Source organism: Euprymna scolopes, chromosome 15 (genome assembly GCF_053919585.1).
Source record: "Euprymna scolopes isolate OS-2025 chromosome 15, ASM5391958v1, whole genome shotgun sequence".
Classification (NCBI taxonomy): domain Eukaryota; kingdom Metazoa; phylum Mollusca; class Cephalopoda; order Sepiida; family Sepiolidae; genus Euprymna; species Euprymna scolopes.
In genome coordinates this window covers 6,074,893-6,146,981 of record NC_136496.1, presented here as the reverse complement: position 1 = coordinate 6,146,981, position 72,089 = coordinate 6,074,893, and the positions used below count along the sequence as shown (strand labels likewise).

The window sequence follows — 72,089 nt, the reverse complement described above, 5'->3', positions numbered from 1 at the left end:
TTAACAATCCTGCAAATTTTTTCCACTGAAAATATTTCTCTGAACCCGGCTCATCCCAAAAATACTTCTCCCATTACAAAGCACCACCTAAAGTAAAACCCCAAAACCAGCGTGAACACATCTCTAAAAGCTAACGACCACCTCCCAATACATCTTGTTGCTTAACTTACCACAATCCCCCATGAGAAATTATCCCAAATAGTAGCTCTTTACATTTCAAGTGGCAATGTGCCTTATTTGGGTTGAAAAGAGTAAAAAAGTAAATTGCCTGGCACATTAGGTACATGAGTTGAGCCTCCTTGCTGCTGTGGTTGCTTAGAGACTAAGTAGAAAAGTACCAGTCAAGAATCGGTTCTTGACAATCAGCTCGACAGGTGTGGGGCCAGGAACTGGCCTAGTACCTGTCGGACTAAGGTACGCCATCTAGGTATCACCCAGGAGGTCTACCCTTCCCAGCTTTGCCACCCGGCTTTCGGATGGAGTAAGATTATTGCATGTCTGAATACCCTTTATGAAACAATTCAAATGTTTAGACCCAAAATTGGCTGAATAGTTTGCTAGAGACCGCAAAGGTCAAATCTTTTGAACTTTGACCCTTTGGCAGCCAAATCGGCCAAAAAACGATTAAAAAGCTTGCCCTATGTCTAAATACACTTTATGTAAAATTTCAAATGTTTAGACCAAAAGGCTGACCGCAGAGATCAATTTTTTTTTTAAACTTTGACCCCAGTTTTGACCCCTTAATATTTATTGTTTTGGGTTCAAATCAAATTAAAAAGTTTTACCCATGTCCAAGTAACCTACATCTTTTTGTACAGACATTTAAAATTGTCATAGACTCTTGAAAATTCAGTATGTTATTGCTATACATCTAATGAGATAACTGGCCAATTTTTATGATTTGTGGTTCAAATGAACAGCTACAGCAGGAATTGGAATACACTCAACTAAAGTCTGATTGTCACAGCAGGTGAATTTCAAAAATGCAATCTTGATGTAAGGACACTTTAGAAGAATAAATGTTGTTTTAAATTTCGAAAAAAATGCCACAGAAACATATGGAATGTTTCAGACTGCTTTTGAACCATTTCATATGAATCAAGCATCAGTTTTTGAGTGGCATAAGAGATTCAAGGAAGGCAAGGAGACTGTGAGGAATGATGAGAGGTATGGGAGGAGTAAGGAAGTCAAAACACCAGAGTTGATCGATCAAATAAAGAATTTCATGGGTAAGAACCGTCATATGTCTATTGCGCGAGCCTTTTCTAGTCTCACACAAAAACACGAGTTCACATCTCAAGCTATATTACTTGTCATATACATACGCGCACACAAACATATGCGCCCACGTCCACACACGTACATATATTCACGTTCGCGTACATACACTCACATTCACGTGTATATACACACACGCTAACTTACACAAATGTACTCACATACGCGCACATGTACGCACACAAGGACGACGTCACTTCCCCTTTCAATGGAAATCCACACATGCGCAAAAGACACACTGGAAACAACTATAAAAGGAAGAGACAGGCTGTTTCCAGCCCTTTTCGGACCAGCTCTCGAACTGAGAGGTTGGGCTAATCAGCCGCCTCCCTTTCGAGAGGCGCACACTCGCGCGCGTCACGTCCCCTGCGACTATGTATAGGGCACGAGCTAACAGACTGTATGTACACCTTCTCACTCTTTCTCTCTCTATCTACTACTTGTTCCTGAGAACACCACTGCGTAGCTGATTTCTAACATGGCGCGCAGTTTAACTGATGTCAACTCTCTATCCTCTTCTTTGTCTACACGCTGGACTATCATTCCAATTTCCACTACATTACTCACTTCTCTTCCCATGCGCGAACAAACGATAGTGAGATGAACACACATTTCCTTTTCTTTCTACATCCCCAGTCCAGCAACAAACGATGGTTACACCAGCGCGGACATGAACACATGTTATATCTAAAACATTCATTCTTTCAACAGTAAATAAACGACACGTTTATCTCATCCATCAATTGAGTCTTTGTTTCCTTCAGTTCCATTCGTTTCATTATTTTCTTGTAGCGAGTTAGGGTATTTTATATCCTGGTCCGCAACACTATAGAGACAATAGGTGCACATTTTGATGTCAGTGTGGGAACTGTACACACAATTATTCGTGAGGAACTGAAGAAGCGGAGGATTTGCGCGAAGTTTGTTCCAAGGAGGCTCAGAAAAAATTACAGACTATTTGACCAAGATGAGCATCAAGACAGTTCCTCACCCTCCCTCTAGTCCAGACTTTGCTACCGGTGAGTTTGGATTATTTTCTTATGCTCACAGAAAATCTTAGAGGCTGTTGTTATGAGACAATTGAGGGGATGAAAGAGGCTGTGATGAGGGTCACTGACATACTTGCACTAGAGGACTTCCATGGGATATTCCAGAAGTTGTTAGAACCGTACAACAAGTGCATTGCACTCAGAGGAGATTACTTTGAAGGAGGCTAGAGTTTCATGTGTCTACTATCAATAAAAGTGCCTACACAAAAAGTCTGGAAACTTATTGAAGGCATCTCATATATATAATGTGTCCCGTCAAAAAGGCTGACTTAATGCATACATCGATAATATAAATCTCAATCGTCGGTTTGCGTGAATGTATGTATATTTGCATGTTTGTATGTCTGCCAAAAACTTTCGACAGATGCAACAGATTCTGACAACAAATATCGAAAAATTGGCCAAAAACATTAATTCCTTCACTCTCAGGCCAGTTTTCTACAAGGAGGGGTCGGTTTTTGTGTCACCATTTTTGCAAGTCATCATATCGGTTGGATTGGCTACGCTTAATTTCAATGTTCAGAACATCCGGTTAGGCCATGGAGACATCGGCTAAGATGTCACGTTTTTTTTAACCTTATTTTTCTCCTTTGCGTTACGGGTTCGAACCTGCCTGCCTACTACCAATTTTTTTAACACCTCTGTTTTGATTCCCCCGCTTTCAATACTATCACTTTTTTTTTTAAATTTCCCCCGGGGTTCCTTACTACACTACCTAAATACCCGGGCAACGCCGGGCAACGCCGGGCACCCTCGTTAGTTTGTGTTTAAGTGAAGAAAACTGTCTATTACCTAGGTAGGTGAATTTGAATATAACAGTAAAATTTTCATGCTGCCATTAAATAATAACAAAATTAACACAGTTTTAATGGCATAAATATTTAAGGATATGTGAAACAATAGCAGCAGCAGCAAGACAACAAGAGAAATGATTTCTCCAATATTCAATATTCAATCATAGTCATGTCCATTCTCTTCTTGAGATTCTCATGGATGGTTCTGCTCTTGAGGGGAAATCATCCATAAAACTTTTTGGTTTTTCTTTTTTATTAAATCTTTCTTGGATTTCACTATTAGATCCATAATTCATTCTACTCTTCGGCAAGTTAATTTTCTCTATCATTGCTAGTCTCAGTCTTTCTATAATTATTGTTATGATATGTGTTCTTCAGAATTGTCTGGTCTTTTCCCTGCTTCCTTTGTTCCTGCTCGTTTGACTCGTTGGTCTAGTGGTCTCCATCAATCCACTGTTTTAATACCTCATTATAATACAGCTTCCTATTCCAATAGCTTCCCTTCAAGAATTGCAGGCTTGTAGAACACTCTTTCTGCTTACTGTTTTCCTCCTATCTATAGGCTTGATTTTTTCCAAACTAAGGTCAATGGGCCTCTGTCTTTCTGATAATCATTTTTCATTTATGCTAGCTTCTTGCATTAAATGGCTTCATGCCTTGTCTTGAGCAATTTCCATTAAAAAGAAAATGTAACAAGTACTATTGTAGTAGTACCAGCGACAGTATTTCTGTAAATTTGATTTGTGAACATAGAGCAAGTTTCAGAGATTCTATTCAAATTTGTTTCTGTAGAATTATTGTATACAATTTCTTTAAATTTGAACTGTTCCAGTGGAATGTGAGATAGTTAAGTTGATGATTCTTGTTGCTAAACGTCCGTGACGAATTCATTTGTTGACAGTGTTACTTCAGAATTATTGATAGCTCTTTACATCAAGTGGCTTCAAACTTTGTCTAGAGTGATTTCCATAAAAAAATTATTTAGTTAAAATACTTGATACTGATTCGTTAATTCCATCTGAATACTCAAACCCAATTAGTTGAGAACTGGGTACCTGTGAACGTTAATTATATAACTCGATGAAGACTCCTGTCTCTCCCAGTCAAATGTTACTTCCTGGCAAAACGGACCAATATAACATAGTTACGCCATGCTATGAAAACAAAAGATGGAATTTCCAAGAGTCACGTCCTGGTCAGGAAAGCACTAATATAACTCTGTGAAGACAATTATGCTGCCCACTGGTACATAAGTGTAGTCCTAGGTGGTCCCAGTTTTGGACACTTAAGAAAGTTCTATAGCATGGTCCCAGTCGCTTATACAATGACAGGGTTGATGCGTGATTCCTGTATTTCCTTCCTCAACAATGGCTCGCAGGAAAAAGGACAGAAAAAAAAGTAAAGAATTAAAAACAAAACAAAGTGAACAACTCAAAGTCTCCAGGAATACGTGTGTCGCAGGCTGTGATTCATGGGCATTGGGTTGGCCTTCCTTCTCTTTCTGCTTGCTGTCTCCTGAAAGAAATTAGGTAGGTTCTCTCTCTCTACCGTGCTAGAAAACTACTAACACCTGAAAGTATCCTGTACCTCTATAAGGCAACCATTCGCCCATGTATGGAGTATTGTTGTCACATTTGGGCTGGTGCACCTGCTGCTAGTCTCTCGCTCCTAGACAAGGTTCAAAACAGAGTCGCCAATCTGATAGGCCCTGAACTGGCATCTAAGCTTCAGCCTCTGTCCCATCGACGAAATGTTGCATCCCTCTGCCTGTTCTACAAGTATTTTAATGGTGAATGCTCTGAAGAACTGCAGACACTTTGCCCCCACGACGTAGACACCCTCGACAAACCCGACAGGCAGCTAAATCCCATCCCCACACAGTAGAGATCCCTAGATGTAAAAGATCTTTCTACTCCAGTAGTTTCTTCCCCAGAACCGCTAGACTCTGGAATTCCATTCCAGGTTCCTGCTTCCCTAACTGTACTGACATGCAGAAGTTCAAGTGTAACGTGAACCGACATCTTACTGCCCAAATCCCAACATAGTGCCCCAGTAGTTGCTGCCCCTGATAGTAGCCCCCTACACCAAAGTGACAATGTGCCTTGTTTAGGGTGAAAATGTAATAAAAAAAAAAATTACTTCAATTGGTATCATTCGTTTGTTAGTTCATCATGAGTTGCATATGCAGTAAATAATTGACTCCAGACGTAAATCTTTGGATTACCATTTATAAAGATTAATTATAAAATAAATTCTGGATACAAAAATGTTATTTTACAGCTATGAAAAGGGAAAAAAAATATATGCAACGTTTTTTTTCAACAAGCAGTCTGCTTAGGCAGTGACTCAAACCGAACCATTTTTGACAACCTATTGTCTCTTTTCCTCTCTTTCTCTCTATATGATGGTCGGTGGACGGGGTGGGGCATGGGTGGAGAGGTGGACAGGTTTGACTTCCAACCTCAACTGGATTCAACTGACTAGATCTATGAAAAAAACGCTTCATGCTCTCTATTATAGGGAGATGATTATAGGGACGTTTGAGAAGTCTGGGTTTTTCACTCAGCCAATCCATCTTCATTATATGGAAATTGGATTTGTCCTGATTGGCTAAATTGGCTAAATCACTAGTGCATATAAATTGAGTAATTTTCCGCACAAGTTTCTCACACAGCGAAGTCCTAAAATCTTGAACTCAAGGTCATATCCAAGACAAAACAATACTATTTCACACCATATAATGGTTCCCATCACAAAACAATATTATTATTAATGCTTATTATCAGTGTCCTCATTCCCGAAGTTATTTTTCTTTTTTTGTATTTTGCGTTTGCAACCAAACAATTTCGGTCAGCAAAACCACTGGTTGTTGTCCGGGATTGTTCACATAATAAAAAGTTCTAATTCAGTTCTAATTCAACCGTTACCGATGTAATTTTCGACCATCACAGGTGGTTGGGTCACAACTATATAAACAAATGTCTAGTGAGAGACTCAACTTGCCACATGAATCTATGTCAGTCACAGCAAAGTGTTACTAACTGCTATGCACACTCTTGGCAAGCAAACAAACTCTGGGCATAGCACTTTGGCTACTGGCATCTTGGTAAACAACACAAGACACGATCATAGAATATTAAAACATAGCGACAGTTTAGACTCACAAACTTATTCACAACAAAGCCACACACATGTTTCATAATCATATTGACATACCGGTTCTCATCAGATAACGGAAGTTAAACAATGTTGAGCCTGGTCAGTACCAGATGGGTGACCATTTCGAAATTCCAGACGCTGTATGTAGGAGAATGTTGATATAGCACAGTCCGGGGACCAACACGTTGTAGCCTCAGTTGCAAACTTGTTGTTGTTTCATCCAATGGCAGTAGGCACAGGTGAAACATGAAAAAATTCTGCGGCATCTTTCACACTTTTTCTAATGGCTGGAAATACTCGATGCTTCGCCAAAGCTATCAAGGGTATATTTTATCGTGACGCCATCACTAGATGGGTTGCCTACCACTAGATGGCAGGCCCATCAACTCTTGAGAGAAGGATAGACTACACCAGTTTCCCAACCTGGTATTTTTACCTCGCGGTTGCAAAGTAGACAAAAAATAGGAAAGAACTTCAACTCGCTTTTTCCTGTTGAAACAGCATCGTTTATTTCCTCATTTTCCCGCCATGTGTGACTTCTCATCACAGTCGTGACGTCACTCACGTGATCGTCTTCTTGAACATGTTCTCTCCTTTTTATAGTTTTCTTTTTCCTTACTGTGATGTCTTTTTACTCATGACTTCATATTTGTATATAGCCATCCACGCTATGTTACTGTCGACACCTCCCTGCAAGATTTGCATAAAAACCTAACGCCATTATCTTACCTGACAACGTTCATGAGTTTCATATTCCCATGAAACGTCCTGTTTTCGATGAAGCCAGTTCAACCCTCCTAGGGTAAGTGGCGCTTCGGTATGATATGGTTGGTACATACAGACACAAACAAAATTTTTTTCGTATTATTTGGATTCTTGAGTGTCATTTTCACAACGTTTCGGTCAGTGTATCTTGTCAAACTCGGGAATGTTTCTGTCAAACTTGCGGAGTTAGACAGGATTTCAATTGGAACCCTTTATTTGATTCACAGGGGTAGCATGCTCTTGTTCAGTCAGCCATGACTGGGTAGAAGTCCTAAGTAATTCGCAATTGTATTTTTTGGTCATCTACACTGAGAATTAAACCTTTAACCTTTATGGTTGATGGAACAAGAGCATACTACCCCCGTGAAGTAAATAAAGGGTTTCCTTTAAAATTCTGTCTAAATCCCCAAGTTCGACATAAACATTTCCGAGTTTGAAAAGATTCACTTGAAGATGGTTTGAGGTTACATCGACTGATAGATTGTGAAAATAACATTCAAGATGAGAACAGTAGTCCTAAGAATCTAAATAATATGAATAATAAATCCTCATGTCAAAAATTCGTAAACGTATAATTTTCTTCTTTTATATTTTATGTTAAGCAATTTACATGTAAAACGCCTTTAAGGATATAAAATTTTCAGGATATAAAACTTTCAGGATATAAAACTTTCAGGATATAAAACTTTCAGGATAGGAAAGCTGGAACCAATTAATTTCGTATCTAGAGGTTATATATATAAAAAAATAAATGAATTTTTTCATGATAAGAGTTTTCTCACCTTATTTATACGTTATTTTATGTTGTTTTTTTATTTTCATGTTGTTTATTTGTTTTATGTTGTTTACTTATTTTTATGTTGTTTATTTATTTTTATGTTGTTTATTTATTTTTATGTTGTTTATTTATTTTATGTTACTTATTTATTTTTATGTTGTTTATTTACTTTATGTTATTTATTTATTGTTATGTTGTTTATTTTATGTTTTTATTTATTTTTATGTTGTTTATTTATTTTATGTTGTTTATTTATTTAATGTTGTTTATTTATTTTTATATTGTTTATTTATTTTTATGTTGTTTATTTATTTTGTGTTGTTTATTTATTTTATGTTGTTTATTTATTTTTATGTTGCTATTTATTTTTATATTGTTTATTTATTTTATGTTGTTTATTTATTTTTATATTGTTTATTTATTTTGTGTTGTTTATTTATTTTATGTTGTTTTTTTATTTTTATATTGTTTATTTATTTTGTGTTGTTTATTTATTTTATGTTGTTTATTTATTTTATGTTGTTTATTTATTTTTATGTTGTTTATTTATTTTATGTTGTTTATTTATTTTATGTTGTTTATTTATTTTTATGTAATTTATTTATTTTATGTTGTTTATTTATTTTTATGTTGTTTATTTTATTTATGTTTTTTATTTATTTTTATGTTGTTTATTTGTTTTTATGTTGTTTATTTATTTTATGTTGTTTATTTGATGTTGTTTATATATTTTCATATTGTTTATTTATTTTATGTTGTTTATTTATTTTATGTTGTTTATTTATTTTTATGTTGCTTATTCAGTTTTATGTTGTTTATTTATTTTATGTTGTTTATTTATTTTTATGTTGTTTATTTATTTTTATGTTGTTTATTTATTTTTATGTTGTTTATTTATTTTTTGTTGTTTATTTTGTTGTTTATATATTTTTATATTGGTTATTTATTTTGTGTTGTTTATTTATTTTATGTTGTTTATTTATTTTTATGTTGTTTATTTATTTTTATGTTGTTTATTTATTTTATGTTGTTTATTTATTTTATGTTGTTTATTCATTTTATGTTGTTTATTTATTTTTATGTTGTTTATTTATTTTTATATTGTTTATTTATTTTATGTATTTTGTTTATTTTTATGTTGTTTATTTGTTTTTATGTTGTTAATTTATTTTTAAGTTGTTTTTTTATTTTTATGTTGTTTATTTATTTTTATGTTGTTTATTTATTTTTTGTTGTTTATTTTGTTGTTTATATATTTTTATATTGGTTATTTATTTTATGTTGTTTATTTATTTTATGTTGTTTATTTATTTTTATATTGTTTATTTATTTTTATATTGTTTATTTATTTTATATTGTTTATTTTTTTATGTTATTTATTTATTTTATATTGTTTATTTATGTTTATGTTGTTTATTTATTTTATATTGTTTATTTATTTTTATATTGTTTATTTATTTTATGTTGTTTATTTATTTTATGTTGTTTATTTATTTTATGTTGTTTATTTATTTTATGCTTTTTATTTATTTTATGTTGTTTATTTATTTTATCTTGTTTATTTATTTTATGTTTTTTATTTATTTTATGTTTTTTATTTCTTTTATGTTGTTTATTTATTTTATGTTGTTTATTTATTTTATATCGTTTATCTATTTTATGTTGTTTATTTATTTTATGTTGTTTATTTATTTTTATGTTGTTTATTTATTTTATATCGTTTATTTATTTTATGTTTTTTATTTATTTTATGTTGTTTATTTATTTTTATGTTGTTTATTTATTTTATGTTGTTTATTTATTTTATGTGGTTTTTTTATTTTATGTTGTTTTTATTTTATGTTGTTTTTTTTATTTTATATCGTTTATTTATTTTATGTTGTTTATTTATTTTATGTTGTTTATTTATTTTATGTTGTTTATTTATTTTATATCGTTTATTTATTTTATGTTGTTTATTTATTGTATGTTGTTTATTTATTTTATGTTGTTTATTTATTTTATATTGTTTATTTTTATATTGTTTATTTATTTTATGTTGTTTATTTATTTTATGTTGTTTATTTATTTTATATTGTTGTTTTATTTTATGTTGTTTATTTATTTTTATATTGTTTATTTATTTAATGTTGTTTATTTATTTTTATGTTTTTTATTTATTTTTATGTTGTTTATTTATTTTTATGTTGTTTATTTATTTTTATGTTGTTTATTTATTTTGTGTTGTTTATTTATTTTTATGTTGTTTATTTATTTTTATATTGTTTATTTATTTTATGTTGTTTATTTATTTTATATTGTTTATTTATTTTATGTTGTTTTTTATTTTATGTTGTTTATTGATTTTATGTTGTTTTTTTTATTTTGTTTATTTATTTTATATGGTTTATTTATTTTTATGTTGTTTATTTTTATTATGTTGTTTATTTATTTTATGCTGTTTACTTATTTTTATGTTGTGTATTTTTATATTGTTTATTTATTTTATGTTGTTTATTTATTTTTTGTTGTTTATTTATTTTATGTTGTTTATTTATTTTATGTTGTTTATTTTTATATTGTTTATTTATGTTATGTTGTTTATTTATTTTATGTTCTTTATTTATTTTATGTTGCTTATTTATTTTTATGTTGTTTATTTATTTTTATATTGTTTATTTATTTTGTGTTGTTTATTTATTTTTATTTTGTTTATTTATTTTTATTTTGTTTTTTTTATTTTTATGTTGTGTTTTTATTTTATGTTGTTTATTTATTTTATGTTGTTTATTTATTTTATGCTTTTTATTTATTTTATATTGTTTATGTATTTTATGTTGTTTATTTATTTTTATGTTGTTTATTTATTTTATATCGTTTATTTATTTTATGTTTTTTATTTATTTTTTGTTGTTTATTTATTTTTATGTTGTTTATTTATTTTATAATGTTTATTTATTTTATGTGTTTTTTTATTTTATGTTGTTTTTTATTTTATGTTGTTTATTTATTTTATATCGTTTATTTATTTTATGTTGTTTATTTATTTTATGTTGTTTATTTATTTTGGTTGTTTATTTATTTTTATGATGTTTATTTATTTTATGTTGTTTATTTATTTTATGTTGTTTATTTATTTTATGTTTTTTATTTATTTTATGTTGTTTATTTATTTTTATGTTGTTTATTGAGTTTTATGTTGTTTATTTATTTTATGTTGTTTATTTATTTTATGTTGTTTATTTATTTTATGTTGTTTATTGATTTTATGTTGTTTATTTATTTTATGTTGTTTATTTATTTTATGTTGTTTATTAATTTTATGTTGTTTATTTATTTTATGCTTTTTATTTATTGTATGTTGTTTATTTATTTTATGTTGTTTATTTATTTTATGTTTTTTATTTATTTTATGTTGTTTATTTATTTTATTTTTTATTGATTTTATGTTGTTTATTTATTTTATGTTGTTTATTTATTTCATGTTGTTTATTTATTTTCTGTTTTTTATTTATTTTATGTTGTTAATTTATTTTATGTTTTATTGATTTTATGTTGTTTATTTATTTTATGTTGTTTATTTATTTTATGTTTTTTATTTATTTTATGTTGTTTATTCATTTTATGTTGTTTATTTATTTTATGTTGTTTATTTATTTTATGTTGTTTATTTATTTTATGTTGTTTATTTATTTATGTTTTTTATTTATTTTATTTTTTATTGATTTTATGTTGTTTATTTATTTTATGTTGTTTATTTATTTCATGTTGTTTATTTATTTTATGTTTTTTATTTATTTTATGTGTTTTTTTTATTTTATGTTGTTTTTTATTTTATGTTGTTTATTTATTTTATATCGTTTATTTAGTTTATGTTGTTTATTTTATGTTGTTTATTTATTTTTGTTGTTTATTTATTTTTATGTTGTTTATTTATTTGATGTTGTTTATTTATTTTATGTTGTTTATTTATTTTATGTTGTTTATTATTTTTATGTTGTTTATTTATTTTATGTTCTTTATTTATTTTATGTTGTTTATTTATTTTATGTTGTTTATTTATTTTATATCGTTTATTTATGTTATGTTGTTTATTTATTTTATGTTGGTTATTTATTTTATGTTGGTTATTTATTTTATATCGTTTATTTATTTTTATGTTGTTTATTTATTTTTATATTGTTTATTTTTTTTATATTGTTTATTTATTTTATGTTTTTTATTTATTTTATGTTGCTTATTTATGTTTATATTGTTTATTTTTTTATTTTTTATTGATTTTATGTTGTTTATTTATTTTATATTGTTTATTTATTTTATATTGTTTATTTATTTTATGTTGTTTATGTATTTTATCTTGTTTATTCATTTTATTTTGTTTATTTATTGTATATTGTTTATTTATTTTATGCTGTTTATTTATTTTATATTGTTTACTTATTTTTATATTGTTTATTTATTTTTATATTGTATATTTATTTTATATTGTTTGTTTAGTTTTTTTCCCACAGCCTTAGGATCATGACACTGGACAGGGTTCAAAGGAGAGTCGCTCACCTAATAGGTCCTTAATAATCAACTAAATTCCAACCTCTGTCGCATGGATGAAACATGGCATTCTTGTGCCTGTTTTACAAGTATTTCAATGGCAAGTGCTCTGACGAACTCCGAGCACTAGTACCCCCTCGATAACCACACCTTTGGCAAACCTGACAAGCAGCAAAATCCCACCCCTACACTGTAGAGATCCAAGTATGTAGAAAAGCCTTCTACTCGAATAGCTTTTTCCTTTGACATTTCCACTTTGGAATTCCCTCCTTGGCCCCGGTTACCCTGACTTTACCGACATGCAAAAATTCAAGTGTAATGTGAACAGACATCTTGCTGCCCAACTTAGTATCCCTGCAAATCTGGTCCCAAATAGTAGTCCCCCATGACTAAGTGGCTCTGTATCTTGTTTGGGTTGAAACATCAATAAAAAATTCTTTTTTAAAGTAGTGTTGTCAGATCTGGGGAGTAGCCGCTCAGAGTATCCTTTCCTTAACACGGTACAAAATCGTCTTCGAAATATAGTGGGAAAATTTTTTTTTTTTCGTAGCTACTACATCTTTCTCACAGAAGAGATGTTGTATATCTATCGCTGCTGCATTGTTATTTTCATAGGTGCTTGACCGACCTTCTATCTATGGTGTCTGTCCCCTCTGTAAACCATTCACAAAGAAAAACCCTAACCCTGTCCACTCTGTAAACCATTCACAAAGAAAAACTCGTCTAGCTACAACCATTGTCAAAAATTTCCCTTATTCTCTATTTGTGTTTCTTTCCTAGAACTGCTTGCCTGTGGAACACAATACCATGGAGCTGCCTCCCAGCTGACTATATCATGGTTTTCAAGTCCAACGTAAACAAATACTTGTTGAGCCAATTTTCACCATTACAGATCATCATAGTGCTGTCTCACCTTCCACACTACTCATGTAACTCTAATTCTCGAGTGGCCTTCAGGCCTTAATAAGTGGTGATCCCTTATTAAAAAAAAAATGATGGATAGATTTTGTTGTGACTGTTGATAATCTTTGATCTTTTATAAACATTAAAACATTTTTTCTTACTCTTTTGCAACCCAAACAAGGCATATTGCCACTTAAAATATTACTATTTGGACTCGAGGAGACTGAGGGGAATTGAGCAGTAAAATGTCTGTCCACATTATTTTTAAACTTCTGCGGGTTAGTGCAGTCAGGGAAGAAGGAAACAAGAAAAGAATTTGAAAGTCTAGTAGTCTGAAGGAAGAGACTATTAGAGTAGAAGACTCGAGCATCTAGGGACCTCAACAGTTAAGGGGTGGGATTTTGCTGCGTGTCGGGTTAGTCGGGAGTATGTATGTCAAGGGGATACAAGTGCTATGAGTTCATCAGAGCAGATTCCATTAAACTACTTGTAAAACACACAAAAGGATGCAATACTATAATGATGAGACAGTAGTTGGAACTTGGTCGATGACTATTAGATTTGAGCCACTTTTTTTGGATCCTGTTTAAAAGGGAGAGACAGAAGAGACGTAGCGAGCCTGTCTTTGTTCTATCATCATTTCCATGGCAAGTGCTCGTCTGAGCTCCATTCTCTGGTCCTCCCTCGCCAATCTTTTTCAAACCCGACTAGCTGAAACCACCGTCAATAATTTTCCCCACCCCTTATCTGTGCCTAAATCAAAACGTAGATTCCATGAACAAAGCTTCTTTCTTAGAACTGCACGCCTGTGGAACTCTGTTCCGCTTGCCTGTTTCCCTCCTGACTTCAACCTGGATGTCTTCAAGTCCAACACAAACAAATTCCTGATGAACCGCCCCCCCCCTAAGTAATGACACCTTATCAATTCTCCAATACTATTACTACACTATCCCATTGATTACTGTACACACAATAACCCTTATCCCCGAGTGGCCATTGGGCCTTGATAAGTGGTGAACTCCATGTAAAAAAAAAAAAAAGAAAAAAAGATGCATCGACCCAGATATGGCAACAATGCTCCATGCATGGACGAAACATAGGATACTCTCTGGTATGAGTAATTTTTTAGCATGCAAGAAAGAGCCCACTATTTTTGCAGCAGCCTTGGCAATATAGTATTTATCTCCTCTCCTTCGTGGTAGGGTCAGAGAGCCAGATAGAAAAACCAGCAGCCTTAAGAAGGGGCACTCTGACTTACAAAATATGCCTGTGCCAGTAGGGGCACCTTAGGCGATTAGCAATTAACTCTTTCTCAAAGCCTGGAAAAGTGGACCTCCTAGAACTGCACAGAATCAACAACATACAACAATCAAAAAGGCCATTTCAGAAATAGATTAGACTATGCTGATCTTCGTGTCAAGGTAAAAACCTAGTGACAAGGTGTAAGATAAGCCAACGAGTTTGAAGGATGAGCTCTCAGGTACAATATTATTTGTCATCTCAATCAATGGTTAAGGGTATGAACATTTTTGACAAGTTGGCTGGATTAAATATTGAGTAATCAACAAGTGGTTGCTGTGCTGTAAAACAAAACAGCCTTAATCCTATTCACCTTAAAAGTTAAATGCAGTTAAAATAAATAATTTCTGAGTCTGGGCAGAAACTGAAGAAATTCTGGTGTCACTTGACGTGCTGACCTCCCCGCCTTCCTCCCTCCGCTCTCCACTCCTCTAAAGTGATTTTAACTAATTAACATTTTCAAATGATACTAACAGCTGATTCTATTCATCCATCAAACGGGCCACAGAGTTCGTTTTTGTCTAGTACAGGTCACTCTTACCAACCTTCTTTGATCGTTACAAAGTTGAACATAGCAAGGAGATGAGACACAAGGTCAGGTTGTTGTATTATTTGGATTCATCGGACTACCGTTCTTATCTTGAGTGTGATTTTTCACAATGTTTCGACCAATGTAACCTCTGACCTTCTTCAGGTGATCACCTTCGAACTTTGGAATGTGTTCTGTCGGACTTGGGAATTTTTACAGGATTTCGAATGGAACCCTTTATTTATTTCACAGAGGTAGCATGCTCTTGTTTCATCAGCCATGACTAGTTAGAAGTCCTAAGTAATTCACAATTGTATATTTTGGTCGCTCACATTAAAAATTGAACCTTCAACCTTCACTTTTACTATTGAGTTTTCCAAGTACTCTAATCATTGAACCACGTGTCATTCTAGTACGGATTTTAAGAGCCTTAAATCTATTTTTATTTCTAGTTGTAAATATCACTATTTATTACTAATTATTACTAATTATTACTATATATATATATATATATATATATATATATATATATATATATATAGTTTTTTCTTATTACTTTATATATTATTACTATATATATTTTTACTTATCTAAAGTTGAACGTCTGTGTGTGTGTCTGGTCATGAATAGGCTCCTATATGGTTGACTATTATAGAAAACTGATCACATATAATAATAGAAGATGTATTGAGACACAGGAATTGGTATGCTTGATCTGGCATAAAGATGATTCATTAAAATTGTGGGGTCTGCATACGCGCCTGGTCCACAAAGTATAGAAATAAAAATTAAAAAAAACGTTTATAAGTGTTTTTGATATAGATGTACATAATAATACTTTGATAAGTATGTTTTAACTTAAATAGGTATGGTATAAAAAAAATTGTGGAGTCTGCGTTCGTGCCTGGCCTCCATAGAATAGAAATAGGCACAAACTTTAATAAAGACTTTTCATATCTATCTGCGTAAGTATACTTTGATAATTATGTTTCAGTTTGAAGAAATATGGTATAATAAAATTATGGTGTATTCGTTCGCGCCTGACCTCCATAGAATGGAAATATGTCACAAAGTTTAACAAGATTGTTTAATATAGATCCACAGAATATTGTGATAAGTGTTTCAGTGTGAACAGGTATGGTATAATAAATTATGGGGTTTATCTAGTTTATTTTTACTTTCATCATATTTTGCTTTGGTTTTGATACCCCCAAATATTCGAAGCTATCTCTTTACAACCCTTCCTTTTCATAACCTATCATACTTTCATAAATCAGAGTCCATTTTCTGTAGGCTGTTTTTGAACCCAGTCAACGACGGGTACTTTTGCTAGTTACTGTATATACTATCTATTATTTATAATTAACGGTCCCCATCAGTATTAAATTCTATACCCGGTTTACTTAGTAATTGGTTGTCGTTGTCTCTCAGCATATGTGCTGCTTCCCGAAACTTCCCAAAACATTCGACAAGATACACCTGAAGAAGGTCGAAGGTTACATTGATCGAAACATTATGAAAATCACACTCAAGATGAGAACAGTAGTCCGATAAATCCAAATAATACAAATAACCAATCCTCACCTCAAAAATTCAGAAACGTCGTCGTCAACAACAACAACAGCAACTACTACTACTACTACTACTACTACTACTACTACTACTACTATTACTATTATTATTATTACTATTATTATTAAAAAAAAAAAAAAAAAAAAAAAAGGTCAGGTTGGTTTTTAAAAGACAGCACTCTAGGTAAAGTACACTCTGGCCTACCTACAAAAGATGCCTGAGCAACCACAGTAGAAGCGCCTAAGGTGATTATCGATAAACTAACAATTTTTTATTTTTGTATATATTGTGAATATTTTGCCACTCCCTATGATGGAATTTTTTGTACACATTTTTATTTTTGGGAGGGAGGGGGGGGGGATAAAAAAAATTGGATTAACTCCATAGAATGAATGTGGTAGTTTGGTGACAGTGTCTGGCATAGGGTAAATCCAAAAGTAATTGACAAATTGCATGATCATCGCCTCCTCCTACCCTCTCCCCTAAAAAATGATTCAGACTTCATACCTATTTTTTATTCTAGATAAAATCTGTAGTTGAGCAGTTGAATGTTGTCAATCACATCGAGAAAGTAATATATATAGATGAATGACATAAAGAAACAATGCTCACTAACTTGGGTAACTTACAAACTGTGTGAATTTAACAGCAACACATACAAGACATGCTTATAAGAAAGGAAGAGCGTGCTCTTAACACGTCAGTTCAGGACGGCATTCCAGGTGTAAGAGAGCAAGAGAGAGAGAGAGAGGGAGGAAGTTGATATCACGACCTATGGGCTGAAACATGCAACTGCTGGAAATAAGGGGTGATAACAGTATATGTCTCAAACTGAAAGTGTTGTGCATTATGTCCATGTATGCGCCACATGCAAAATAAGGTTGGATAGTAGTTCGACAACACATCTCTATAAATCTCAACAAGTGAGTTTCCCTTGGCACAAAAACCAACAGCATCTCAGCTATAGTTAAGTTAGCTTGTTTCCTGTTGACTGTGGTATGTTTCTTGTCCAGTGCAGTTCTAGGAGGTCCAGTCTCCGAGGCTTTACTTTCTCCCTTTGAGAAGCGGTTAGTTTATTGCTAATCACTTGAGATGCCCCTGCTAGGAAATGTTGACAGGGCTGCCCAAGCAATTTTACAGGCTAGAGTGCTTTTTCTCTAAGGCGCTGACTCTTCAAATTCCACTTTCTGATTGACATCATTCCACGACAGGAGAAAGATAAACGTCACCTCATCTCAGCCAGGTCAGGAGACTCCAAAGTCCGATTAAAACTCGCTCTTGTCGTCAAGCCCAGAAGTGGAAGAACACAACAACAGCAGCAATTAAACTTCCAACTCAAACTACTCAATCTGATTTAACTTTCACTCTTTGTATAACCCTAACGCCCTCTGTTGTCCGGGGCTGGGCCGCATCCACCGCTAACCTGGTTCATACTTGTGATGTACTCTTGGCTGTGTTTATCGCTCACAGGACCATAAATGCAACCCAGCAGGGCTACATTCTTACTTGTCTAGTGGTGGACCCCTCAAGGGTGACCAGACTCTCACTGATAACTGGTAAATATCTCTCTGCTGCTCAGGGCACGCGAAATGTGCATGACCCTAAGTCCGTGTGGCAACATCGTCCACTTAAGCCGTCACTCTGGCTTCATGCTGGATCCAGTCAATTTCTTTCATCATCTGGCGTCAGGGTTTACCTGAAACAAACTGAATCTTCATTCAGGCAGGCAATCGAGAAACAAAGAAAAACTCTGGTTCATTTTCGTATAAAACCAAACAAAATAATTATTTATAAATCATTTTACACTTGTTTAAAGTCGAGTTCTTTGATCCAAGCTTGACAATGTTACTTCTCTCGTGGACTTCTTTCTCTATCCCCTTATTTTATATTTGGTTGGCGACTTTTTTTTTTTTTACCTTAAATTTCCTATAGATGCCAGCCAGTGAGATTGTATCCCTTACATACCTTTCAACAGAATATATTGTTTCCATAATATTTTAATTGTTCTTTCAAAACTCAACCAGAAAACGATCCTGTATTGTTTTTCTGCCAAACTCAAGAATCTCATTATCATATTTATTTTTTTTTTTTCCATTGAAATATTTTATTTCTTATGGACATTTTTTGCCTCTTCTTATCGCTACATAAGTACAAAATGGAAATTAAAACTGCTTAAAGAGCAATTATCTATTATTTATTTCTTCTTAATAAATTCCCAGGGACATTTTTCTTTTTTTCTTGATCAAATATCACACCCCCTCTCCTACCTTCTCTTCCTCTATTTGAAAAGCAAGACCATCTGGTATCGCCAGGGATCTTGCTACATTTTTTGCTGTTTTTTTCTTTGAGACACAACTCAGCATGCCACTCCAGTTCCTGATCCTGCTTCGACTCCAGCAGCACCAACTCTAGCACCTTCCTATAACTCTAGCTCCTTCCTGCAGCTCCCTACTTTAACTCCAGCATCTGTTTCTGCTGTGATTCCAGCAGCTCCTGCCTGCAGCCCCATGCTCCTACTGTAACATTGTCCAGGAACCAGCACATAGTGGCCTCAGTCGTAAAATAGACAAAGAAGAGAAAAGAACTTTAACTCGCTTTTTTTTGTTGTACAACAACATTTATTTCCTCATTGTTACAATTGTAACATCACCCCGTGATCTTCGACGTTTTTCCATTCTGTGCTCCATTTCTCTCTTATGATCATCCATTTTCATCTTTTTATAGTTTTTTTTTTTTTTTGGTGATGTCATTCCACATGCATTTGCATATAGCTGCCCGCGCTAAGTTACACTGCTTCTCCAGTTCCAGTGCTCGGTGACATATGGCTCCCTGTTCCAATGCTCACTGACATCCATCTCCATCTTCCAGTGCTTTTTAATGTCTTACTCCAGATCTAGCTTCCTGAAAATCCAATCCCAGGCCACATCTACACTATCTAGACCAACCTGGGGCACCAGTTGACAGCATTCCTGTTATTCCAGCTTCGCCTATTTTCCAGTGACTCCACCAAAAACATACTACTCCAATTTTTTCACGTTATTATCTTTTTGATAAATAAAAATACAATCTTGATCATTTTAAGCAATTCATCAATTTTTGCCATTGTTGTTACCGATTTGTCTGTGTCTCTTTTCTTAGTTGTAAGGTCGATCATCGTCAACGATCTGTCCTGCAGCAAAAGTACAGAATAGTTAACACTCAAGAACTCACAAACAAAAAAGAAGCATATAGTTTATATAAAACGCATTAGAATATAATTATAAACCGACCCCCCCCCCGTTTTGACGTATCAAGTTGATTTGCAAGATTTTTTACAATTTAAAAATATCTTACAAATCATTTTCACACATTAAACCTAGGTGATCACATCATCTTTCTTTTGTTGTTTAGTTTAATTTAACGAGTTCTCGACATACATATTTCCAACAAATCTACTTAGCAACAAAATCACACCCCTTCACTGCTGGGGTCTTTTAAATGCTAGAAGGCTTTCTACACTAATAGCTTTTCCCTCAAACAGCCAGACTTTGAAATTCCCTTCCTACTGCTTGTTTCCCTAACTGTGCAGGTCCCAAATAGTAGCCCTTATGTCCAAGTGGCGATATGCCTTGTTGGGGGGGGGGGTGAACGCAAGGTAAAAAGAAATGATTTAACTTGTATATTTTTTACCTCTGATTTTTATCAATTCTGAATCCACAAACAATTTTAAGGTAAATTTGTAGATTAGTATCCTCTGCTGAATCACCCCTCCCCCAAAATGAAATTCTACTTTTTTTAGGCGATTACATGTGAACACTCTGAGAAGCTTGGCAGAAGAAAAAATATGTTAGAATTTAGAGTGAGTGATCAGTTTCGCATAGAAATTTATGCTAAAATGACAACCCCGTTCTCGCTTTTTAGGTCAGTTAACTAAATTTTTTACCACTAACCCTAAGTCCAAGTGGCAAGGTCATAAAACCACATTTAATCATCTAAAAATTGTACTTACCTACCCCCCAAAAAGTACAACGCACAGGACTTATAGGATAATAACCAAAACTAGTTAACTGCCCTAAAAAGTTAGAATGGCCCGGAAATGGGAGGTCATTTTACATTAAATGAATATACTTATATATTCGAAATTTATATGCGAAACTGATTCCCTCCATCTAAATTCATTCTTTTTTTTTTTTTTTTCTGGCAAGTTTTTTCAGGGTGTTTTCATGTTATCGCCTAAAAAAGTAGAACTATAACACACTGAAGAAGGCCGGAGTCAACCAAAATATTTTATGCATATTTTTTTCATTTCTAGAAAATAAATTAGCATCGAATTTGGTTTTAAAAATAGATTTCTTCCATTTTTTAAAATAATTGTTTATTTGTTTTTATTATTATTTGTTTTGCTTGTTCCTCCTTCCCACGAGGGCAGGATTAGACATTAGGTTGGTTTTTAATGTGAGAAAAGTCCAGCTCCCCAAAAGGGACACTCCGGATAGAAACAAAAGTAAAAATTGTCTCAATCATAGAACATTTTTCCTCCACTGACCGAGGACAGAAAAGGTGACGTGTAGCATCAGAACAGATACTACACTGTGATCTTATTTTTTTTTTACAAGTGTTTACACGTAATCGCCTAAAAAGGTAGAATTATATTGGGAGGGTAGGGGTATTTAGCCAGTCGTACTAATCTATAATAAAACTTATTTTTTTATAAATTTTGGAAACACAATTATTTACCTGTCATCGTTTTTTTGTTTGTTTTGCTTTTGTTTTTTTATTTGTATTTTATATTTTTGTTTTTATTTAAAGCGAAAAGATGCGTTTGCCGTTTATCTGATAAAGTAAATGATATAATTGATTAAACTCATCAAAATCTTAATAAAATGATTAAAAAAAAAGATTTCTTTTATTCTAAAACGCAAAGTTAAATCGCAATAATTGCGCCATTTCAGGCGAAAATTGCGCAATCGTAAATTTCGTAACGCGATTTCACCATCAGACGCAAAACAAAAAAAATCGAATATAAATAAAACGAAGCCAGGCGGAAAGTAACAGACAACCCCGACTTCGTGAAGTCCACGGGGGTAAAGCACTTAAGGTCTACTTCAGCTGACGGTAAGTAAATAACATCATTTACAACTACCTATACACATCCGGCGTCGTCTGGGAATCTTTTTACGTAGTCGTTTCAAGAGTAAAGCCTCCTATTTTTTTTTTACTCGAAAAGTTTAAGAGTTACGAAAACAGGAGTAGTACTATTAAAACAAGCGATCGTTTGTGCTCCAAAATTTATTTTTCTACATAGTCACCACCCTTATTCTCAATGCGCTTTTACCAGGAATGCAATGTCACATCTCTGTTTCTGACGCACGTCCATGACAGTGATTGCTTTCTTAGAGCCTCACACCGTCAATATCTGCCTCACACCGTCAATATCTGCAACAGAGAAATGAAATGTTCGGTTCAGTTCATGAATGCATAAGTTCAGTCATCATAACAATGCAATTTACAATCTCCTTTGATCTATTCGGGCGGAAAAAATAGGAGGCATTACTTTTGGAACGCCCCCTCGTGTTCTCATTTCTTGTTTTGTTCTTTTCATTTTTGTGTGCTTAACAGATCGATTTTTATGTCCTTTTAAGCAAAAACAATATTACTTACTTAATTGCCATGTCGAAAATAGTGATGTATCCAAAAATTACGAAAATTCATCGAGTTATTTTATTTAACTAATTTTTACGGAAAATTGCATTTTTTTTTTTTTCGTAGATGTTTTAGAGTAGACTGTGAAGATTGCAAAAATAGGGGACATAACTCAGGAAGCATTTTAGATTACATCGTTATGGCGACCAACATGTTTTTGGGGATATTGATAGACTTTATTACTAAAACACAATAGCAGTTGTTTTAATCGATTATTTTCTGTAGTTTTTGGATATATTACTATTTTCGACATGATAAGTAAGTAATATTGTTTTTACTTCAAAGGACATATTTAAAAAAAAAAACGATCTGTCGCCTTTATTTGTATAAGGACTCTTTTTTCTTTTTTATTTACTTTGTCGTTTTATTTATTTTTTTTGTTTTGTTTTCGTTTTTAATATTACTTGATCAGGCCAACAAAACAAACAAAAAGTAAAAATAAATGGCGCTTCTAAACTATTAAGACGAAATTTTGTAGTCGATAAATGGAGTTAGATAAAAAAAAATATATAAAAAAATGGTTTCTACTGATTTTTTGTCAATTTTAATGAATTATAATAGTAGCTTCCAAATTATGCAGTCGAAATTACATGAATATTATGAATTATTAAAAGAAAAACAACTTTAATCGTGTTAGCAGGTGAAAAATTGCGGCCATCTTGTTTAAATCAAAACGGAAAATTACCTCCCTTTTGAACTCTCCTGCGTCTTACGATCGTTTTCGTCAAATTCTATTTTTTTATTTTCTTAAATTTCTAACTTATCCATTTTCGTAATTTTTGGATATTATCATCTTAAAAGTACGGGGAATACGGAGATACCATTGCTTTCATGTGAAATTCAGTTTTAAGATTTCCGAAATTTCGTCCCAATAGTGTAGAAGCGCCAAAGTAAACATAAATGGTAATCGTGAAGAAAGAGAGAGCCTGTTTCCTCCGTTTGACTATAGGTGGCGTTACTGTCTGTCCACCCAGTTACGGAAGCACAAAATGTATATAATGCCACCCTTAAAATAAAAATAAATGTTTTTGTTATATTTTAATTTTAAACATGGTTTTTTTTTGGGGGGGGGGGTGCAAACATATTTAAGTTTTGTTTTTTGTTTTTTCAAACATATTTACGTTTTTTTTTTGTTTGTTTTTGCAAGCATATTTAAGTTTTATTTTTCCAAACATTTACGTGTTGTTACTTGTTTATTTTAAAACATTTACGGTTTTTTGTTTTTTTTTTTTTTTTTGCAAGCATAAACTAAATATTTTTGAAATATTTTTCTTTTTGAAAAGTTTGCTTATGCACTTATTGGTACCGCGCTATTTTTTAATAGTAGTTTCAAGTAAGATTCAGGTTTTACAATATCCTTTTTCAAATATATATATATATATATATATATATATATATATATATATATATATATATATATATATATATATATATATATACTTGCGGAAAAGGTAAAATAAGTGCAGAAAAATTAAGAAAAAAGGGGGGGGGTCCATAAAAAAGATAAAAGAAAAAACGTTGATTTTTTTATTATTATCATAAGAGCGTAAAAAATACTCGCGGAAAAACGGTTGTACCCATAAATATGTTTAAAAGAAAAATATAGCAAAAACATTTAGTTTATGCTTGCAAAAAAAAAACGTAAATGTTTAAAAATAAACAAGCATCAAAACGTAAATGTTTGGAAAAATAAAACTTAAATATGTTTGCAAAAAAATAAAACTTAAATATGTTTGCACAAAAAAAAAGAAAGAAACATGTTTAAAATTAAAATATAACAAAAACATTTATTTTTATTTCAAGGGTGGCATTATATACATTTTGTACTTCCGTAACTGGGTGGACAGACAGTAACGCCACCTATAGTCGAACGGAGGAAACAGGCTCTCTCTTTCTTCACGATTACCACATAAATAAATACACAACAAATAAATGAGTGTTTGTAAATAACTAAAAATGAATTTTAAGTAAAAATACTATTACGTAATTTACATGTAATGTCGAAGTTAGTAAAAAAAAAAAAAAGACGGCGAACGTACGTCGTCTACGCGATTCCCCCCCCCACACACACACTCACCTCCTCCACCGTCCACATATTTTTTGGTAAAACTTGTCGAAAGCGCTCTGTTTTGAGGTTGTTTTAAAAATGGAATGGAAATTTAAATTTCGTTCTGTTCTATTCTTTTTTATTTCAAATTGCGCATGCACCAACAAAATCGAAAATAATCGATAAAATAATTTGAAAAATAAATTTAAAAAATATATAGCATATTTAACCATCAATGAATGTGCACACAAAATGCAAATATAAGTATTTTTCTTCAATAATGGTCAATGGGGCTGGGGCTGGTTGTCCCACCGAAGACTTTTCTGTAAAGTGTTGCTTTTTAGAGGTATTACCCCCAACCTCCCCATGTTAAGAGCGGCTTTCGGAATAAATACCCTTTGCAGGTAAGTATCCAGTGGGACAACCAGGCCCCATTGATTGAAGATTTAAATAGGTTTCTAATATGGTGTTTTGCCCAAAACGGTCATATGTCATAAGTGCCAAACACCGTGTTCTTTTACGGGAAAAAGTCGAATGTGCCGCTTGTGCAAACTATGTGTTTATTGTGCTACCAACGAAAAAAAAAAAAAAAAAAAAAAGGAGGGGGATGCTGTTTCGGTATGAATGAGAGGAAAGGGATATTTTTTTTAAAGAAATCTAAACTTCCTTATTGGAAAATTATATTATTTGTCAAGCATTTCTTAAGTAAAATGTAGGATCAGAGCAATTTGAAAAAAAAAAAAAAATGGTTCAAGACATTAAAAAATGAAAATATCGAAAAAAATTTAAATTGTATGTATCCGTTATGGAACGAAGTTCTCTGAAAAAAAAATTTCACTTAATTTCATCAAGTAGTTTTTTTTTTTTTTTTTTTTTTTTTTTGCAGCGAAAAAACAATTTGTTATGATACCGAGCAAAATGTTCGATTTAGCTAGTATTAAAGATGGGAAGGGGTGTCAGCGCTTTAACTGGAGTTATCTCCCTTTGTTATTTCTAAAATTCAAACAAAATTTTTTATAAATCCAAAATGGCCGCCTTCAAGACGCTCTAATAAAAACGTGTTTTTCCGCTGTAAAAAAAAAACAAACTACTTGATGAAATTAAGTGAAATTTTTTTTTTCAGAGAACTTCGTCCCATAACGGATACATACAATTTAAACTTTTTTCGATATTTTCATTTTTTAATGTCTTGACTAAACTGTACAAGTACCAAAAAATTAAATCGGAACGAAATTTAAATTTCCAACCCATTTTTAAAACAACCCCAAAGCAGAGCGCTTTCGACAAGTTTTCAACTTTTACCGAAAGTATTTTTATGACTTTTTTTTATTTTTTTTTTTTTTTACATTTTCACCCCAAACAAGGCACATTGCCACTTTGGTGTAGGGGGCTACTATCAGTGGCAACAACTACTGGGGTACTATGTAGGGATTTGGGCAGCAAGATGTTGGTTCACGTTGCACTTGAACTTCTGCACGTTAGTACGGTTGGGGAAGCAGTGCCCCTTCTAAATTTACTTATCTCACTCCTTTCCAACTCAAGACTTTTAAGTAATCCAATTTACCAAATTTCCACTACTAACGATTACTACGATGTTACCCCATTGACTACTGTACACTCATTAACCCTTATCCTCGAGTGGCCTCCGGGGCTTGATAGGTGGTGACTCCTATGCAAAAAAAAAAAAAAAAGACTCACTTATAAAATGAGAACTTCTACAGGTTTTCAGGTATGTTGAAAACGAATATCACGGTAATGTCCTACTTTAGCATTGAAAAAAGAAATTCCCAAAATATTAAATTCCAACAAAAAATTGAATGCAAAGTTTATTTGTATAAAAATAAATAAAAAAACACGTTTTAAACAGCATCTGACAATTTAACGGGTCTAACTTTTAGTATTCTCAGAATTTCAATACAACAATTTTTGAAAAAATTTTCTGTTTCAATTTCGTTATTTTACATGATTATAGTCACATATCTTCGGAACCCCTTTCTAGATGGGAATATTTACCGGCCACGTCAGAGAGTCGCTATTTTTCTCGATGATGGCCACAAAGTGGGTGTTCAATGTAGTAGAACGTTATAATTGAAAACTGATCCCCAACGATAAAACTCATAAAAAGTTTGTTTTTTTTAACCTGAAAGTCAAGTCTGTAATCGATGATATTAGGTTGGTGCATAATGTCGTTTTTGGATGTTTAACTATATATTAAAAAAAAAAAAAAACGACATTATTTTTTGCACCAATCTAATATTAACCGGGTAAAGAAAGTGAAAATTGTGGAATTTAGAGGGGAGGGGGCAATCTCATAGACGTCTGTTAAAAAAAACTTACTAAAAATTATTGCAGAAGCAGATACCCGGGAGTGAATTAATAAATTTGGCCAGAAAACATAGCCAAGTGTCACGTGCTGAATCTTCATATGGTCGAGTGATGGCAAACAAAAAAGTCGGTCGCAAATCTTGCAAAACCCGGGAGATGATGTCAAAGCGAGGTCAAATTTGGTGTTTAATTCACTCCCCGAGAATCTGCTTATGCAACAAAATCAGATAAGAGTGTAATCTGTTTGTTCAACAGTTGTTTATTGTCTACTGACAATGAACAAGACGTGACAGAGGTAAAGACAAAATAGAATTACACAATAATAATCCTCATCTCCCTCCCCCTCTCCAAGTTTTTGCATATGTGTCGATGCTATTGTTAGGTGGGACAAGCCCAAAGACTGACAAAACAACAACAATAAAAAAGGGGGATGGGAATCTGTAGGAGTACAGGGTAAACATTATATTGAGTGGACTTGGTCGAGAGGTGACTCAGGATTACGGTGGGTTTTCAACCATTTTGGTATAGTTTTAGCGCGGCCTGATCACCACAGTGTGTGTATACCAGGTGTGTGTGGAGAGGAGGGGGGGTTGTTAGCTAATTGGAAGGCTCTATATTCTGAGGTCGGGGATATCCGGACGGAATTACATGGCTATCAACAGTTGGTTGAGTGATGTCTGTCATTGCTGGCTCACTATGTGGTGGTATGTCCGGTTGGGTGGAATATACGGAAATAATAGGGGCCTTTGGCTCCGTAAATTTGGGTGATGTGGCATCATCATGTGCAACGGTTGTTGGTGTCCTGGTGGGGGCAGCATGGCGCAATCCAAAGTCGACTATGATTGTCAACCTTGGGGGAGGGAGTTGCACTGGAATATACTTTCACAGGAATTTTCTGTTCTGAAGTGTCACTCGCCTAGATCTGTCGATGCTTATTAAATATTGATCAAATTGGCAGACCGATTACTACTCCAGTTTTATCCCATTTGCGCAGATAAGGACCGACCTGGTTTGAATGCACACATGATCACCAACGACCAGTGGTGGGAGCCTTTGCATATGTTCCAATAGCCTCTAAGCACAGTGCATGTGCCAATTTCGTAGGGCTTCGTCACATGCTTGCCAAGTACTGTGCCATGTGTTATGTGGTTAATAATTTCCAGGTATAATACGTATGAAGTCACGAATGGGATGACTGAAGATACACATGGCTGGTGACAGCTTGCTGTCTTGATCTGGTATATTTCTGTATTGCAACATAGCATTTTGGAATGAATCTGTATCGATGATTCCGTTGGGGCCTGTGTTGAGGAGGCATTTTACAGTTTTGCCGCCAATTTCCGCTCTGCAATTACTGCAGGGGGGGGGATGCTACCGAAGATAACCTATGGTGAACAACCCAATCGGTGAGAAATTGCCTAGTGTTGTTAAAGGTAAACTCAGGTCACTCGTTGGAAGCTAACTCCACAGATATGCCATAGGCTATGAAGATCTGTCTTAGACAAGAGATAAGTCCATGGGCACCATCTGAGGATCTGTAAACTATGGGCCAGTTGGAATACCGTCCATCACAACTAGGTAGTGGTGTCCTTGATGAGTGAAGAAATCTGCACAGGGGCATTGAAAGGAGTATTCTAGGCTCGTTTGGGGAATTAGTGGAGCTCTCAGGTTTGATAATGCATTGCGGTTAGATTGCAAGCTCTTTGTACGGTGTGCTGTGATGGCTGACGTAATCCCTGGCCAAAATATGAATTCTTCAGCCCTTGCAATCATAGGCGTTACGTCTTGGTTAGCAGAGTGTAGAATACTGAGTATCTCATCTTGTAATGATGGTGGTATGATGATACGGTTCTTATAGACTTACAAATGTGACGTGGCATTTCATGGTGAAATTCAGGAATGTCAGATTCTATAAAGTTGGTTGGTTCAAGCATATATTCGTCAGTACCAATAGCCACGCATACTCTGTCCCATATGGCAGCTTTGAGTTTTAGTGCATTCAGTGATGCGGCTGCCATTGTAATGACACTTTCTTCTGTGTCACATTCGATTGTGTCGTAGGTTCTGAGGTCAGATAGTACTTAGGTTGAGTGTTTGAGAAATTTGTAGTCTGAGGACAGGGATGCCAAGTCGTTAGATAGTATGAACTTTATAGGTTCACCCGTCGGATGGCATGACATGCAGTCAGTGGCGCGATGCTTTACTCCGGGGATGTGGACCCTAGTAAATCTGTATCATAGTGTTTTTCCTTGAGGTTCCATAAGCAGGTGTTGGAAATATCTTCAAGTGATATATCAAGGAATATTTTCAGCAACGGTTTGTAGTCCACCAAAATGATCAAATGTGAACATCAAAGAACGAAGTAACTAGCTTTTTTCTAAGGTGTCTGCGAGTACCTCACCTTCTATCGATGCATAGCACGATTCTGCTGTATGTGTAAAATGGCTGCCAACTAGGGTCACTGGGGTGTGTTTAGTCTGAAAGCCGTTCTTAACATGGGTGATTGCAAAAACAAAGAAAAAAAACAAAGGGCAATAATTCATTTCTGTGTTTACAAAATACGGAATCGATTTACTATTAACGTTGTAACTAAAAACTGAGCACCCCTTTCAAATGTCGAAATATTGACTTTCTGGGGTTTTTTGGGGTTTTTTTTGTGTGTGTGATCATCTAGTATATTAGTGTCCAGTCAACAGTAATTGCAAAAAAACGAACAGAAAAAAAAATTTATAAAGGGATAATTTTCATTATGGTCCGCCGGATAATTTTAATTCCAAGAAAAAATGTACAACAATCTAAAACTGAGAAAGTAGGATAAAGAAAAGATGTTAATTTCTGAAGAATACATGTCATTTAGCGATGTTGAAGTCGTGTGTGTGTGTGTTATTTGTCACAGAAGAATTTATCTCTGTTCGATCATAACTTTTATGGTAGGTGTTCGACAGAGCTCCAATCTATGGTCCCTCCTCATAAAATGTTCGCAACAAATACATGCCTAGCTGCAACAACCGCCAATAACTTCTCTCACTCTCTGTGCCTCAAAATTAAATAAAAATTCCATGAACAGAGTTTCTTTCTAGAACTGTCCATCTGTCAAATGCAATTCTGTGCCCCTGCTTCCCATCTAACTATAACATGGTCATCTTCAAGTCTAATGTGAATAAATTTCTATTGAGCCGTTCTCTTAGATAATTTAGCCGTACTCAAGTTTCACCATTACTGATCATGTTATTTCACTGTCTACCTAATGCTTAATCTTTATCCTCGAGTGGCTTTCAGACTTTAATAAGTAGTGACTTTCAAGCAAAAAAAGTCGACATATGTGCAGCTACAGTAGCCATATTAAGTTCATAGGGCTTCTTGTCGAACCCCTGGGCCAGGGGGGATTTTGGCTGCACCTTAAGAGAGAAATGAGTTTGAATGCTTGCACCAATTCAGCGCCAAGCTTATAAATCAAACACAGATTCAAAATTGTAAACCATGAGCTGTTGTTGGCATGGTCGTATGTAATCACTTTGCTAGTAAATATAGTATATATTTATATATTTTCTTTTTTTATATGTGGGAGCCACCATTTATCAAGGCCCAAAGCCTACTCGAGGATAAGGGTTAATGAATGTAAGGTGCTAGTTTAGTAATCGTTAATCGTGTAAATTGGGTAGAATTTGATTATTTATGGGGACGGCTCAACAAGAATTTGTTTACATTGGATTTGACTGGTGGAAAATTCTGGGAAAGAAGCTTTGTTCATGGAAACAGATAGAGAGTGGGGAAAATTGTATATAGTGGTTGTAGCTAGTCGTGTGTTTTTTTGTGAAAGTTTTGCAAGGGGAGACCATAGATTGAAGTTGTCGAGCATTTGCCATGAAAATAACAAGAGAGCAGAGACAGACTTGCAACGTCTCTTCTGTGGAAAAGATGTTGCAGGAAAGAGAAAAAAGCATCACCTACTAGATTTCGAAACCGGTTTTAAACTCTTATCAAGGCAGGGTAGGGGGTACCGAGCAGCTTGTGTCTAGTACTCCATTCTAAGGTGTACCTGGCTCTTATACAGATAGAAGATTTCATTGACAGTGAGATAGCTACTGGAGTGGTAGAGTGATCCAATCATTTTTCCAGCGATATTGGCAACAGATTTGATGTACATGTTCCATTTCAGCTCAGGAGTGAAGGTCAGTTCCAGAAGCTTGTCAAGACATGGAACTTTCCCAAGGCGAGAACAATTCATTTAAATTTCTCATTTACTTTTATTTTCATTCGCATCTTTTACGCCACTGATACTAACGCTTGTGATTTGGTTAATTTTCAGATTGATCGTATCAAAAAGCGAATTAACGGATCGATAAATATGGTGGTACGAAATAATCGGCATGGTGTTCGCACCGGCAACACTTTAAAAGCTTCTAACAGCCGTTACCTGCGCGTTTACAGTCGCCATTCCGCTTTTGTCCGATACTATACACGTGGCGGCATGTCTGATGTTAAAAACGAAAACGAAGACATCGATTTTGTTGTGAACGGCAACACGCAAGTATGGAACAAAGTACACAACAACGTCGTCTATTCACTTAACAAAAAGGGCCGTTGGAATCTACCAGACCAACTTCAAGAATTCATCACAGACACAGACCACACGGATGACGATGTCAGGTTATCACTGCTAAAATCTAGCAAGTTGTGCCGTCAGGCAAATTCTTTCGGTTATTGGTCGACCAGTGGGGAAACAAGGAAAGTGAAGCCAAAGAAGTTCTTTCACAGAAATGCAGTTATCGATCCGTTAACAGAATGTTCGACCGATGCCAAAGAGGAGGAGGAAAAAGAAAAAGAAAACAAAGAAGAAGAGAAAGGAAAAAAAAAACATTCAAGTTCCGAATCCAAAAACATCAAAAACAAAACTTTGCCAAGTGACAAAGAAAAAGGCGAAGTCATTTATGAAGTCTACTACCCGGTTCCAATCAAATGTTCCATTGCACATAACCCAAAGTATATTCAAGGTCAGTCCTCTTTTTTTTTTTACTCCAAACAAGGCAGTTTGTTGGCAGCCATTTTACACACACATGTTGGCAGCCATTTTACACATACAAAATGTATTGCTACTTGAACACCTCGTGTGTTGAGATGGTACACACACACACACACACACACACACACACACACACACATACATGCACGTGGTCGGCAGGCGGTCGGCAGGTCAAGTAAACAAGACCACATTCTATACAAACTGGTTTATTACCATCAACTTGTTTGACAAATAATCCTAATAAAAAAAATCATCACTGTATTGTTTCACTTTTATCTTTTTTGCAGGAGAGTCTTTTTCTGTTGCCGTTTTCTAAAATCAAAATTGCACAATTAAATTATGAAATTAAAAAAATTATAAAATAAAACATTAATGAATATTGAAAATTTTTCTCAATATATATATATATATATATATATATATATAATTTAATTTAAATACCAAAAAAAAACAAGAAATGGGCAGGTGAAATTAAAATTTTCCCTAAGGCCTTATCGTCTGACCCTCTAAGAGGAAACGTCAGAATGATAGATTAAAAACTAAGAAAACGAATGAGGGAAGAGGGGAATTTTGGTTTCAGTTGGAAGAACAGTGGAGAAAAAAAAAAAAAAAAAAAAAAAAAAAAATCTCACTGTTCAGGTGGTTTTAAATCAATGAATATCTCCAACTGATGTCTCAGAATCTTTTGTCTACACAGGCTAGGTCGAGATACAAAAATACAAAAATTTGTCTACACAGGCTAGGTCAGATACAAAAATTACCTTTATCTAAAAATACCGAGTTCTTGGCTTCCTTTGACATTAATAGTCTTTTTACTAATATACCTTTGGATGAAACCATTGGTATTTGTGCTGACTATCTATACCGTGGCCCCTTAAAATCTCCACAATTTCCTGAACGAATTTTCGTTGAACTAATGGAACTTGCTACTAAATCAGTCTCCTTTAGTTTCAACAACATTATGTACCGTCAAATTGATGGGATATCAATGGGTAGCCCTCTTGGTCCTTCGTTAGCCAACATTTTCGTTGGATTTTTGGAAAACGAATTATTTTCCAAAATTACTAAGCCAGCATTCTACACACGCTACGTTGATGATACTTTTGCATGCGTTCCCTCTCGGAGCGAAGCTGAACAGTTTCTTCGTCTTCTTTGCAACCTGCATCCATCTTTACAATTTACTATGGAGGTTGAAGACTGTAGCTCTCTCCCATTCCTCGACGTTCGTGTTTTTAAAGTTGGTACTACGTTTGAGACCTCTGTTTATAGAAAACCTACATTTACAGGGCTCTATCTTAATTGGTTTTCTTTTGCCCCTCAGTCTAGAAAAATAAACCTCATTAGCGCTCTTACGCATCGTGCACTTATGATTTGTTCACCAAACCGTCTTGATACGGAACTTGGTGAAATCACAAATATTTTTCTTAATAATGGATATCCCATTAATATAATAAAATCTACTATTGAACGTAAAATTACTACATTTAATAGCGGTAAACATATTGGTCCATCACGTTGTCCCATTTATCTAAAATTACCATGGTTGGGTCCTGATGGCCTTCATATTGTTAAAAGGATTTCTTCTGCTACTCAACGGTGTTTTCCAGCTACTATGCTTAGAGTAGTTTACACAACTCGAACCTTTTTCTCTTCTTTTTGTAAAGATATTTTGCCAACCATTCAAAAGAACTCTGTTGTTTATAAATTCGTTTGTCAGTGTGGAGCTGACTACGTTGGCAAAACATCCCAAAGATTAGAAATGAGAATATCCCAACATATCCCTCGGGATATTCGACTACACCAGGTTTCGAGAGCATCCGGGCACTCCCAGGCTCATGAGTCTGCCATTGGCGATCACCTGTTGAGTATAAATAGGTGTGCCGATCAATATTCCGATGGGTGGTTTTCTGTTTTATACAGTGCTAGGTCGAACTATCATCTCAATATCATTGAGGCGTTAGTTATTAACAACTCTCGACCTAGCCTGTGTAGACAAAAGATTCTGAGACATCAGTTGGAGATATTCATTGATTTAAAACCACCTGAACAGTGAGATTTTTTTTTTTTTTTTTTTTTTTTTTCTCCACTGTTCTTCCAACTGAAACCAAAATTCCCCTCTTCCCTCATTCGTTTTCTTAGTTTTTAATCTATCATTCTGACGTTTCCTCTTAGAGGGTCAGACGATAAGGCCTTAGGGAAAATTTTAATTTCACCTGCCCATTTCTTGTTTTTTTTTTTGGTATTTAAATTAAATTATGTTTCCTCTGAAATTTCTCCTTCCATTCTGCTGTACCAAAAATTTACTTACATATATATATATATATATATATATATATATATATATATATATATATATATATATATATATACTATCAATACAGCAGAAAAGAAATGTTTACCCAATATAATCAGATAATTTGATTGAAACTCCATGGAATAAGGACTTTGAAAATTGTTTTTGGAGTATTCTGTTGAATAATAAATTTAATTGTAAATTTTAATTTACAGTTTTAAATTCTTTTATTTTCCCCTATATATATATATATATATATATATATATATATATATATATATGAGAGAGAGAGAGAGAGAGAGAGAGAGAGAGAGAGAGGGGGGGAACTTGTTTGTAATATACCGAATTTTACTGAGTTTGTATAATTCAGTAAATTTAATATACCAATACATTTTAAGCCAAAAAGCGATGACTTAAATTGTAAGCTACAAAATTATCATATTTCATAATTGAGCATTCATATATTGTTTTAACAAAACCAAGACTTCAAAGAAAGAATTGATAGCAACCAAAAGTGTATTTCATTGTTAGTTACAATTGTTTCAAGACTGATTGGACAAATTCAAACATTATTGCGTTTGAAAATTTTCACGTAACCAGCCTCTCTTCAGACTTATTAAATAAAAAACACTTTAACAACAGAACATCATGTAAAGACATTTCCCTTGGCTCTTGTCTAGGAGAAGCCCCATGTTTTGACAAGCTTCTGGGTTTGTCCTTTACTCTTGATCTGAAATGGAACATGTACATCAAGTCTGTTGCCAAGGTCGTTGGAAAGATGGTGGGATCCTTCTACCGCTCCAGAAGATATCTCACTACTGATGCAATTCTCTATCTATATAAAAGCCAAGTACGTCCAAGGATGGAATACTGCTGCCATATCTGGGCTAAAAACAGCCTATCCTACCTTGACAGAGTACAAAATAGACTTTGTGGTTTAGTGGGGGATGCCCTTTTCTCTTCCCTGCAACCTCTCTCCCACAGGAGAGACGTTGCGAACCTATCCTTGTTTTATCGTTATTTCCATGGCAGGTGCTCGTCTGAACTCCAATCTCTGGTCCCCCCTCGCCAATCTTTCATGAAAAACACCCATCTAGCTGAATCCACTGTGAAAAATTTCCCCCACTCTTTATCTGTGCCTAAATCAAAACGTAGATTCCATGAACAAAGCTTCTTTCTTAGAACTGCACGCTTGTGGAACTCTGTTCCGTCTGCCTGCTTCCCACCTGACTACAACCTTGATGTGTTCAAGTCCAACGTTAACAAATTCCTAATAAACCGCCCCCTTAAGTAAACACTTCATCAAATCTCCACACTAACGTACTGTACTTGCAATAACCCTTATCCCTGGGTGGCTTCCGGGCCTTGATAAGTGGTGACCACCATCTTATTTCTTCTTCTCATCTCCTTACTCTGCAGATCAATGGGCCCCAAACGAAGTAAAAAAAGGCAAGAAACACCCATCTTTGAATCACACGAAAACGTTTGGACAAATCTGGGAGGAAGAAAAAGAAGGCGAAAAAGATGCAGAAGAAAATGGCAATTCCTATTCAGAAGTTTCCGAAGACTCACAAGATGAAGAAAATGGTGACTTCCTTGTTGCAGCCGACACCAAAAGCGACAAGTTGGTTATTCACTTAGAGGATCTGATACAAGTTGTACACAAGGCCAAGCATCTTACAGAAATTTCTCCTCAGGTAAGTTACACTGATTCCAAATGTAACAGAGCGTGGAAGCAAATGCATGTGAAATGAGGTCACTGGTAGGAAAAAAGAAAGACTATAAAATGGAATGATCATGTTAGAGACGTGGATGATGTTCAAGAGCACTTGGGAATCACATTTTATTTAAGAAAGTACCTGGAAATAAATGAATCGAGTTATTACTTGTCTTATGTTCCTTGCAACGTAGACTGCATACAACATGTTGGTTGCTTGTGTAATGTTACACAAATATAATCTCATTTCTTGAGGAGACAGAAAGGGAGATTTGGGTGATTCAATTAGTGGAAAATAATGCAGACACACAGAGAGATTTTACATGGTGTGTGTGGGTGTGTATATGTGTGTGTGAGTGTATATGTGTGTGTGAGTGTATATGTGTGTATACATGTCTGGGTGGGTGTGTATATGCATATGTGTGTGTGTGGGTGTGTCTATGTATTTGTGTGTGTGCATATGTGTGTATATGTGCGTGTGAGTGTGTATGTGTGTATATATGTGTGGGTGGGTGTGTATATGCATATGTTTTTTTTTTTTTTTTTTTTACAAAGGCATCACCACATTATCAAGGCCCAGAGGCCACTCAAGGATAAGGGTTAAAGAGTTTACAGTAGAAATTGGTCAATATAGTAATCATTAGTAATGAAAGTTTGGTAAATTTAATAACTTATATGGAACGGCTCATCAAGAACTTATTTACTTTAGACTTGAACACAACCATATTGTAGTCAGCCGGAAAGCAGGAAAACGGAAGACAATTCCACAGGCGTGCAGTTCTAAGAAAGAAGCTTTGTTCATGGAATCTACATTTAGGTTTAGGCACAGATAAAGAGTGGGGGAAATTATTGATAGTGTTTACAGCTAGACAAGTGTTTCTTGTGAAAGTTTGGCGAGGGGGGACCATAGATTGAAGCTCAGTTGAACACTTTCCATGAAAATAACGATACATCAGAGACAAACTCGCAACATCTCTTCTGTGAGATAGAGGTTGCAAGGAGGAGAAAAGGACATCTCCTACGAGGCTACGAAGTCTATTTTGAACTCTATCAAGGCAGGCCAAGTCCTTTCTAGCAGCTCCTGCCCAGATGTGGCAACAGTATTCCATCCTTGGACGTACCTGGCTCTTATATAGGTAGAGAATAGCATCAGCAGTGAGATATCTACTGGATCGATAGAAAGATCCCACCATTTTTCCAGCGGCCTTGGCAACAGATTTGATGTACGTGTTCCATTTAAGATCAGGAGTAATGGTCAAGCCCAGAAGCTTGTCAAAACTTGAGGCCTCCTGAAGACGAGAGCCATTCATTTCAATTGATGACAAATGTGAATTAGAATGTTGATGATGTAAAGAGAGAAGCTTGGTTTTAGATGCATTAAAAGTAACCAGCCACTCCTTTCCCCATTGTACTACGTGCTCAAGATCAGAGGAGAGAGAATTGGAGAGAACTTGGTCGTTTACTGTCTTAGATGTGGTACCATAAATGGTAGTGTCGTCAGCATAAATGTAATGATGTAAGGATATGATTTGGAAGATCATTAATGTGGATCAGGAAAAGAGTTGGGCCCAGGATGGATCCCTGAGGGACACCGGCATTAATACTGTGAGCTTCTGATTTTTGCCCCTCAACTACTACTCTTATGAACCTATCAGAAAGAAATGATTTAATAATTGAGAAGACTTTTCCAGCTATACCATAGCTAGCGATCTTATGAAGTAAACCTTTATGCCATACCCTATCAAAGGCTTTAGATATGTCAAGAGCAATTGCCCTAGAAAGATTGCCACCGTCGAGAGATTTGCTAATCCTATGCGATATAACTGTAAGGACATCTGCTGTAGATCTAGCAGAACGGAAACCATATTGAGTGTCACTAAGAAGGTTATTTTTGTTGAGATGTTTGATTACTTCTGTATTTAACACAGATTCTAGCTACTTACTCATGACGCACAGGAGACTTATTGGCCTGTACTGAGAGGGGGATGAGCGATCACCTGAATTCTTAAATACAGGGCATACTGATGAGATTTTCCAGGGAGATGGGAAACTATTCTCCTTAAGACAACGTTTAAACAGTTTTGTAAGTATGGGCGCTAATTCAGGTTGAAGTTTTTTTAGTACTATAATTGGAATACTATCAGGGCCAGTTGCTTTACTCGAATCAAGGTTTTTGATTAGCTTCGCAACATCACGTACAGATATACGTATATCACATAGCGTGTTTTCTGATACAGGAGGAAATATTGGGGGTTGGCGGTTTTGGTCGCAAAGGGTAGAATTAGCTGCAAAGTTCTTGACAAAGAGTTTGGCTTTGTCTGATGCTGACGAGATTACCTCAGGTCCATTGATAATAGTTGGGATGGAGCACACGCTTCTGTTCAGGATTCTGTTTGCTATTTGCCAAAACTGGTGGGAACCAAGCCGCTGCTCAGCTACTTTGGACTTAACAGATTGAGCATACAACTCTCTTGCGTTCCTTATTACTTTCTTACAATGGTTGCTGGCAGTCCTGAAAACGGCTTTAGTTTCCATACATCTATTACGTTTGAAGCAGTGGAAAAAGTGATTTCTGTGCGCAATGGCAGCAGCACATTCTGGAGAGAACCATGGCTGGCTGTTAGGTTTTTGCTGAAACTTTTTAGAGGGTATGAAATGGTCAATACCTACAATTAACCATTCAGTTAGGTCTAATACTATAGAGGACACATCCTTTTTAAACATGGAATGCAGAGGTAGATCAGATATAAATGTACGGAAGCTATCCCAGTCAGCCTTAGTGTATCGATATACTGTACGATGAAGAGGTACGTCTGGGGACTTATTACATTTCATTTTTATCTTAATTGATACAACAGAGTGGTCGGAAGATCCAAGAGGCGACAGAACAGAAACTGAACATAGTTCAGGGCAAGTTGTGAGAAAGAGGTCTAGTAGGCTAGCATACTGGCCGTCATTATCGGGCACACGGGTAGGTTCCTGAACAATCTGAGTGAGGTCATAGGCAATGGAGAAATCATGACAGAACCTCCCCTCATCATTGGTCTTGTTTGAGTGGGTCAACCATTCGACGTTGTGAACATTGAAGTCTCCACATACGTGAATGTTAGCTGAAGGATAAGTAGAAAGGACTTGGTCAATTTTCTCAGATATGCTTTGAAAGATAGTAACTCCGCTGTTGTGGGGGCGATAGAGAGTAAATATAAATGCAGTAGTGTGAGCTAAAGCAACCCGGAAGCACATATAGGGTAAGTTAGGATCTTCCCTGGAGATGTCCCTCCCACATGGAAAGCTATCTTTAATATAGGCACATATTCCATGCCCATGGCGATCTTGGGGGTCAGATTTAGAAGTTAAGTTAGAGTATCAAATGTGTGTGTGTGGGTGTGTCTATGAATTTGTGTGTGTGCATATGTGTGTGTATGTCTGTGCATGTATGTGTGGGTGGGTGTGTATATGCGTATGTGTGTGTGCATATGTGTGTGTGTGTATATGATGGGAAAAATATGCTTATTCAATTATATTTCACCGTTTCTTTATACCAAGCCATTTAATTTATCAAGCTTGATGTAACTACAGAATTTGGAACATAAGACTTTTTGTCATTTATTTATATACTAGCAGATGTACTTGGTGTTGCCTGGTATAAAACATAACGTTAAATTCCTTTTAAAAAAATAAAGTTAAAAAAAACAGGAAGAAACTGAGACATGTGCATGCTAGTATTACATTTTTTTTTTCTAAACAGTTCATTTCTTGTTAGTAAAAAAAGAAAATAGTCAAGCTGAGAGCGAAACAAAAACCTAAAGACAGTAAGTCAAGTACGATAACCATTAGGCTAGCTTGCCACAATCTTTAAAAAGTGTTTTCAAACCTACTTATTCTTAACATAAGGAAGCTGTCATGTGAATGATCTGTGTATGCATAGTCATGAAACCTGGAACAAGCATGAAATGAAACAGATAAAAATCCGATGACCCCTAGTACCAATTTTTCAATTTTGACCCCTCAGCAGCGCTTTTTTTTTCAGATAAAAATGGATTAAAAAGTTTTCCACATGTCTGAATATTCTATATACAAAATTTCAAGTAATTCCAATATAGACATGCTTTCAGCCATCACTTTCTTACATATTAGAGACCCTCAATCAATAGCAATTGTTAGCTAGTCTGAATTTTGACAAGGGTCACATTTAGTGCATGTCATGATAACCTTAGTCTGCAAACAGATTCGTTTCCAGACACAGGTGATGTAAAGTTGGGGCAGGAATGTCAGCATATTAAACGGTAGACTAAAAGAGTCAAACAATTACAAATGACATCACGTTTTTGAGCTAAGCAAAAAAAGAGCTTTTCAAATCAGTCTCTCTGTGGAAGCCGTGCAAATGAGACACAACCAATAATGTAGAAATAATCTTAGTAAAATATTGTCTCAATGTCTCTGTCCGCGTGTGTCACTCATCTTACTAAGTTAGAAATTAAAATTAAGAAATAAATAAATGCCTCCGTTCAATCTTGAAAGATAATGGATACCTCCTGTAAGGATGGTTGCTTGGGTAATTGTGAGGCAAGGGTTGCGCAATCCCAACCACACCTCTCCTGAATCAGGAGCTTGCTTGAGTTCAGTGGCAAGCAGAAGTCTAGGCCAACTGGAAACAATGCCGAGATAAGCAGAGAGCACATACAGCACTTGGTAATCCCAAATGATCACCCATTTAAGTACTGACCAGGCTCAATGTTGCTTAACTTTGGTGACCTAACAGAAATTGGTGTGTCGACATTATTATGCTGTACAAAGAATTAAAAATAAAAAATTAGATAAGATAGCATTACTCTTTCTCTCCTGAATTCATTCTCTCCAAATAAAACCTTGCGGAAAACTCGGCGAATATCTCCTTGTGTTCTCTTTCTTTACGAAAAGAGGCTTATTTCTAAAGCAATCACCAGATGAAACAGAAATGATGAAAAAAGAGCGATGGGAGATTGAAGCTTAGTTGATTTGTTTATTTCCTCTAAATTCATTGTTCTGCGGGCTGAATGTCGAAGACTCCGTAAAATAAGAATAAATGTTTGCCTTAATCTCTGAATTTGCTTTTTCGTAGGATACTCCATTGGTTAAAGCAACACCCAAGAAATACGGAAAAGGAGAAACCATTTTGATTCCGAAAGATTTTGGTTCCAGTTCCAAACCTCTGCCAATGGTTCCAATCCATAAGAGCAGCTTGGAAATGGTTGGCACCGTCATCATCATGACATCAGCAGATGTCACCTTCGAAGCCTTGAAAGAAAAATTTGGACCTCAATTCCATCAAATCAACTGCTTCCCTCGTAAATTTTTGATTAATATCACTGAAGAATTGAACAGGATTCCATTTCCAGGTCAATTCCGGAGCGCAAACCTCCACTTGGATTTGTCTTCCTATCTGATTTTCACGCATCAGGCGGTTCATGACACAAACTCTGACATCTACAGGTAAGCACGGATGTGAATTCTCTGTTGTTTAGTAGAATTCTGCAAAACCTGGAAAAAGTAGATTCCCGCATAAATCACGTTTTATGGACGTGAGTTCTTTTTTTTTTGGTGGAAATCCGCTTCCTGTTTTTTTGTTTAATGAGAACAAGTTATTTGTATTATTTGGATTCATCGGACTACTGTTCTCATCCTGAGTGTGATTTTCACAACGTTTCAGTCAATGTAACCTCCAACCTTCTTCATTGTGTTTCTTGTTGAACTCTGGAATTTGGACGGAATTTCGAATAAAACCCTTTTTTACTTTATGGTGGTAGCATGTTCTTGTTCCATCAGCCATGATTGGATAGAGGTCCGAAGTGATTTGAAATTGTATTTTTTGGTTGTCCACACTGAGAATTGAACCTTCAACCTTCAGGTGAATATTACTTTTACAATTGATTTTTCCAAGTACTCTAACCATTGCGCCACCTGCCCGTACACAATGACATGTTGTGAAAATGACACTCAAGATAGGAACAGTAGTCCAATGAAGTCAAATATTACGAATAACTAATCCTCATCTCAAAAATTCCTAACAAAGATCCATGGTGTAGTGGATAAAGTACTTGGTAAAATTCAGTTGTAATTTACAATCTTCTGGAGGTTAAAGAATACTCAAAATACAATTGCAAATTACTTAGGAGTCCTACCTAGTCGTGGCTGATGGAACAAGAGCATGCTACCTCTTTGGTATGAAATAATGATTCCGTTCAAAATTCTATACAGATTTCTGAGTTTGACAAAAAGATTTCCAAGTTCGACAAGATAAATTTGAAGAAGTTCAAGGTTACATTAATTGAAACATATGTGTTTACCTTTGTTCTTGTTAGTGCATGTGTTGATGTGCATAAGCTGATAAAGCTGGTATGTGAGTCATTGAGTTCTTTTGCCTTGTCATTCTGGCTCAAAGGCATGGATTAATATGTTGAGTAAACGTTCATGGTTTCCTGGTAAAATTTCTCTCAAACTGATTTTCTTGACCAAGTCTTATAAGAATTTTTTAGTTCACACTGGTTTACTATATTCACGTATAGGTGTTACTTTTGGGTGGTTGGAAATATTTCTATTATTTGAAAATTCTTTGAGTTTACACTTTCATGCTGAACTTTGCTAGTTTTATAAAGTAGTGGAGAGAGTATAGCGAAACAAACTGGAGAAAGAAAGAGGTAAGCAATTAGAACCGTTTGTGTTTCAGCATTCGTTCCAATCAGGATCTAAATGTCTAATATACCGCAACTCAACAGTTTTGAATTTCTTTGGTCTGTCATTCTGTTGTGGTCTTGAAGAGCCACTAAGAAAGACATGGATGTGGGTTAGAAAAAAAGGTATTTGTATTGAGAACAAAACTGAATATACAGTGAAACAACAGTCGTAGCACTTAACACCAAGATGGCATACCATCGCACCATCACAACTACTAGAGTTGGTATCTTTCGGTCTATTTATACAGTTCGGAAGAGTTCATATTTTGTGCTTGGATAAGTCCCCACAACACATTCTTAAATTTAAAAATGGATTTTTTTTATGCCTTAAATTTTAGGCATTTTCTAGAATCAAAATCATTGATTTCGATCAAAACTGAACTTAGGATTCTAGACATAAGGTTTAGAATCTTTATATCTTGAGTTTAATCAAACCGTTTCTTTTTAATACTTATTCAGCCCAAACAAAACATTGTTTGTATTGTTGCAACATCTGGGCTGGTCCATCTACCACTAGTCTGTCTCTCTTGGATAGGGGCCAAAAAAGAGTTTTCAATCTAATAGGTCCCACTTTGTCAACTAAGCTCCAGCCCCTGTCCCATCGCCACAGTGTTGCATCTCTGTGCCTGTTTTACAGATATTTTAATGGAATGTGTTTTGATGAACTCGTTGCACTTGTTCCCCCCCCCCCCGACATACATATTCCAGACAAACCCACTTAGCAACAAAATCTTTACTGTTGAGGCCCCTAAATGTCAGAAAGCTTTTTACTCTAATAATTTCTTCCCTCTAGACTTTGGAATTCCCTTCCTGCTACCTGCTTCCCTGACTGTACTGATATGCAGAAGTTTAAATGTAACGGAAACCAACATCTTGTTAATCTTTCCTAGGCATGGTCCCAAATAGTAGCCCCTTATGTCCAAGTGGTGACATGCCTCATTAGAGGTGAATGTAAGTAAAAAAAAAAAAAGCATATTACCTCTTGGGCATAACAAGCCACTATTTGGGACCATGTCTACAGGGGCATTGTACATGAAGTTGTCCATATTTCATTTAAATTTCTGCATGTTAGTACTGTTAAGGAAGCAGGAAACAGGGAAGGAATTTTAAAGTCTAGCAGCTTGAGTTAAGAAACTATTAGAGTGGAAAGCACTCCAGCATCTAGGAATGTCTACATTGAAGGGGTGGGATTTTGCTGCTTGTCGGGTTAGTCAGGAGTATGTACATCAAGAGGACACAATTACCTGTCCTACGGCGGGTATTCTTCTAGTTCCTATATAAATATACTAACAACGAATGAGTATGAATTGAATTGTTAATCTTTCCATCTCGTTGACCCTTATCCTTGAGTGGTTTTAGCCTTGATAAGTGTTAACTTATTAGCAATAAAAAAAAAACCATTAAAATTCATGCTTTTTTTTTTTTCAGGGTCTGCTTAAACATGAATCTATCAAAAGACACTGCCAATTTTGGAATCGAGACCCTTTTCAAAATGAACGACTACAAAATAGAAGAGGTTGTCAAGGCTGCGGTTTGCTTTGTAGAAACTCTGCCTCGGGATGTGTAAGTAAAAAATATATGAAATCAAAAAGCGCAATGAGTTAGGCTGTTATCTTCCCTATTTTATCATATAAAGTTATCTTGTTAGATTTTAAAAGACAGACTCAAACAGCATTTAAGCTGACAAATCAAACTTTGATTCTGACTAGCCAATTTTAATTTGTTATTGTTGTACCATGTTATTGTGTATATAATGATCTAACATATAAAACTATCCTGTCGGATTTTTACAGTTAAACTCAAATAACATTTAAGCTGACAAATCAAACTTTGATTCTGACTAGCCAATTTTAATTTGCTATTGTTATACCATGTTATTGTGTATATAATGATCTAACATATAAAACTATCCTGTCGGATTTTTACAGTTAAACTCAAATAGCATTTAAGCTGACAAATCAAACTTTGATTCTGACTAGCCAATTTTAATTTGCTATTGTTATACCATGTTATTGTGTATATAATGATCTAACATATAAAACTATCTTGTCGGATTTTTACAGTTAAACTCAAATAGCATTTAAGCTGACAAATCAAACTTTGATTCTGACTAGCCAATTTTAATTTGCTATTGTTATACCATGTTATTGTGTATATAATGATCTAACATATAAAACTATCTTGTCGGATTTTTACAGTTAAACTCAAATAGCATTTAAGCTGACAAATCAAACTTTGCTTCTAACCAGCAAATTTTCATTTATTAGTGTTGTACCCAATAACATTTATTGGGTATATAATGACATATTTAGCTCTAATTTATTTGAAACTATAACTTGCTAATAGTGAAATAATTAATAAAATTTTAAACTCTTTCTGCAATTAAATCGTTTTTGCAATAAATGAATTTCAGTCTATGCCTGACTTGCCCACCAAGTTCCATTCAGTTTTGGTTGATTCACTGATAAGCACATCAGATACAATGTGCAATATTTATTCTAAAATATAGGTTCAGGATGAAACTCTTCAATTCAATGAATTGTTTTGATAGACATTATGTCTAAGATAACCTACAGATAAAAATCTGGGTAAGGAGGGAGTTTATAGCCTTACTGATTAGGCAATGTTTCTACATATCATTCAATAAAATAAAGACTGTTGGCAATGCAAGACTGAAATTTGGTGGATAAGTCAGTTATAGACAGAAGTTTATTCATACCTAATATGATTGGATTGTAGCAAGGAGTGTGAATTTCATGATATTCAACTTTCTTAAAGATTGGATGAAAAAAGAATTTCTATTTTAAATATTTTATGCTTAATTATTAACTTATTTTGTAAATTTTCAGAATATTCAAGAAATTATCAAATTATTTTATACATTATCAAAAATTTTTATAAATTATCAAGTTTTTTATGTTAGATTATGAAATTATTTTATAAATTATCAAATATTTTTATGTAGAAAGATAAAATTGATTTATAAATTATTGAATTATTTTATGTTCAATTGTCAAATTAATTTATGTTTATTTTATAAGTTATCAAATTATCCAATTTTTTATGTATAAATATAAAATTATTTTTATAAATTATTAAATTATTTTATAAATTATACTATTTTTTACGTATAAATATAAAGTAACTTTACAAAGTATCAAATTATTTCATGTTAAATTATTAAATTATTTTATAAATTATTAAATTATATTATAAATTATCAAATTATTTTATGTTTAATAATAAAATAATTTTCTAAATTATCAAATTATTTGGTGCTCAATCATGAAATTATTTTACAAATTATGAAATTTTTAATAATTAAGTTTTTATAATTTATCAAATATTTCATATTTAATTATTTAATTATTTTATAAATTATCAATTTATTTATAACTTATGAAATGTGTTATGTTGAATTATGAAATTATTTTATAAACTATTAAATTATTTTACAAATTATCAAATTATTTTATTAATTATCAAATTATTTTATAAATTATCAAGTATTTTTATAAATTATTAAATATTTGATCTTAAATTATGAAATTATTTTATAAATTATTAATTTTTTTATATATAAATATAAAGTGATTTATAAATTATTAAAGTATCTTATAATTATCAAATTATTTAATGTTTGATTGTCAAATTATTGTATAAATTCTGAAATTAATTTATAAATGATTAACTTATTTTATGTTTAATGATCAAATCCTTTTATGAATTATGAACTTATCCTACATAATTATTAAATTATTTTATGAATTAAGTATTGAAGATTTTTTATGGAATTAAATATATAAATTATGGTTTCCAATCTAACTTCCTTTGTCTTACATAAAAATATTTTGTTTCAGTTTTGGAGAAAGAGCCAAATATTTGGTAAAAAATTCTTGGTTAGATTTGATGAATTTACAAAGCCAGAATAAATGGAATCTGAAGTTGAAAGTCTCAAATATTGCATATTCGTCGTTCCTCATGGAACAAATGGTAAGAAAAAGTTTTCTATCCTTATGGGTAAACAAAATTTAATCTTTTGTGTTTGTGTAAAATTATCTTTTTCCAAAATTACTTGATTTACCATTAAATAACCTGAAAAGGGTTGATATGCTGTTAAACAAATCAACCAACACTCAACTCTCTGAATAAATATTTAAAAAACTTGATTAAAACTTTTATGAAAATGACTGAATTTAGCATTACATAACCAGAAATAGGTTTGATATGCCATAAACCAAAACAACTCAACCAAACACAATGAATAAATGCTTGTGTTATTTTGATTAATTGACTATTATTCTCATCTTTGGTGTTATTTGTACAACGTTTCAGTTGCTGCAACCTTCGACCTTCTTCAGGTGTTGAGAACATGCTTCTTTTCCTACTAAGGAAAAAAAGAGTTGGCTCTGCATTACAAAAATTCTAACCGTTTGTTTGATGGTGGATCCATAGATCATAAAGAATGTTCAATCATCAAGGGTTACTAAGATATTTGTTAAAAGTTTTTCTATGACCCAATTTTTCGGGATATCTATACTAATTGTTAATAATAGTAAAAAAATTGTTTTATGAAACAGAGGATCGATACCCCTGTGTATTTTTTTTTTTAAATAAATCAATAGATATTTGAAGATATTGAAGCATAACATTTTTTTCAAAATTAATGGATTCAGCATTAAATAATCTAAAAATGGTTGAAAAGCCGTAAAAAAAGTTGATATGCCGTAAAATAAAATAACCAAACATGCAGACATCGTGCACAGAAATATATCCGTTTGCTACATAAAATATTTTATTGTTTTTATTATTTATTACTTTAATTTTAGATAATTTTCATAATTTTTGTATATATTTCTATTCTCGACATGATAATTGAGTGAGTAATATTGTTTTTGCTTAAAAGGACATATTTTAAAAAATTGATCTCTTATTTTTCTTTGTCTTTGTATAGAAATCCCTTATTATATTATTATTATATTATTAATATTATTGTAGTTCATTCGTAGAAAAGCAATGCAAGTCTTCTTTCCCATAGAGAGCTTGTCGTAACAAGAATTATTAGAATAAAAATTCACTAACAAACGACAGCTCGACAGCCTGGTTGCCAAGGTGCAGTTTCTGCTCTTGCACTGCACCAAAATGAGATTAGTTCTCGGTCAATGGAGGGGGAAACGTTTCTATGCTGAGAAAATTTTATTTTTAAGAAAAATTTTTTTAGTCCTACATTAAACTCGACCTTGTGTCAGATGAACATGTGGCAGCAAGGGACTTTTTAAATTGTGTCGAGACGGGAGAGTAACGTGTATTGAAAACTTTTGTTAAAAAAGAAAAACTGCCGACCTGGATTTTTATTTATGTCTTTTCTTTGTTTATAACTGCAACGTTACGTAGTCATTCATTTGAGTCAGGCTCAACTTTGCTTAACTTTGAGGATCTAATAAGAATCAGCGAGTCACGTGCCAAGCAATCAGTTCTAGGTGGCAGCCTTCAGTACAGGTGATGCTAAGAATGCAATTATGAATGACTATTCTTGGTAAACAGGGTTACTTGAGATACATCACATGGGGACAGCACCTTATGCAAGTCTGTCCTGCTTGAAATACAGCCTTCAGTACAGGTGATGCTAAGAATGCAATTATGAATGACTATTCTTGGTAAACAGGGTTACTTGAGATACATCACATGGGGACAGCACCTTATGCAAGTCTGTCCTGCTTGAAATACAGCCTTCAGTACAGGTGATGCTAAGAATGCAATTATGAATGACTATTCTTGGTAAACAGGGTTACTTGAGATACATCACATGGGGACAGCACCTTATGCAAGTCTGTCCTGCTTGAAATACAGCCTTCAGTACAGGTGATGCTAAGAATGCAATTATGAATGACTATTCTTGGTAAACAGGGTTACTTGAGATACATCACATGGGGACAGCACCTTATGCAAGTCTGTCCTGCTTGAAATACAGCCTTCAGTACAGGTGATGCTAAGAATGCAATTACGAATGACTATTCTTGGTAAACAGGGTTACTTGAGATACATCACATGGGGACAGCACCTTATGCAAGTCTGTCCTGCTTGAAATCCTACCAGTCAAAGAGACAACCTTATCTAGTCACACTGATGAGTCTTATCAAGATGCAAAAATATCTTCTCCTAACTTTTAATTTTTCTCTCTCTCTCTCTCTCTCTCTCTCTCTCTCTCTCTCTCTCTCTCTCTCTCTCATTTGATTGTTCATCTGTTGGTACGACGACTGTCTAGAAATGGATGACACATGCTGGGAGTTTGTTTTAAGTGTGTTAGGGTTGAGACAAATGGAGACCAGATGAAATACAGCCTTCAGTACAGGTGATGCTAAGAATGCAATTATGAATGACTATTCTTGGTAAACTGTGTTACTTGAGATACATCACATGGGGACAGCACCTTATGCAAGTCTGTCCTGCTTGAAATCCTACCAGTCAAAGAGACAACCTTATCTAGTCACACTGATGAGTCTTATCAAGATGCAAAAATATCTTCTCCTAACTTTTAATTTTTCTCTCTCTCTCTCTCTCTCTCTCTCTCTCTCTCTCTCTCTCTCTCTCTCTCTCTCTCTCTCATTTGATTGTTCATCTGTTGGTATGACGACTGTCTAGAAATGGATGACACATGCTGGGAGTTTGTTTTAAGTGTGTTAGGGTTGAGACAAATGGAGACCAGATGAAATACAGCCTTCAGTACAGGTGATGCTAAGAATGCAATTATGAATGACTATTCTTGGTAAACTGTGTTACTTGAGATACATCACATGGGGACAGCACCTTATGCAAGTCTGTCCTGCTTGAAATCCTACCAGTCAAAGAGACAACCTTATCTAGTCACACTGATGAGTCTTATCAAGATGCAAAAATATCTTCTCCTAACTTTTAATTTTTCTCTCTCTCTCTCTCTCTCTCTCTCTCTCTCTCTCTCTCTCTCTCTCTCTCTCTCTCATTTGATTGTTCATCTGTTGGTACGACGACTGTCTAGAAATGGATGACACATGCTGGGAGTTTGTTTTAAGTGTGTTAGGGTTGAGACAAATGGAGACCAGATGAAATACAGCCTTCAGTACAGGTGATGCTAAGAATGCAATTATGAATGACTATTCTTGGTAAACTGTGTTACTTGAGATACATCACATGGGGACAGCACCTTATGCAAGTCTGTCCTGCTTGAAATCCTACCAGTCAAAGAGACAACCTTATCTAGTCACACTGATGGGTCCTGGATATGACCTTAAACTACATCCAGTGGTGAGGCCCCAGCTTGCGGGCTTTGGGGAGTGTGGAGCCACCCTTTAATTACCATTGCTCCCAGGTCCACTCTGACCCGGAGTGGTAGTATCTGTTAGGGTCCCAACTATGGGTTAAATAGAAATCAACTTGAAAACAACAAATATATTCTATTTTAAAAAATTTTTCTTCAAAATAACTGGATTAAATAACTGAATTAAATAACCCGAAAAGGGTTGATATGCCGTAAAACAAAAACAACCAACCAACCAAGTCACACTGATGAGTCTTATCAAGATGCAAAAATATATTCTCCTAACTTTTAATTTCTCTCTCTCTCTCTCTCTCTCTCTCTCTCTCTCTCTCTCTCTCTCTCTCTCTCTCTCTCATTTGATTGTTCGTTCGTTGGTACGACGACTGTCTAGAAATGGATGACACATGCTGGGAGTTTGTTTTAAGTGTGTTAGGGTTGAGACAAATGGAGACCAGATGAAATACAGGAGCTATCGGATGTATCAATGTCCTCCTACATGCAGCACCTGGTATTCCAAAATTGGTCACCCATCTGGTACTGGTTAGGCTCAACGTTGCTTAACTTTAGTGATCTAATGAGAACTGGTGTGTAGTATATATTTAATAAGGTAACAAGTAAAATTATACACATATCACAAAGTTTCCTCCTTGTCTACTCCTAAGGAGTAGGTAAAGAGGAAACTTTTAGGTAGGGAGGGAGCTTTAAAAAAAATGTCTGAATACAATCAGCTTGCCGGCTGAAACAAAAATGTGGTAGGCAAAAAAAAAATAAATGTTCTGTCAGCAACAGTACAACTTCAAAATAGTCAATGTCGCCCACCTCCAGAAGAGAGGGAATTCCTGTCCGTGATAACCGTGGTAAAAGAAGACACACTCCAATCGCCAGAAACACCCACACACACAATTTGCAGGACGCCCCAACTCGTCTCTAGCCTCCTGCTTTTATAGTGGCCGGGAATTATCCATTTGCATAATCACATGAGAAAGAAACGTGATTTTCCGAGAGTTGCATGGGGTAAATGCTAATAAAAACCCCCGGACGCCATCTTGGAATTCTCTTTTTCCCCCCAACCGGTGACACAACAGACGTACCCGAGGTAAGCTCTTTTTCCCCTCATTTTAGTTATTGCTACTTCTGCTACACCGGCCAAAAACAAAAGTGTTTGCTATCTTATTTTGCTAAATCTCACTTCAGACAAATCCTAACATGTTGTTCTAATTCTAATCTTTTAACTTCTAAGGAAATTTTTTTTACTTTTCTGCTTAATTTAACCTTATATAAAAAATTCTGTTTTGATTATTATTTTAACATATCCACATCAAATATTGCTACACAAAAACCTAAAATACTTTCCCAGCCAGAAATTTCACAAGTTTTATCTCTAATAACAACTTTACGTTTTTGTACATTTTTTTTTGTGAATTTTAACAGGTTGAAAATGACTTACCTTCTGACTTTGAAATTATATCGTCCGAACCAGACTTTTGTGACTTGTGTTTTGAAGAAATTGATCCCTCAAAACTGGAGAGTAAGAGCGCAACTGCATTACTTCAGTGCAGTCATTGGTTCTGTGATGATTGCTGGATTCAATATTTGATCTCGGAAATGACGAAGAAAGACAAGCTGGCCATCAGCTGCCCTGTAAGTTGACATTTTATGTTTTTGATGTATCTTCTTATTTTTATGAAAGGCTTGGTCTGTTACACCTGAGTTTAGTTTGTCACACCTAAGTTTGGTCTGTCACACCTAAGTTTGGTCTGTAACACGTCATGAGGACATATTTCCTCTTAAAAAATGAAGAAATTATAATTTCTTTCACAAATAATATGGTTATCTAAATATAATAAATATAAAATATAATAAAAATATTTATTAATATAATTAAATATTATGATAATATAATAGTACTTAGAAATATTATACGATAATATAAAATATAATAAAAATATTTATTAACAATATAAAAATGATAATAAAATAATAGTAAAATATTATATAATATAATACAATAATTGTTTTATTTTTTTTTCTGTTCTTGGCCTTCTGGCCAAGATACTACTCTTAAGGTCAATGGAGGAGAAACCCTCTATTCTGAAACAATTATTATTTTTAGTCCTTACCAGAGTGCACCATTTGCTTGGTGAGGGGGGGGGGCTGGTTTTCCTCCACATTAAAAAACGACCTTGTGTCACATTTTGCTTTGATGGGGGAAGCAAATAAATATTGTTATATACATAGAAGACTGTTAAAAGGGACGCAACTGAAGGCGATCACGTAACTCCAACCGGAAACATAAGAGCAAAAAGAAAATCTCGGTCAATAAAACGAGAAAACTAAACAACAAACCTAAGAGAATCATCCTCGCCAAGAAAGCGGACATTTTATGGTAAATTATAGATTTTCCGAGTTTTAGTTTGACTAAAAGCATTTATCACTAAATATTATCAAATGCAAATATTAAACACGCAGAAAGACTGGAGTCTAAAACTGAGTTATTTCCCTTTGACCATTTGATGCCTGTAAAATAGTTTTGTTTGTTTTATCTTTTTTTTTTCAATAAATTTCTTTTTTTTTTCTTTTTTTTTTCTTTTTTTTTTTCTTTTTACTCTTGATTTTTTTATTTAAAATATACATGTTTACTGTGTTTTTTCCCCTCGACTTAACACAATAACGTAACACACATAAGTTTGGTTTGTTAGATCAAAATTTGGACTGTATCAACGAATGTTGGACTGTCATACACTGACGTTTGGATTGTCACACCAAAGTTTTGTCTGTAACACACAAATTTTGTGTATCATATCAAAATTTGGATTGTATCACCGAATTTTGGACTGTAACACACTGAAGTTTTGTTTGTCACACATAAGTTTGGTATGTCACACTGAAGCTTTGATAGTCACACTGAAGTTTGGACTGTTACATTAAATGTTTCTCTGTCATGCTGAAGTTTAGTTTGTCATGCTGAAGTTTGGTCTGTCATGCTGAAGTTTGGTCTGTCATGCTGAAGTTGGGTTTGTCAGTCCTAATTTGGGATTGTCACACCGAAGTTTTGTCTATAACACATAAGTTTTGATCTGTCACACTAATGTTTGAACTGTAACACCGAATTTTGGTCACACCTAAGTTCGGATTGTCATACAATGAAGGTTGGTTAGTCACACTTTGGACTGTCACACAATGAAGTTTTGTCTGTCACACTTAAGTTTGAACTGACACACATTGAAGTCAGTCTGTCATGTTTAAGAATAAGAATTTTGCTTTTGCTGTCTTATTCAGTTTTGTGTTGTTAATAGATAGGGTTCTGAGAACAGCAAAGAATATACTGTTGTCCTTGCCCTATTAATAAACCCATAATAAGTACCTGTTATTAGAACTGTTATGTTTTTAGATATGCATTAGTAATTATGTGTTACGTCTTTTATTGGGGATCTTTTTGACATCTTTAGTCTATAGATAACTAGAAATGGTTATTTATGTGTGTATCAGCTATTACAAACATAATAAAACATATGAAGACTATTTCAATTTCCAGCAAGACAACTGCACAAGCGTTGTAGATGTCGGAGTGTGTTTGTCTCTCGTTGGCCTTCGTGATGTCCTGCAATTTGTCCACCAGCAATACAAGGCTCCAACAATGAAGACAGAAGTAAAGTGGTGTCCATTTCCAAACTGTAACCGTATTCTTTGTGTTACAACTGACAAAATTGGTAAGTACCCGTTTGTTAACACAGTTAACACAATACTGTGGGAGATTTCTTGGTTAATTATATGATTGTCTTCAAAGCCAATGCAAACAAGTTCTTGCTGAGCTATCCTCTTAAATAATTAAGTTATACATAATTTCTTCCATTATCAATGGTCACAATGTTGATTCACCAGCCACTCAAGTGGCTTTTGGGTCTTGTAAAAAACAAGAAAGAATTATAAGGAAATAAAACTGAAAAAAATTTTAAAGGTTTTCTTATTCTATTGATTTTATGCGATCAAATGTTTTTGATATTTTTGTACTCGCTCTCCAGTTTTCATAGGTCAACTGTCTGCTTCCATATTCTTCTACTCTCTACAGTCTTGTCAAGTAACGTGCTTCCAGATTTTCCTTGGTTGGCCAATATTCCTGCGATTCAAGACAACCATGGTTCTGTAAAAGTTTATCGAAAAGAATGAGGACTCCACCTGACCATAAATTTACACCCTATGCTTATACTTACCGTCCCAACCCCAACTTTTCCATTTATAACAAGTGGGAAACTACTTCTAATCTTAATATTATTTTGTCGAGGAGTATAACCTTATAGCAGATACTAATCATTTTTAGTACTAACTCAATTAATCCTACATACTCTCTCAGAGGTGTAGAAATACCTGACTTTGAACCCAGATGCAGGCTACCCCACTCGGTGCTGAGGGACCTGTAGATCTCGAGAAGGAAAACTGATGTTAAAACTGTGCTTCATATGTTTTTTGATCAGATGGTTTTTTTTTAAATTTTGCAACTTACTCTCCAGTTTTCATAGTTTAGCAGTTTAGCTGTCTGTTTCCAAATTCTACTCTCTACAGTTTTGTCTTGTCACTTGCTTCCAAAGTTTCCTTGGTCGGCCAATCTTCCTGTGAATCCAGACAACCATGCTTCTGTAAATTGAATAGGATGGACACTCCACACTGCCATACTAGCATAATCGATTCGTCTTTTTGTTATACTCTTTTTTTTGTAAATTTCTATTCACTTAAAACAAGGCAGATTGCTACTAAGAAACAAAAGGATATTGAGAATTAGGGGACAAATTTGTAAAGGTCTCCTTAGTAGGGATTTGTACAGTGAGATGTTTGTTCACAGTACATTTAAATTTCTGCATGTTGGTACTGTTGAGGATAGAAACTCATTAGAGTAGAAAGCTTTCCGTCACCTGAAGACCCCTACAGTGAAGAGGTGGGATTTTGTTGGTTGATTGGGGTTACAAGAGCTACAAGTTTGTCAGAGCACATTCCATTAAAATACTTGTAAAACAAACACAGGGATGTATTTTTCTCTTGTGTTTACGTACATAACTTCAAAATTACGTCAAATCCTGCCTTAGTGGTAAGATTGCTATGCATTTTCTCTGTTTCATATTTTTTTTTTTTACTATTATTTACCCCAAACGAAACAAATCGCCACTGATACATAAGGGACTACAGTTCATTAGGGATCATGCCTATAGGGACATTTTAAGTAGGGAGTTCAGCAGCGAGAAATGTGTTCACATTGCATTTAAATTTCTGCATGATAGTATAGTCGGGGAAGCAGGAAACAGGGAGGAAATTCCAAACTCTTGTAGTTGAAGGGGGAAACTTTCAGAGTAGAAGGCGCTCTGGCTTGGGGCCACCTCTGCAATTATGGGTGGGATTTTGTTGCCCATCGTGTGAGTCAAGAATATCTATGTCAACAGGGCAGCCACAAAGTTAGTCTGATTGTCGAGGATGTATCTCCGATTGGTATGAATAGAAATAAATTGACTCAACTTAATTTTATATTATTTTTTTATTGGAATCCTTTGAGACGGGTAATTTGCATATTTATTTATTCGTTTGTTTATTTATTTGCTTATTTATTTATTTGTTTATTTATTTATTTGTTTGTTTATTTATTTGTTTATTTATTTGTTTGTTTATTTATTTGTTTATTTATTTGTTTGTTTGTTTATTTATTTGTTTATTTATTTATTTGTTTATTTATTTGTTTGTTTATTTGTTTGTTTATTTATTTATTTGTTTATTTATTTATTTGTTTATTTATTTATTTATTTGTTTATTTATTTGTTTGTTTATTTTTTTATTTATTTGCTTATTTATTTATTTGTTTGTTTATTTATTTATTTATTTGTTTATTTATTTGTTTGTTTATTTGTTTATTTATTTGTTTATTTATTTGTTTATTTATTTATTATTTATTTGTTATTCATTTATTTGTTTATTTATTTGTTTATTTATTTATTTGTTTGTTTATTTATTTGTTTGTTTATTTATTTGTTTGTTTATTTATTTATTTGTTTATTTATTTGTTTGTTTATTTATTTATTTGTTTATTTATTTATTTGTTTGTTTATTTCTTTATTTGTTTGTTTATTTATTTGTTTGTTTATTTATTTGTTTGTTTATTTATTTATTTGTTTATTTATTTGTTTGTTTATTTATTTATTTGTTTATTTATTTATTTGTTTGTTTATTTCTTTATTTGTTTGTTTATTTATTTGTTTGTTTATTTATTTGTTTGTTTATTTATTTGTTTGTTTATTTATTTATTTGTTTATTTATTTATTTGTTTGTTTATTTCTTTATTTGTTTATCTGTTTATTTATTTATTTATTTATTTGTTTGTTTATTTTTTTATTTATTTGCTTATTTATTTATTTGTTTATTTATTTGTTTGTTTATTTGCAGACTGTTATTCTCATTAGCAACAACTATGAAGATGAGAATAACAATCTGCAAACAAACAAACAAATAAACAAATAAATAAATAAATATAAAACTTAATTTTGTTTGCAAAACTACAAATGTTGTTTATAAAAAATTATGTTTTCTCCTGTTGCCATATCTATCTTCTTTTTTTTCCTTGTTCTTTCAGCATCTGGTCAAACGCTTCGTGTGATATGTGAGTGTGGGAACGAACTGTGTTTCTCTTGTCTCCAGCCATTTCATTGGCCAGCTTCCTGCCTACAAAATCAGCTTTATCAATCCAAGTTGAAATCTCAAAGTAAGTGAACATTTTGCGTCAGACACTTCCGCCATTCTTGACAAAATAGGTATCATTTTTTTTCATTTCATAATTTTAAAAAACATAATGACTAATGTGCATACACCAGAGAGCTTCACCACGTGCTGTTGCTTTTATATGTCAGACCTTTCGGCTTGTGTGGTAATAGAACTTCTCAAATACATTTCCAATGTTAAGCTGTGTAAGGTGTTGTCTTTGGTGAAGTCGCCTGTTCCTTCTTACATCGGAATATTTCGCTTATCTATTTTTGATAATTATCAGAGACATTCTGGTACAAAACTTATCTAAGAACACTTCCAGACACATAAGGTACATATGTGTGAAATTTCAAAACATCGACCCAACCATTTTGGAGTCCATAGGGAACGAACTCACAGGCACACAAATAGTAGAGTTAGTGGAAATGTGTAAAAAAAATTGACATGAAAACACTTCAAAGACAGTAAATGACCAAGATCTCTGTTTTTCTCTCCTCTGATCTTGATCACGTGGTGCAATGGGGAAAAGGGTGGCTGGTTAATTTTAATGCATCTAAAACCAAGCTTCTTCGCCTGATCTTTACTCCTGATTTTAAATAGAACATGTATATCAAATCCGTTGCCAAGGACACTTGAAAAATGGTGGGATCATTCTATCACTCCAGTAGATATCTCACTGCTGAGGCAATTCTCTATCTGTATAAGAGTCAAGTGTGTCCAAGGATGAAGTACTGTTGCCTCATCTGGGTAGGAGCTGCTAGAATCACTTATCCTACCTTGGCAGAGTTCAAAATAGACATCGTAGTCTAGTTGTGGATGCCCTTTTCTCTCTCCTGCAACCTCTTTCCTACAGAAAAAAATGTTGCAAACCTGTCTCTGCTTTACCATTATTTTCATGGCAAGTGCTCGTCTGAGCTCCAATCTATGCTCCCCTCTTGCCAAACTTTCATGAAAAACACTTGTCTTGCTGAAACCACTATCAATAATTCCCCCCACTCTTTATCTGTGCCAAAACCTAAACATAGATTCCATGAACAAAGTTTCTTTCTTAGAATTGTGGAACACTGTTCCGTTTCCCTACTTTCAAGCTGACTACAATATGGCCGTCTTCAAGTCCAATGTAAACAAGTTCTTGATGAGCCATTCCCCTTAAGTAATCCAATTTCCTCTACTAACGATTACTACAATATTTTCCCATTGACTACTGTACACTCATTGACCTTGAGTGGTCCCCGGCCTGGAAAAGTAGTTACTCCTTTGTAAAAAAACAACACCTACAAATTCTGAACATTATTAAAAAAAAAAATACTTTTCGACAATCATTAAAAATAATTCCTACACAATTGCTGCACTGTCAGAAATATATATTTTTTCATGGAAATCGCTTAAGACAAGGCATGAAACCACTTAATGTAAGAAACTAATAAAAATAAAAGATGATTATCTCCAAACAGGAGATGTCATTTGACCTTAGCTTTGGAAAGACCAAAACTAATTTTTTTTTTTTTTTTTTATGAGGGAGTCACCAATTATCGAGGTATGAAAGCCATTTGTGGATAATGGTTAACAAGTGTAAAGTGGTCGATGAGACAATAGCCTAGTGATTAGTAGTGGTGGGTGGAATTTGCTGATTTAAAGGAGCAGCTCAACAGGAACTTGTTTACATTGAACTTGAAGATGACCATGTTGTAGTCAGCTGGAAAGCAGGCCCATAGTACATTGCACAGGTGGGCAGTTCTAGAAAAGAAACTTTGTTCATGGAATTTTTGTTTAGATTTAGGTAAAGATAGAGATTCGGGGGGAAATTGTTGACAGGAGGAAAACAGTGAGCAGAAAGAGTTCCACAAGTTAATAGATTTAATATTAAGCCAGCATTTATTACACTGTTCTTTTTCTCTCACAGACATAATGTTGCTAGTCTCAGTCTTTTCTATAAATACTATTATGACATGTGTTCTTCAGAATTGTATCAACCATTCTTAGTTTTTTTTTGTTGTAGCCTCTTGTCGCGGTGCGTGATAATAATGAGAGAAGAAGAGTGTCAATGCCAGTTTTTCTACATTCAAGGCTTAACTAAAACTGTTGTATTTTATATGCATCCAACTGTGGGCAGAAATACACAGGATTCCAGTGCGCATATCAGTTGTTTGCTAATTGCCTGCATATCAGTACACTAAATCATAACGCGTGCATATAAACAAAAATAGATTTCTCATACATAATCATCAGCAGCAGCAGCATCAGTAGCAGCCCTGTTGTTTTAGCAGCATCAGCGACCGCGATTCTCCAAATCGTAGATTCATGTTAATCTCGGGAAGACAAATAAAGACCATAGTTTCCCATTGCTTTCTGTCTTGATTCGGGGGTGCATCTTCCCCAGTGAGTTGAACGCACCCCCAGATACCAGCCTGGAAATTTCTACGACTTGGCACAGTACATACAGTGCCTAGTCTTCCGAAATGGTCACCCATTTGGGACTGACCAGGTTCATTGTCGCTTAACTTCGGTGATCTGGCAAGAACCGATGTGTCAACATGATTAGTTCATACAGCTGCTACATTATAACATGCTAAATTGTTTCCTTTTTTTTTTTTTAGGTAAAGATGACACGTTTCAAAAGATCTCAGCATTATCAAAACCAGCAAATAAAGTGAACTATCTCTCATCAGCGGTAAGTAACTATTTTGTCACAGAAATGTTGCAATAAGTTGACAAACCATGACAAGCATTAAGAAAACCTAAATACTCCCAAGGCATGTGCGCTTGATCTCATCTGTTTTACTAATAAAAAAATGTTCTGCTGAGCTAGCCCTTCTCCACTCCAAACTTTTCAATAAATCTTTAACTGAGTTTCGCTTCCTTGATAGCTTGAAAATTTTTTCCATGCTACAAGTATTCAAGAATTTTGGTGAAAGAACTGACCCACTCAATTATCACCACATCAGTCTCCTCGTCATCTTCGGTAAAATCTTTGAATTGTTAACCAATCAAGTGCTAGTTCACCATCTTGTAAATGGTAAGCTTCTTTCTGACCAGCAGTATGGATTTAGGCAAGTTCGTTCTGCTGCAGATATTTTAATGATCATTTCTGACTGCATATCCCATGCACTGGATAAGGCAGAAGTTAGGGCTGTAGCTCTTGATATATTCAAAGCATTTTGTGATCTTCCATAAGTCTAGATGTCAGAGAGCATCCTATAATAGCTTCTTCTCTCAAACTGTGAGCTTCTTTAGTCTGTTTTTCCCTTTTTGTTTTTTTTACAAAGGAGCCACCACTTATCAAGGTCAGGAGGCCATTTGAGGATAAAGGTTAATGAGTGTGCAATAGTCAATGGAAAATGTCGTAGTAATCGTTAGTGGAAATTTGGTAAATCAGATTACTTAAGAGGATGGCTCATTAAGAATTTGTTCACGTTGGAATTGAAGACGACCATAGTCAGTTGGAAAGCAGTAGAATGGAACAAAGTTCCATAGCCGTGCAGTTCTAAGAAAGAAGCTTTGTTCATGGAATCTACGTTTAGGTTTAGGCACAGATAAAGAATGGGGGAAATTGTTGATAGTGATTTCAGCTAGACGAGTGTTTTTTGTGAAAGTTTAGCAAGAGGGAACCATAGATTAGAGCTCAGACGAGCACTTGCCATGAAAATAACAATACAGCAGAGACAAGCTCGCAGTGTTTCTCCTGTAGGAAAGAGGTTGCGGGGAAAACAAAAAGGGCACCCACCCACTAGGCTACAAAGTCTATTTTGAACTCTGTCAACGCAGGATAAGATGCTTCTAGCAGCTCCTGCTCAGATGTGGCAACAGTACTCCATCCTAGAACATACTTGGCTCTTATACAGATAGAGAATTACATTGGCAGTGAGATATCTACTGGAGCGATGGAATGATGTTTTATTTTGAAATAGCATTTTTGTTAGTCTGTCATACTTAAAATTGAAATAGCATTTTCATTGATCTATCACATTCAAGTCTGAAATATTATTTTAATTATGTTAATTGACATTATTATTTTTTTCTTGAATGCTATTTTGTTACTCTAACTGCTATTTTCAATAATTCCATTTATATTTTTGTCATTTTATTCCAGAATGTCCAACTGCCAAGTTCCCCGAAACGTATTGGTAGGAAACGGAAGAGCCGAGGCTTATACACATTCACTATTCGTCACCATAACTTACAACAGAAAGAACACCTTGGATTTCTTAAGAGAAATGCCAAGAAATTTACCTGCAGAATTTTAGTGAGTTCGTCTTTGAGAAATCTGGATTTTTAATAAGTATTAATATACATGAAAATATTTTAATTTAGATATATATATATATACTAAATGACGTGTTGTCACCGTCGTCATCGGTTTAACGTCTCGTTTACATGCTGGCATGTGTAAGACAATTTTAAGAAATTGATTTCCAAATCAAACTATCTCTGACCAGATCTTTATCCTTTTTTTTTTAAAAAACATTCTTATCACATTTTTAATGGAAATTGCTTCAGACAAGGCATAAAGCCACTTGATATAAGGAGCTAAAAAAAAAAAGAAAATACCACTTCAAGATCAAAAGAGTAAATGATAAACATTAAATGGATAGATTCCAATGCCAGAAACAGTAATTCTTCCCTCTTATTAAACATCACTCATGGAATGTGAGGACTAAAGGACAACATAATTGAAACAAGAGTTATATCCTATGTTTTACTTGACGTTCTTCTGCTACCTCAACTACATCTATTAACTCTAGAACTCTCATCTGTTATTTCAATGTGGCCATACCATTACAGTCTCCTGTTCTGAACATATCTCTCTATACTTCCAAAATTTAATCTCTCACTCTTAAGAATCAGATCTAAGGCTGTTATTAAAACACACATTATCGATCATATCGTTCTCCTTTTACTTAAGGATTTTGTTATTTTGATACCACCATTATTACGATGAAGATCTCCATTATTTTCGTCAAAATTGGAAATAATTTCATATTTTCCCCAGCTTTAGACAAATAGATCCATTGCCTTGTGGCTGACTTGGGAAAGGCAAAGACTAAGAGAGTAAACCAATAGGCAACTCCTGCATCTGCGCTGACTCCAAACATATTGGCTTGCCTTTCCGTCAAACTTTGTCTTCAATGGGCAAACCTATGTCTCCTTATCACCTGCTCAAGCCTGCATATGTAGAAGCAACTCTAGCTTCGAACTGCAGTGCTCCAGACTTGATGCAGAACACCATTGTCTCACGAGACAGAAGGTTGCCAGCATCATCATTTCTCTCCATGCAATAATTTGGTTAACAATAGTAATGCTCTGCTGGTTAGTGATGGCAGAATTTCCCTAAACTTATTCAATCCAATCATAACTCTTGCAGTCACGTTAGCACTTGCTTCTTCCCGCTTTCCAATGATGTTACCAAGGTAACAAAACTTCTTGATTATTTCAATAGTTTCATCTTTTCATTTCTTATCCATCTCCATTATTTTAGAAATCTAGCACACAAAATGATTATCGTCTCTCAACCTATCAATAATTTTGCTATGCTCTTTGTATATCCAATTCTTACAAGCAACATAGACAGTGAATTAACTCCACAAACTGAGCGAGAAAACTTTTCTCATTTTGGGAGCTTACCAGCACTACAACCACTGATTATCAATTTCCTCTTTCTTTTGGTGACGTTAAGAAAAGCAGAGAGAAAGAAGCAGACAGTGTGATATACTGCGTGTGTTTTACTCTCTTCCTCTTTGAGCCAACATTTTACAAGAAAAAGAGGTATAAATAAAGACCTGGCCAGAGACAGGTTAGTTAAAAACTACCCAACACATGTCAGCATGTAAAACAGACGTTGAACCAACAATGACGTGTAAAGCAAACAAACTGAGAAGTTTAAAAACTGTTTCGTTTCAGAATTTGGTCAAATCTCAAGGTGCCGCCATTGTTTCTGAATTAATTCCAATAAATGAAGTTTCTCTTGAACCGGATGCCATGAAGAATATTCAAAGCCAAGTGACACAATTTGTGAATGCCATTGTGAACCTTATACCAAAAGTAAGTGGGCAAGGAATCTTTGTTTTCTTTTTTCTTTTATAAGAATTAATGGCACTTGTGCATTTTTGGTACTGTGCTGAAATAATAACATTATTTTGAAAGCCATTGTTAACATGGGAAGGGTAGGGTGTTTTGTAACTATTCTGTTTCCACGTGACAATTTAATAAAAAAAAAAGAAGATATTTTGAAACTTAGATTTTTTCACCCTAAACAAGGCACATTGCCACTTTGATGTAGGGGGCTACTATCTGAGATATAAGCTACAGGGGTACTATGTAGGGAGTTGGGCAGCAAGATGCCGGTTCACGTTACACTTGAACTCCAGCATGTCAATACATTTTGGGGAAGCAGGGCCCGGAACGGAATTCCAAAGTCTAGCGGTTCTGGTGAAGAAACTACTGGAGTAGAACGCTCTCTTACATCTAGGGATCTCTACTGTGTAGAGAGGGTATTTAGCTGCTTGTCGGGTTTTTCAGGGGGGGGGGGTATTTATGCCGGGGTGGCACAAGTGCTTGCAGTTTGTCAGAGCATTCACCATTAAAATACTTGTAGAACAGACAGAGGGATGCAACATTTCATCGATGGGACAGAGGCTGAAGCTTAGATGACAGTTCAGGACCTATCTTTTGAACCTTGTCTAGGAGCGAGAGACCTATAGCAGATGCGCCAGCCCGGATCTAACCTGAAAAACTATTTAAAAATAGCGCGGTACAAAATAAAAGGAGCGAGAGGTATGAGTTTTACTCTACTTACAATTTTTAGAAGTTCCTTTTCTTTTATATTTTTAAGCCAAACCTACGTATATACCCAGTATAAAAATGAAATGGATTTATTTATTGAAATATATTAATGGCCTAAAATGTTTATTGTCTACATTTTTTTACATTCAGTTAAAATTACCTTAATCACAAATCAGACATCCCTATGCGCCCCATAATGATCATCCGTAATAGTAGCGCCATATACAAAATTGCACGAGCTATATCTAATATTCTAACCCCACTAATGGGCACTATTAACACTTTCCACATAAAAATCTCTGAATTTACTTAACAAAATAAAAAACGTAAATGTACATAACAAAACTTAGAAATAACATAATCATAAACTAATGTCCCCATTAAAAAATGTTTACATTTATTCTATACACACCTAAAAATATCAACATTAACTTACCGTTTTCTCTTAACACATTCATAAAAATAATTAGACTTATAACTGATATGATGTATTTTCAATTCAATAATTTTTACAAGCAGGTAATTCTTTCACAAGTAACCCTCTATTCTTAGAATGTCCCTTTCACCTTTAGATTATCTCCAAACACAGAATATTTGAGATGAATTGACAAAATTTTAATCTTTCTCCCTGAAAACATACACATAGATAACACTAAAAACAAATTAGTTAAATCTTCCATAAAGTTTACCTATGAAACAGAGAACAATTACTCAATACCAATTCTGCATATACTTCTATTAAAAGCCAACGATAATCTATCGTTAAAAGTTCATCGCAAGCTATACACAAAAATGATTACATACATTTCTACTTACAAATACTTATAACAACATAAAAACAGGCCTGATAATCTGTTTCTTTCTATGTGCTTTCAGAATTTGTAGTCCAGAATATCCGGACAAAGAATTCAACTCCATCACAAAATCTTTGAAAACCTTGGAATATCCCACATATTTTATATTAAATGCAAAGAAAAAAAAGAGATACAAATATTTTCCAGAATCAACAAACAAAACTCATACACGCAAGACATTTCTCTCAAACAGACGTCTTCTTTTACCCACTCACACCAATAACAATAATTTGCAACACACTTGTAGTTCCAATAATACAAATTACATCACAAACTATAAGATAAACATTAAAAACAATAAAACATTAAAAAACATATCTAATTCAGATGTATTTACTGTTGCATGCAATAATTGTCATTAAATATACGTTGGTGAAACCCAATAGGGACTAAAGAAAAGACTCAATAAATATAAAAGATAAAAAGAAGCAATTTACTGTATGCATTACTTTCTAGTTCATTGCAACATTCTTTTACCTTTAACAACCTAAACTTATTAAATTCATTTTAAATAAGACTTCTTGAATCAGCGCTCATTACAAACTCAAACACAATTAAACAGCATAACAGCTTCAACAATTTGTCTCTTTTAATCAGTAAACTTATATTAAAAAAAAACAACTTAAATTTAAATACAAGTTAACTAATTCATGCCACAGAAAATAATATCTCTATATAAATAAAATGAACTCATTTTTTCCCGTCGGATTTTGACCTTAATAGGATTAAAAATCAAGATATTTCATGCAAATATAATATGCACAAACGGCAGAACAATATCTGAGGTGTGTTATAGGCTTATTATTTCTCAAATTCCTCGATAATCTTAGATTTCTATACTTTTTCTGCTGAGAAGTCACGGCCAAAATCGGTTAAGATCAATGGAAGTGGTAAAATATTTTCTCTCTAATAAATTCCTCCTCCCCCTGCCACCACTTAACACCGTTTGGGGATCGTTCACAAGGAACAGTTGAGAAGAGAACACCGGTTTGGCTTCGTAGTTCTTTCATGTGAAGTTATTTAAAATCACTAAACTAAGCTGCAGTGCTCTGTGGCGTAGTGGTTAGCGTGCTGGACAATTCACATTATATTTTCACGTTCGCGCCGACCTACCGTAGTGTTTTTTTTTTTTTTTTTTTTTTCCTAAACAACTGGAATGGACTTTTCTTGGTGGCCGAACTGTTAACGTTGCAGATGTTTTTTTTTTTTTCACACTTTATTTTCCTACTTTTACTCATGACTCCGGGTTTGATCCTTCCTACTTGCCTACCATAACATTTTTTAAAACTCCCCCCCCCCCCGTCCCGGAAACAAACACTCGGGCAACGCCGGGTACCCCCGCTAGTTATTAATAAAATTAAAAAAAGAACAATCAATCAATAAATAAATAAAAACAAAGAAACACTCATTTCATTTAATATACACGTCCAACAGAAACAGCATCATATCTTTTTAAATTTTAATGATTATATGTCATTTAAAAAAAAAAATCTCTCATTTCATGCAATGAACGCTATACATACTTTAACATGCTAACAGCTATTTTTTTCATTCGGAACAAAACATCGATTTCACATTACAAATAAAACAAATTTTCAAATATTATAATGACATTTTATTTCTTTGAATCAATCATCTCAACAAAGTCTTGAAATGAAGATAAAACATTGATGAAGATATAATCTTAGCTTGTTCCTTTTTCATTTCTCCATACATGCATACACACACATTTATATTCATATATATATTTATATACAAGTACACACACACACACACACACACACACACATATATATAATATAAAGCTGAACGTCTGTGTGTGTGTCTGGTCATGAATAGGCTCCTATATGGTTGACTATTATAGAAAACTGATCACATAATGATAGATGTATCGAGACACAGGAATGGGTATGTTTCCTCTGGCATAATGATGATTCATTAAAATTGTGGGGTCTGCGTACGCGCCTGGTCCACAGAGTATGGAAATAAAAAATTTAAAAATTAAAAAAAACGTTTACAAGTGTTTTTGATATAGATGTACATAAGAATACTTTGATAAGTATGTTTTAACTTAAATAGGGATGGTATAATAAAATTGTGGGGTCTTCATTCGTGCCTGGCCTCCATAAAATAGAAATAGGCACAAGCTTTAATAAAGACTTTTCATATCTATCTGTCTAAGTATACTTTGATAATTATGTTTCAGTTTGAAGAAATATGGTATAATAAAATTATGGGGTGTTCGTTCGCGCCTGACCTCCATAGAATGGGAATATGTCACAAAGTTTAACAAGGTTTTTTTTAATATAGATCCACAGAATATTGTGATAAGTGTTTCAGTGTGAACAGGTATGGTATAATAAATTATGGGGTTTATCTATTTTATTTTTACTTTCATCATATTTTGCTTTGGTTTTGATACCCCCAAATATTCGAAGCTATCTCTTTACAACCCTTTTCATAACCTATCATACTTTCATAAATCAGAGTCCATTTACTGTAGGCTGTTTTTGAACTCAGTCAACAACGGGTACTTTTGATATATATATATATATATATATATATATATATATATATATATATATATATATATATATATATATATATATATATATATATATGTGAGAGAGAGAGAGAGGGAATGTTCATCTTTTTGTTGTCTGATGTCAAGATATAAGATTTATTTCTTTTGAATTAAACTCTCCATCAATTTCAGTTGTTGATTTCTAAGAATGTCATAACGTATAATCTTTTTCATTTCAGTTGCATCAGGTGATTGAGTTCACAGCTGTTTACCTTGATGGGCTTTCCCCAAAAGATCTCAGTCCAGAACAAATAAAGAACATCATTTGCAAGTTGGAGTTCATCACTTTACAAATGACTGAGGTACGTCCACCATTCTTTTCTGTTAAAAAAAGTATTTATTGTAAATTTGCAAAATTATTATCTTTCCATTATACTAGTTTTTTTATTATTAAAGTCTCATTTCTCTGGACAATTGGAACTTTATTTGTTTCACAGTCAAAGTCACGCCCGTGTTCTACTCATCCTTAGAAGGAGGGTGGTAATTTTTCTATCGATTCATCTGCCATTACATTGCTACCTCTCATCACTTCCACAAGAAGTCTTTCAGAAAGACTGATGACTGTCTGTTGGATTCAAACTGTTGACTCTAAACTCGAACTGAATTCTAACTGACTGACTGAAAAATGTACCATGTGCATTTCTATATATTTTAGAGGTAGAGGAGGGATATGGGCCCCTACATTACTGACATGTCATTATGCACTCAACACTTGTCCTTGTTAAGGTTGTTCCAGTTTTAAACCCAAGTCAACTAGTTTGATTTAGTTTGACCTCTTGATCCCATCTGCACTAGAAATCCTGTTTAACCTCTATCGGCTTGCTCTTCATGACACTGATCTAAAATAAAATAGCAAGTAAGGCACTAATCCAAGTGACAACAAAACCCTTTCTCCATTACATGCAGGGAAAGTATTAATCTATCTCTTTGCATGAGGGTAAAATAGTAGGGTGGTCTAGGCTCAAGCCTTGTTAGGTTAACTAGTTTAGGAGCAAAAAGAAATAGTATACATCCATAATGACATCCAATTAATTTTTTGAATTTTTCTTTGTTCATAAGTTTGAAGATGATCTCCCGACCAAAGTGGAATGAAACTGCGAATGGATAGTAATGACTTCCAGACCGTAGTGGGCTGCAGATAGATGGTAACATTTAATGCTACTAAGACTAAGCTGCTTTTTTTTAATAATTACAAGACACCTCTCCAACCATTGATATCGATGACAAATAAAACCCTGAGAATTCTTCCTTAGAACTCCTCAGCCTAACATTTGCAGGCAATATGAACCAGAATAAATACATTGAGGACATTGCAAAGGCTGCTGCAAAGAAGGTGGGCTCCCTCTATCAAGCTAGAAGACTACTCACACCTAAGAATATCCTGTACCTCTACAAAACCACCATTCACCCATGCATGGAGTATTGTTGGCTCATCTGGGCTGGTGCATCTACCACTAGTCTCTCCCTCTTGGATAGGGCCTAAAAAAAGAAAATCTAATAGGTCCCACTTTGTTAACGAAGCTCCAACCCCTGTCCCATCACCATAATGTTGCGTCTGTGCCTGTTTTACAAATTTTCATATAATGAACTTGTTGCACTTGTGTCCTCTTGCCAGCCCACTTAGCAACAAAATCTCCCCCCTTCACTGTTGAGATCCCTAAATGCCAGAAAGCTTTCTACTCTAACAGCTTCTTCCCCCGAACAGCCAGACTTTGGAATTCCCTTCCTGCTACCTACTTCTCTGTCTGTACTGATATGCAGAAGTTTAAATGTGATGTACCTATTTACTATGCCTCCCCACGGGACAGAGTTAGACACCAGGGTCGTTTTTTAACGTGGAGAAAAGGTACAAAAATAAAAATTGTCTCAGTCGTGAAGGATTTCTCCTCCACCGAAAGAGAACAAGAAATAGAAGTGCAGCATCTGAAGAACAGATACTACACTTTGATCTTGTCCTGAAGGCCAGTTTAAATGTGATGTAAACCAACATCTTGTTAATCTTTCCTAGGCATGGTCCCAATTAACTCTTATTCCGTCCAAACAAAGCATATTCCCACTTGGACATAAAGGGGTACTATGTGGTACCATGTCTGTAGGTGTACTATGTAGGGAGTTGAGCAGCAAGATATCTGTTCATATGACATTTAAACTTCTGCACATTACTAAAGTCAGGGAAACAGGAGACTAGGAGGGAATTCCAAAGTCTAGTAGTTCAATGGGAAGAAACTATTAAAATAGAAGGGGGCGTCTACAGTGAAGGTGGGGGGTGATTTTGCTGCTTCCCGGGTTAGGGGTATTTTCGTTGAGGTGGTACAAGTGTTATGAGTTCATTAAAGCCCATTCCATTAAAGTAGTTGTAAAAACATTGCATTGATATATGTGAATGGTTTCGTGATTTCTAAGGGGATAATCCAAAGTCCTTATTTTTTTTGATAATAAAATAACTTTCTTTTTATTTGTTTCAGATTCTAACGAAAGAAAAGAAGTCAGATTTGAAAAAAGCAATTGGAAATCTTTTACAACTACAGATTCATTCACAGAGAACAATGAATGCATTGTTAAAATTTTTGTAAAAAAAAAAAAAATCAACTTCTAAATTAAATATTTATTTAAATTTTTAATTAAAATTTAATTTAATTTTTACTTAATCTTTTTTTAATTTTAAATCACATGTTAATTAAAAATTTTATTTAAATTTTTTAATCAAATTAAATTTTAAATGAATTTTTTATTTGAATTAACTAAATTTTAGTTAAATTTTAATAAAATTTTCAATAATTTTTATTTACTTTTTGTAAAATTCTTAATTTACTTTTAAAATTTTTTTTTTTTTTTTACATAGTAGTCACCACTTATCAAGGCCCAGAAGCCACTCGGGGATAAGGGTTATTGCGTGTACAGTAATCAATGGGATAATATAGTAATAATTAAATTTTTAAATTTCAATTTAATTTTTAATAAATTTTTAATTTCAATTTAATTTTTAATAAAGTTATTTGATAAATTTTTCAAGAAATATTTTGTTTCATTTTAATAAAATTTAACAATTTTTAATTTAATTTTAATTAAATTTTCAAAAATTGTTAAAGTAAATTTTTAATAAAATTTTTTATTTAGTTTTACAAAAGAAACCGTTTACTACAAAAATCTGGCTTCATTTTAAGTAAGGTTTCTATAAAAAAAAATAAAACAATTAAATGGTGTTTGCTCTACTTTGAATTGTATGTTTTTTATGTATTTTGTGTTCTATAAAATATTATCTTGTTTGAAGGGGACAGAATTGAAGGCTGTGACAAATTCAGATATTTTTAAACTTTGTCAATTATGTAAAAATTTTGAATAAATAAATATTATTTTCAATTGTTTATTTGTATTCATTATCAAAGATTTGGTTGGTTGTTTTTGTTTTACGGCATATCAACCCTTTTTAGGTCATTTAATGCCTAATCCAGTGATTTTGAAGAAAAATTTTTAATAGAATATTTGTGTTTTGTTTTTTTTCAAGTTAGGGTCCCAACTATAGGTTAAATAGAAACTAACATGTACTACCACTCCAGGTCAGAGTGAACCTGGGAGCAATGGCAATTAAGGGGTGGCTCCACAATCCCTAAAGCCCGCAAGCTGGGGCCTCACCATTAGTTTAAGGTCATATCCAAGACCCATTTTCAAAGAAGAAAAAAAGTATGGGGTAGATATTAATTAATAGGTACTTGTACAGTTTAGTCAAGACATTAAAAAATGAAAATATCGAAAAAAAAGTTAAAATTGTATGTATCCGTTATAGAACGAAGTTCTCCGAAAAAAAATTTCACTTAATTTCATCAAGTAGTTTTTTTTTTACAGCGGAAAAACACGTTTTTATGAAAGCACGATGGCGGCCATCTTGGATGTAAAAAAAAAAATTGTTTGAATTTTAGAAATGACAAAGGGAGATAACTCCAGTTAAAGCGCTGACACCCCTCCCCATCTCTAATACTAGCTTTTCTTCCTAAAAATCGAACATTTTGCTCGGTATCATAACAATTTTTTTTTTTCGCTGAAAAAAAAAAAAAAAAAAAAAAACTATCTGATGAAATTAAGTGAAATTTTTTTTCAGAGAACTTCGTTCCATAACGGATACATACAATTTAAACTTTTTTTCGATATTTTCATTTTTTAATGCCTTGACTAAACTGTACAAGTACCAATTAATAATGGTGCATAGAAAAAGATGTCTACTGCTAAAAATTTTCCAATTGTTAATGAATGGTAATGATATTAATAACGTGTGTGTGTGTGTGTATGGCATAATCACATTGACACGCCGGTTCTTATCAGATCATCGAAGTTAAGCAACGTTGAGCCAGGCTAATTTAGAATGGGTGACCATTTGGGAGTTCTAAGCGCTGTATGTGCTCTCCGCTTATCTCAGCATTGTTTCCAGTCACTCTGAACCTCCACTTGCCACTGGTATTCAACAATGTCGACTCAGGAAAGGTGTAGTTGGTGATTGCACATCCCTTGTCACAAAAATTTCACATGTAGGCACCCTTACAGTGGGTATTCATGGTCTGTCAAGACTGAAGGAAACCTTTATATATATATATATCTGATGAAAATAATGGAAATAGTATTCCAACAAAATAGAGAAATAAAAATAAAAAGGAACAAACCGAGTTATGTGTTCATCAACGTTTCGTCTTTATTTCAAAACTTCCTCTGGATGAATGAGGTTAAGAAAACAAAAACACCTGTACAAATATTTGAAAATGTTTCATGTGGAAAGTGTGGTGCTGTTCTATTTCAGAAACGGAAAAAACGTTCGAAATTCAAAAAGAGGGGAGCTTGCGACTATATGACGTTATTAAAACTTTTTCTCTTTAACAATGCAAGCGTTGATGAACACATAACTGTTCCTTTTTATTTCTCTCTCTCTCCCTCATATATATATATATATATATATATAAAATGGTTGTAGTTTGGTTTCCTAGATGTAGATCCACTAAAATCCATGTTTATTAAAGAGTGCTCAATAGTCTGTTTATTATACAAACATTATTGGTTGCATATGTGCATACATGTTTCAGTGGAATCTTAATTTAGAGAGACACACTTTGTCAGATCAAGGAGCAACAACTTAGCAGGTTATCCAGCATAGCCTGGTCATAAAATATGCTTAAATGTGATATTTTAATTTATGCAGATTCTGTATTTATTATTATAGAACCAATTATCTATTGATCATTATATTATATCCAGTATATAGTAATAATTTCAGGAGTTGAAAAAAGTAGGATTTGGGTGCCATCAGCTAGAATAGAAACTAAAACATTTAACTATCCAGTGGTATATGACCTAAGGAAACGTGAATGTCAAAATTTTAAAAATTAACGCAGCTAATCAAATGTAT

At 33.9% G+C, this 72,089-nt stretch overlaps 1 protein-coding gene across 2 annotated transcripts; it reads left to right on the top strand.

Annotated features, from left to right (window-relative positions):
* Positions 1 to 21,642: 21,642 nt before the first annotated feature.
* LOC145293714 (uncharacterized) lies at positions 21,643 to 69,382 on the top strand. 2 transcript variants are annotated; one of them, XM_080140151.1, is made up of 14 exons: positions 21,643 to 21,747; positions 31,017 to 31,701; positions 35,443 to 35,720; positions 40,842 to 41,212; positions 43,882 to 44,016; positions 46,314 to 46,446; positions 51,179 to 51,388; positions 53,283 to 53,457; positions 56,355 to 56,483; positions 59,080 to 59,153; positions 60,573 to 60,725; positions 62,381 to 62,521; positions 66,880 to 67,002; positions 69,166 to 69,381. In XM_080140151.1, exons 2-14 carry the CDS (start codon positions 31,056 to 31,058, stop codon positions 69,271 to 69,273), a joined length of 2,676 nt encoding a protein of 891 aa, XP_079996277.1. In that variant the 5' UTR covers positions 21,643 to 21,747; positions 31,017 to 31,055; the 3' UTR covers positions 69,274 to 69,381. The 2 variants fall into 2 exon arrangements, with proteins under 2 accessions (XP_079996277.1, XP_079996278.1); XM_080140152.1 differs by lacking the exon at positions 21,643 to 21,747 and adding an exon at positions 24,750 to 24,786 and having other exon boundaries at positions 69,166 to 69,382.
* Positions 69,383 to 72,089: the final 2,707 nt, after the last annotated feature.

Coding starts and splice junctions, on each gene's coding strand:
- LOC145293714 (XM_080140152.1), top strand. CDS start 31,056: ATGGTGGTACGAAATAATCGGCATGGTGTTCGCACCGGCAACACTTTA. Junction 53,458..56,354: donor TGTTACAACTGACAAAATTG/GTAAGTACCCGT, acceptor TTGTTCTTTCAG/CATCTGGTCAAACGCTTCGT. Junction 62,522..66,879: donor TTGTGAACCTTATACCAAAA/GTAAGTGGGCAA, acceptor TTTTCATTTCAG/TTGCATCAGGTGATTGAGTT.